The sequence below is a fragment of the Myotis lucifugus genome, unplaced genomic scaffold (assembly GCF_000147115.1).
Source record: "Myotis lucifugus unplaced genomic scaffold, Myoluc2.0 scaffold_94, whole genome shotgun sequence".
NCBI lineage: Eukaryota > Metazoa > Chordata > Mammalia > Chiroptera > Vespertilionidae > Myotis > Myotis lucifugus.
In genome coordinates, this window is record NW_005871142.1 from 2,737,713 (window position 1) to 2,809,801 (window position 72,089).

The following is a 72,089-nucleotide window of genomic DNA, read 5'->3' on the forward strand; positions in this document are numbered from 1 at the left end:
GCCCTAGACCCTGCATTCAGAGCGGCATCTGAGCTCATCCTGGCCCAGGCCTAGCAGCAGACCTCCGGGACATGCAGCGGGGGCCCAGGGACACTGTTGTCCCCTGAGCTTCCTGGTTCAACTAGAACCAAGCTGGACTTAGACCTCGGAGTCCAGAAAAGAAGCCCTGTGGTTAGGAGGTCCTGGCTCCAATCCCATTGCCACCCAACTCCCAGAGGGGACTGGGAAAGCCCTGCCTCAGGGCCCTATGTCAGCTCTCTCTCCTCCCCATGGTGGGTGGCTGCTCACAGCACCAACGACTGCCACGTCACTGCACACACCAGGGCACCAACCCAAGTGCAGACACGGTGCCCTCCATCTTTTGCCACCTCCCAAAATCCCACGCCCTTAGGTTCCATCCAGACCCTGGTAGCAAGCAGTACCAGGTAGGACTCACAAGGATTGAACATGAAAAATGAAAGCAGGTTTGTACCTGAAAAAACACAGGAAAACATATTTTATAATCCAGAATGAGGAAAGGCCCTTTTCAGCATGACACAAGACCTCAATACCCGTAAAATACAAGGTTGATAAATTTGACCCATATAAAGAAGAAAAACATAAAACAACAAATGAAAACCTAGAAAAAAAATGTTTGGAATTCATAGATAACAGATTCATTTCCTTAACTCTTACAAAGCTCATGTGGAGTTGGAGGGATCTAATCAATAACACATCTCTTTCCCTACCAAAATTCCAAACCAACTTGTAATAGACATGAGAATAGGCAAATGAAGACCTCAAACCAGCTTTATTACAGAACTAGTAGCCCTGCGCACGAATCCGTGTACCAGTAGCTCACTGCCACCCTCCTATAGCTCTCCACCTCCTATAGCTCTGCCCCCCCCTTCATAGCTTGCTGCCCTGCCCGCTCCTGTAGCTCTCCACACCCGCTTGTAGTTCGCTACCCCACCCTCCTGCTGATCTGGTCGTGATGACCATTTGCATATTACACTTTATTATATAGGATGAGTGTTTGGAGGACATGCCTTAAGTGTGCAAGCATTGGGCCTTTTGATGCTGGACCCCAGAATGAGACAGGCCTTGTGGGCCAACAGGACGGTGGATTTGGAGCAGCCAGAGGCCAAAATAAACACACAGGAGATATAAGTGCAAAAGAGGGGTTAGAGATGAGGACAAATCTTACCACCTAAGAAGCTGGGCCTGTGAAATTCTTACAGCAGAGACAGGTATGTCTGAGGACAAGGAAATGCCTGCCGCTGCTCAGAGCACCATTCAGAGGTGGGACAGAAGACAAAGGGCCTTTAAGCACACAGCCTCCACTTCCCAGCTACTGTGACAGGTGTTGAAATTACCCTTCCATCCCACCAGGATCTGGAGAAAATCATCCTGTGAGGAAACCACAGCAAAGAGAAATGGCTCACTGTGGGCCATTCATCAGTGGGAAGCTTCAGTCCCAGAGCTCCCCTCCTGGACCAAACAGTGAGAGTCACAATGCACGACCCTGCTCAGGAGCAGGGATAGCCAGTGCTGCCGAGGCGTCAGCATGGCTGCTCACAGTAACAGGCTGGTACAGCTCCAAACTGCGGGTGCATCTGTGAGGGTGTGTGATGGTTGATTTTATGTGTCCCCTTGACTGGGCCATGGGGTCGCTGACATTTGGCCAAGCATGACTCTGGGTGTGTCTGTGAGGGTGTTTCTGGGTGAGATTAACATTTGAATCAGTAGGCTGAGCCAGGCAGGCTGCCCTCCTTAATGTGGGTGGTCTTCATCTAATCAGTTGATGGCCTTTGGAAAAGAACAGAAAGGCTGATGTTTCCTTCCGTAAGAGGGAGCTCCTCCTGTCCCCCTGCTTGAGCTGGGACATTGGTCTTTTCCAGCCTTTCGACTAGGACCGAAATGTTGGCATGTGCATCTTAGTGTCTGTTTGTGGGCAATCACTGTTTGAAACTCTTCTGGCATCTGTGGGCACAGCAGCAGGAGAAGAGGAAGGGTTGTGGCTTTGCCCCTACCATGGTGCACCCCAAACATGGTCTCACTGACTTCCAACATCACCTCCCTTTCCAGAGTTTTTGCAACCATGAATGCCACGTCCCAATCTGTCCAGTTTACCTTCCTAATAAATCATAAGTTACAAATCCAAGAGCCTACAGGGGCCTAGCTAGTAACATAAATGTCTGAAATGTAAGTGGTGGAGATTATGGCAAAATGCGGAGTGTGTGCCCCATCAAGCCATTCAAATTCGAACTGCTATTAAACGCCATGCTGTCAAAATAAAACACACTATTGCATAACCTCTGTAGGCTATAAACTCCTCAAGGCTGGTTACAATAAAAACTAAAGTTCAGATAAAAATAAGGACCATCAATAGCACTGCAATTAATAACCAGGAACTTTCCTAAGATAGGAAGAGAGTGAAATGACAATTTCACGAGGCTGCTACTACTATTATTCATTTTGCAGTAGAGAAAACTGAGGCACAGAGAGGTTGAGTAGCTTACCTAAAGTCACACAGCCTAGCAGTATGACAGTCAGAACTTGAGCTTAAGTAGTCTATCTGCAGAGTCACTGAAAATTGGGCTTCTTGTGAATTTAAGAGCTACAAGAGAACTGGGCTCTGCTATAGGGGGGCATGATTATTTATGTCTCTGTCTTACTCCTCCGAAGTGGCCTGGAATCCTAAGCACATGTTAGGGATTTCCAATCCCTATATAGAACCAACCTCTGCCAAGAAATTCCCTCTTTTCTCAAGGGGTAGAGGGGTTGCTTGGTGGATTCCCTGGGTAAACTGTCTCTGTTCTCTACTTTCCTAAGGGCAGATGGATAAGGACCAGTACATGCCAAGGCCTTGCCGTGACAGACCACCCACATTGTGGAGGGCAGTTCTCCACACAGCTGTGTGACCCTGGGCAAGTCCCCAAGATACAAGGGCCTTCCCCTGTAAACTCAAATCGGGCTTCTTATGAATTCGAGATCGAGCTGGAGGAGATCATCTCTTAGGTTCATCCAGATCCACACAACAAAAGTTAAAAATAGGGCATTAGAGCCTGTCTTAGTCAGCTCAGGCTGCAATAACAAAAAGCCATAAAATGGGTGGCTCAAACGACAAATATTTACTTCTCACAGTTCTGGAAGATTGTAAGTTCAAGATTAAAGGTCTGGCAGATTTGGTGTCTGGGCAGATTTGACACTAGTCAAACCCCCTTTCTGGTTGGCGGATGGCCACCTTCTTGCTCTGCCCTCACATGGCAGAGAGGACTCTGGTCTCTTCTTCTTCTCAGGGCACTCACCCATCATGGGGGCTTCACCCATCGACGAACACCATCACTTTGGGGACTAGAACTTCAAATGATGAATTTCGGAGGGACGCACTCAGTCCATAGCAGGGCTGGTAGATGAGTACAGCTGCTGGAAAAGTATCTTGAAAGAGTGTACGATGCTTACCACACACCCTCGTTATAGCCCTGCCCCTTTCCTTTCTGTCTGGCCACCTGCTCGCTAGCTAACAGCATGCATTGTGATTCTGGGGAACCTCAGTCCTCTCTTCCAAGTCTCCATTCCCAGACCATTGTGTAGCCTGAGCCTTCACACCCATTCTTCAGGGAGTGTGAGGACTTTGAGCACAAGCCAGAGGGTAACTGGAAACCCCCTTACTCTTGCGGTTCCCAGATTCACCCCCTGAGGACCTGCATATTTGAGTTTGTTATTGTACTCATTTGCTAAAAGCCAAATAAAGAACTTGCACCTGAAAAACACTGAATGTTATATGGACCCTTGGATTTCCAGGGTATAAAACTGGAGGCTAAGCTTATACTCCTGCACAGGAGAGAGAGCGGAGGAGCCAGAGAAGTAACTTTCCAAAACGCACAGCTGGCCCTGGATACCTTCCCAGCTCTGCTGGAGAAGTAAGAGTGGGTCACTCCCCAAGGGCCAGGCAGCCAAGGCCTCCCCAGGCCAGGGGCCAGCCAGGGGAATCCCGGAGCCCAAGGTCCCTGGCAGTCCTAAGGCCCGGCATGCAGGTCGGGCAGGATGCTGCTGCAACCAGGAGCCACCACCCACCACCAGCTGGTGGTAGCACTTTAAGCCTCTCCAAGGGACATGGCTGATGGCTCTCATGACCACACAAACGGCCAGGAGAGATGTTTAACTGAGCAGTGATCCAGGTGTCCAGTGCTGCTCAACAAGTCACCCCAACCTAACGGTATTAAACTCTGATCAGTTATTACTAGCACCCTGGTGCACGGATTCATGCACATTGAAAGAAGATTAATTAGAAGGTGGCCAGCAGGGCGGGACTGGGCAAGACGGGCCAGATACGCCCTGGAGCCAACCTCCCCGAGTCCCTCCCAGGCTGACCTCACCTGGGGCAGTGCTGCGGCTGGAAGGGCATCTGTGGAGTGAGAGGGGTCCCTCCGGCAGGTGGGATTCCTCGTCCTGGCCTGCGGGGATCAGGCCGAAACTGGCTCTCCAACATCCCCAGAGGGGTCCCGGATTGCGAGAGGGTGGTTCTCAGATGATGCACCCCGGAATCGGGCTCACTCTTCTCTGGTTCCGGGGTGTGTCACTGCAGCTCAGCAGCTCCTGCGTTGAATGTCTTCCCCCTGGTGGTCAGTGCACATCATAGCTACCGGTCAGAGCATCTGCCCCTGATGGTCATTGTGCATCATAGCTACGAGTCAGATGATTGCTTAGCCTTTTATATATATAGATTACTAAAGGCTCAGTGCACAAAAATTTGAGCACTAGGGGGTATCCCCAGCCCAGCCTGCCTCCTCTCACAGTCTGGGAGCCCTCAGGGGATATCCTACTGATGGCTTAAGTCCGGGGGGAGCGGGCCTAAGCCACAGTCTGGCCTCCCTCTGAGGGAGGTGACCAGCTGATCAGGGGAAGGCACCGCCCCCATCATCCCCTCGCTGCTGCTGCCTGTTTCCTCCCTCTGTGGGAGGCGACTCAGCGATCAGGGGAAGGCAACGCCCCCATCACGCCTCTACTACTGCCACTGCCGGCTGTGAGGCTGCCTAAGCCTTGGCCCTCTCAGCCACTGCAGCCTGCCTGAGCCTCAGCCCAGCCCTCGTTGCCTGAGCCTTGGGCCCTCGCAGAGGCAACCACCATCCGCAGCTTGCCTGAGCCTTGGGCCGGCCCTGGGCAGCAGCAGCCACCATCCGCTCCCCTGATGCACCTCCTGGTCAAGTCCCCACCGGGGACGCAGTGTCAAGTCCCTGCCCACCCGCATGTGCCTCGCAGCTCACACATCCCCGCCCACCCGCATGTGCCCGCTGCACACACAGCCTCCTGGTGATGGGTTGTTACGGTGTGAGGGCGTCGCGACCACACAGGCTTTTATTAGTACAGATTATTTCTCATGATTGTAGGGGTTGACTGGGCTCAACTTGGTGTTTCTCATCCAGGAGTCTCATGTGGTGGTGGCCAGGCAATGGCGTGGGCAGGAGCAGTCCTGAGGCCCCTCCCTCACATGTCTAGCCCTGGAAGAAGCTGGGACCTCAGGAGAACACCTCCTGCATGGTCTCTCCATGTGGCCTGGGCTGCCTTACTTAATTCTCTCTTAAGGTTCTGTCCTGTGAGGGGCAATATGAGGGACCAAGGAGGTTAAGGCCATGGTATCCACCTTCCACACATTCAGTCTCACTGGGAGATAATAACACACACAAAAAAATATTTTTAAAAAACTAAAGAGCCACAGGCAGTAACTTGAGACAGGCCTTGTGGGCTGGCGGATGAGCTGAGCTGACTCCAGCCTAGAGGAGGGGTGACCCACTGAGACCACACCCTGGGAGCAGTACACACTTTCCACCACTGGCACGACCTGCAGTGCTGCCATTCTTCCCACTGCAAGTGTGTTTGTGTCTGTTTTGTTCTGTTCTGTTCTGTTTGCTCTCACCCACCTTTAAACTTTTTTTTTCAATTCCAGCTTACATTCAATATTATTCTGTATTAGTTTCTTATGTACAGCATAGACAATCACGTACTTTACAGAGTGTCCACCCCCATACTACCCACCTTGACCCATCCTACTCATTTATTCTTGAAGCTGACTCACCTGAGGGGGTGGGGCAGCCCAGAACTGGTGTTTGGGATGCAGGGACTAGAGCTCGCACAGGAGGTCCTGTCTAAGGCAGCAGGGGCAGAAACGGCTCAAGGGACATCCAAGCCAAATCCCTAGACAGTGTTGAGCATCCCCCGACTTGGCAAACCAAGCTCATTTAATGAGCCCAAAGCCTATGAGCTGGCCCGAGGGGAAGAAACAGCCAGGAACGGGCTGAAACTGGGATTAAACAAGGGCTCCATCATGAGCAAGTAATGCCTGATTTTGCCTTCCTTGGACTTTTAGCTTCGTGGTGTTTGAGTGCATCAAACTGTCCACCAAGCAGCTTGATCTCTGTTTAAACAACTATCACCTCGGACTTACTGTGGGACAGGGATTCTGCCAAACACTTCTGTGCATATTCCATTTAATCCTCTTGCAACACTGTAAGGGGTTATTGGTCCCATTTTATAGATGAGCAAACTGAGGTTCAGAGAGGGAAGGGTGTCTGTTCACGATCAACAGTTAACTGTGACCCTTGGCCTTCAGGCTCCACCCAAACAGGTAATGGCCACAATGTACCTGTGATGGTGGGGTTTCCCTTTCTTTCCCAATGAGAAAGTGAAAAATAAGTGACTTGCCTGAGGTCCAACAAAGCTTTTAAGTAGCAGAGTGAGACATGAACCCATTCTAATTCCCCAGCCCAAGCTCTTTCCACTGCTCCAAAGGTTCTTATGGAAGAGGGTAGGGGATAGTGGGCAGGGGAAGCGAGGGAGGGTCCTCCCCTGCAGCGAGAGAGGCCTGGCACAAAGTAAGGAGGAAAATATGCAAGATAGAGCTCCACAGAGCCCCATGAGCGGGAAGAAAGCAGATCATGGACGGCAGTGAAGGGCAGGACAGGAAGCAGTGCTAACCATATGCCATTGCCCATTTTCCACTAAAAAAGGAAGGAAGGAAGGAAGGAAGGAAGGAAGGAAGGAAGGGAGGGAGGGAGGGAGGGAGGGAGGGAGGGAGGGAGGGAGGGAGGGAAAAAGAAAAGAAAATTACCTTGTCCTTTTTTAAATTCCCTGTCCTACAGGGGGAGGGGAGCAGGTACCCCCAAGAGTCGAACACCTGCTCTCCTCACCGCTGGCTCCCAGTCTGTCCTCTGGCCTGGCACATGTCTCCTGTTCCCGGGATGTGCGGAGCGGCCCTCCTAGCTGGGTCCAAAGAAAACATCCACTTTGATTACAGAAAAGAGGCGCATCTGCGAGCCTGGATTTGTGGGAGAGCCCATAATCCCTGCCTTTTCCCTCTTATTAGCCTTCTTCTCCAGGAAAGAAATGTCCTGCTCTTTAAAGTCGAGGCCATAAAATTGTGACAGCTCGCCTGCAAACAGAGCTGATTCTGGGACACGAAACAGCCCTTCAGATAAAATATACAGCTCAGGTGTGGGAGTGAGAGGGCCGGGTCTTAAAACCCAATCGGTTGCTAGTTACATGTTGTTTTATGGCTCTATCTGGGCAGTTCCCTACTGTAGAGCATCCCCAGTTCCAACATTTCGGACATATTTCCCATTAGCCCTTTATTTGAAATTTTATGTTTCCCCTCATAAAAACCTTTAGCAGATTAATGTGCTGGGGATGTTTATTTAGAAGTGCAGCTGGTCTTCCTTCAAGTTGCTTTTATTGTTGGGTTGCCTGAGCGTGCCCTTTGTGCAGCAGCAAAAGGGTGGGACTGCACCCCAGCAACCGGCATTATCTCAGAGACGAGGACACACATGGCGGGGGAGAGGCGGGGTGATGGAGGACACCAGGCAGGCCTTTGAGGTTTGCTCTGCAATGAAGGCCTCGGGGGGCGGAGGGACGGGGGGGAAGAACACCTTCTTTTGCCTGGCTGCCCTCATATGCACTGGGAATGAGCTGTGTGTGGGCGGTAGATACAGAGAACCTAAGGCAGCAGCCTCATCTCCCAGAGGGACCTTTCTGTAGACCCTTCCCATCAACACAGCAGGACTGGCTTGACCTTGTCTGATCAGGAACTATTCTCCTTTGAGCTGAAGAAGAGAATTAAGGGCCGACCCAAGTCGCCGGAATCACTCTAATCTTGGATGAACAACCACCTCTTTTACAAGATACATGATAATCAAATGTCTTGTAAATTTCTAAATTTGTACCATTCTTTCCTCCATCCTCCTGCTTTATTATTTTTGCACTAAAAATGAGCAATTTCATTAGTTTTTAAAGGCCATGTCTTTAATCGTGGGTTGTTTTTTTTTGGGGGGGGGAGGTAGGGGAATTTTATGAAGGACCACCAGATTGCATGTTCTCATTCTACAGTTGGCTTCTTAGGTCTCATGCATTATAGGAACACTCTTTAGCAACCTCACTGAGGAGTATCTGCTCACATCTCTGTCTTTCCCTGGATGTGCTGTACAACTGCCCTTGATTGTTAGAAAGTTCTTTCAGCTGATATAGCCCTAGAACTGGGGTCTTTCCTTACAAAAGCAACAAAACTACAATCCTCTCTCTGGGACTCCAGAAACTGCAGCTCTGGTGCTTTGGAGCCCTGACTAAAGTGGCCTCCACCAAAATCAGCTCATTCACCCAGCCCCCAGGAAGGCGGAGAGGCATACAGGGAAGAATTGCTCACGCACTAACCAACCACCAGCCTCACAAAAACAAAGCCTCCTTCCAGAATTGCTCTGCCCGGGAGTATAGGCCTGAGCTGCTTGGGACAGTGTTTGCTTTGCTCTGGTTGTGGATTCCAGAGACAACCTGAGTGTAAAGGACTTTGCTTGTTCTCTTTTAGACCTGGATAGAGCATCCAGTTCCTCCCCTGACACTCAGACAACAAGAGATGGGTTCAGAAAGTGTCCCCACATTTTCACTCTCTCCCAGGCCTTAAACCCCACCTCATTTCGGTTGAAATGTATTATGCAGCTCGTTGCACGTATGTCTCCTCAGTGAAGGCAGCAAAATTCTAATAAGATCACAAACATGCACACATGCACATTCATGCATGCATGCACACACATGCATACACACATGCACACATAATCAGTCATGTGAGTCCTAAGAGCATTGCTACTCCCCCACTTCAGGGGAAGTAATTCACTTGCTGAGTGAGGCTAGTTGATGTGTCTTACCTGTGAGAAAGATGTTGAGTAAAACAGATCCAACCACCTTCCCACGAAATATTCCAGAGCCCATACTGAGTATCCTGATATACTGAAAAATACCATATATACATATGGGGATGTGTGTGCATGTATGGGGGCCGAGGATAACATGGCATGCAGTCCTGAGAAAAGCAGGCTCCAAAAAAAATTCTGGAGTTTCATATGTCATGTATACCACATCCAGGCCAAATTCGAGGGTTCCCACAATCTCCACAAGGTGTGGGCAATGAGGGCATCTAGCAGCCTCAGGCTCTGTGTCCCATGCAACGCAGCCTCCTGTGGCATTACCATCAGACACCTCCTCATCTCTGGTCAAATTCCCCCCAGGTCTAGCCTCATGACCTTTTCTTTATCCGGGCCATTCCTGTTTGGATTTTGTGAAGTCAACTTTTACAAAATAAGTTGTTGCACAGTTAACTAGGCCAGAGGTGGATTTTTAATTTGTTTGCTATTATCAAGAGAAGCAACAAGCATCCATCGTGTTGTTCCTTTAACCTGTGCAGGCTATTAGATGTATCATTCCATCCCATCGATCCAGATGCTTTTGAGATGATGTCTAAACTATACGTAACAACTAATGGATGTGGGAAAATAGTGTCAGCCTCATAGGATAGTGGGGAGGAGCAATGAGATCACGAATGAGAAGAGCTTCAAAAATGATCGTGTTTTGGGCATGCGGAAATTGTTGACACGAATATTCCCACCAGGGCCCAGCACCCCGAGATCTGGACCACCATGGGCACTCTTTCCTGCCATGAGGTGCTCCTGCCTGGACCCCAAATCCTAACCCCTGAAGGTTGATCAGAAAAGGTAGCATCTGGTCCCTTGAGGCCTTGGGTGCACCTCACCACGGCTTATTCCCACGTGCTCAATGAAGGGAGGCCAGGGGTGTCAAAAGACCAAACAACTCTGAGTTCTCTTCCAGCCTTCTGGTCTACCAACCATCGGCCCTCCTTTGTCCACCGAGTCCCTGGGGAGGAAGAGGGACCCTGCAGGTTTTCAGGTGTAGCTGACCAGACCTTTCGTGTGAATGCCACTGGAGCTGCATGGGGCAGATGATAGTCTCACAAGTGAAACAGTTACCTTCTTTGCAAGTTCTGGGCTGCAAAGGGAGAAGGCAACTCCATGAATTCTCTAGTTCATGTTTCACTTTAGTTTAGAAGAAAAACCACACGAAAATAAACCGTGTCAATCAGCCCCGCTGTGTAAACAAGTGCTTGATAACCCATGAGACAGTTTGCATTTCTTTATGGAGCGGCCAGCGACAAAGATCTAAAAACAAACCGTCTCTTTCACGGTTATTTGGAAAAACAACAAGGAAAGCATTTGTTTTACCTCTGGGAGCTGCTACAACCAGCCCCTCCCTTCCCTAACAGCCTTTCCGAGCAACAAGTTTGTGGCTCTTGCCTGGACTGGCTCCGGGGCCTACAGGCAGCCTGCGTTGGGCCAGGGTGAGGCCATGAGCCTGAGCCCAGGGTCCCCTGAGCACCTACCCTTGGAGACATGACCGGGATCTCCTCCTTGGGGCCTTGCTAGCCCATAAGGCACCTTTGTGCAAATTAGAAAAAGACAGCCCCTCTCTCTCAGATGCAACTCTGGCTTGGCAGGCAGACAGAGCCTCTGCAAATTAGAAAAAGGTGCCTCACCTCTAGATCAGAGCTCTGCAAACTTTCTTTGTCAAGGGCCAGATAGTAAATATTTTAGACTGTGAGCCGTAAGGTCCCTGTCACAACTACTCAACTCTGCCATTGTCACACCCAAGCTGCCACAGATGACACATCAACAAACGGGTGTGGCTGTGCTCCAAACTATCCTTATTTGTAAAATTGGGCAGCGGACCTGCCTTGACTCACGGATGGTCCATCCTCCAGATGGATGCAGCCCAGCATCAAAAGCCTGGCAAGCGGAACACAAGCTAGAACTCACCCACTGCTCATCCCTTTGACTGGGTATCCTTGAGCCAAACCTGCACAGTCCTGCCTGGAGACCCTACCCCGTAAATCCCCAAGATGCTGGGGACCTGCGGGCACAAACTTTTTAGACCTTGAATGGACCACCCCAGTGAGTCTCAGCATCCTTCATCCCACCAACACCTCCTGCTCCAAACATCTTCAGATCTTGGGGTCACGCCAATCAGAGTGCTAAGCTCCTTGAGACCCAAAGCCCCTTCCTCATCCTTCCTCACTCCCTCGAGTATGGACCACTCTGATCATGGCTTTGAGAACCAAGTTTCTTCTATTACTTGAAGAGATTACAGACAAGGTCTGCAGAGACAAGAAGTCCAGGAGAGGCAGATGGCAGGGATTCTCAGATGAGCAAAGCTGCCTGTCTCCTGAGACCTCTTTTTGGCAAAACACCAATTAACCAGGGAATTGGTCGGAATGGAAGATTATGATGGTTGGAAGAAACAAGTTATTTCTGGACATTTTCCCCAAACCAGTCTTCCAATTAAAATTAAAATATGGCAAGTGGTTCCATGCAAACCGTGGGCAGCCCACAACCTTGCAATCCAAGCAAAGTCGACAGAAAACCCATTTCCTAAAGCGCCAAAGAGCAGCCGTGGCAATAATTTCCGGGAACACTGGTCTGATTTTAAGTGGAATACTCTGTTATATTACTCACCCTTCATTTGACCTTCATAAATATCAAAATGTTACCATCCTGCATCCTGATATTTAATTCTTTCCTGTCGTCTAATGAGGCCACATTTTGCTAGAAGGTCACTTGTCACTTACAATGTGGGGAGAGACATATCATTTTAATGAAGCTCCTAATTCAGAGCCAGTCATGAAATTGAGGACAAGATGACAACACGTGCTGGCCTGGAGACAGCGGGGGCCCTCGGACTTCACCGGGCCTTTGTGGGACCGCAGTGAATGAATGAAAAACCCAGGGAGGCTGGCACTCCTGCACAAGCGGCAGAGCCTGGCGATGTCACTCTAAATTCAATTATCCAGAAGAAAGTGTGGATTCATGCTCATGTATTTTACAAGGTTCCATAATTTATCATCCTTTGTTTTTCTTTATGAAGAACAGATTTTTCCTCCGTTAAAAAGCACATCAGGGTTTGGCTGGATGGGAGCAGGACCAAGAGCCACTTGTTTTTTCCTCAGTGGAATGGAAGGTCATACGAATTCTTCTCCCGGAGACAGCTTGGCCAAGTTTCGACAGAGAGAAGTGCTAGGCAGAAGCACATGGCAGAGAATCGGATTGCAGACCCACAGTTCACAGTGGGGGAAGGAAAACAGGCAAACGGAAAACTCTAGAGCAGGGGTGGGGAAGCTTTTTTCTGCCAGGGGCCATTTGGATATTTATAGCATCATTCGTGGGCCGTACAAAATTATCAGTTTAAAAATTAGCCTGCTATGTTTGGTCAAACATTGAATTAACTCACCCGTAATGCCTTGGCAGGGCCAGACCAAGTGATGTCCAGGGCCCTATATGGCCCACGGGCTGGACATTTCCCACCCTTGCTCTAGAGCAGTGGTTCTCAACCTGTGGGTCACGACCCCTTTGGGGGTCGAACGACCCTTTCACAGGGGTCGCCTAAATACATCCTGCATATCAGATATTTACATTACGATTCATAACAGTAGCAAAATTACAGTTATGAAGTAGCAACGAAAATAATTTTATGGTTGGGGGTCACCACAACATGAGGAACTGTATTAAAGGGTTGCGGCATTAGGAAGGTTGAGAACCACTGCTCTAGAGGAGAGTGATGGTTGAGAGTGATTCCAAGTATAGCCTTTCTGAGCAGCAGGAGGGATTATCCAGACCCAGCTCAGGTAGACAGGGGCCCGCATGCAGCAGTCAGGGTTTGATGTCAAGGACATAGGCTTGGACTTGGTCGGGAGAGGCCAAGCCCTTTCAGATGGCTCATTCATGACTCACCACCGTGTGTCTGTAGGGGCCAAAGTTTTCCGGAAGACCTCTGACAGCGACGCTTCCTGCCACGGCACAGCCCCTGCTCAGCAGCACACACCCGGGGGGTTGAGATTTCACACTGGTTGTTTTCATACTCCTGAGGTCACTAACACCCTCTGGGGTGGCCAGCAAATGGAGCACCCTATCGTAGTTGATGCTAATCTGGTCAGAAGTACCTGTGGAGGGCTTCAGTGTGAAGAACTGTCAGCTCTTTTCTCTGATGGAGACTTGAGAAGAGAGAGGGAGCTCGGAGGGACTTCTCCCACACAGCTGACAGGGGCCTGCCTGAGGGGGAGAAAGGGCTGTAAAAGGAAGGACAGGAGGACACCAGAAAGACTGAAGGCCAGCCTGGTGAGCTGTTCCCACAGTGATTGGGACAGATTATATTTTCCAAAGGTAAATGGAACAATCTCTCTCTCCTACCTGCATGCTTTTCTGCACGGTGATCTAAGCACTCTCCCGCCCCTAGGATCTAGGACAGTGATGGCGAACCTATGACACACGTGTCAGAGGTGACACGCGAACTCATTTTTTTGGTTGATTTTTCTTTGTTAAATGGCATTTAAATATATAAAATAAATATCAAAAATATAAGTCTCTGTTTTACTATGGTTGCAAATATCAAAAAATTTCTGTATGTGACACGGCACCAGAGTTAAGTTAGGGTTTTTCAAAATGCTGACACGCCGAGCTCAAAAGGTTCTCCATCACTGATCTAGGAGGACCCTGGATGGCTTTGACAAGTTGACTGTGGCAGAGACGGCATGAGATCAGTTCTGCGTCCTGCCTCGGACACACTGGCTCTGGGATGCTCCCTCTGGGAATCAGCCATCCTGCTGTGAGAAGCCCAAGCCACTTGGAGAGGCCAGATGCAGGTGCTCCCCTTGGGTAACAGCCCCACTGAGCTCCCAGCTGGCAGCCAGAACCCACTGCCAGCCACAGAAATGAACCATGTTAGATGCCCTGCCCAGCTGAGTCTTCAGATGTCAGCCCTGACCACCATCTGGCTGCAGTCACCCCGAGAGAGACCCCGAGCGGGACCCATTCATCCAAGCCTGGTCCACCTACAGAACATTGACTAGTAAATTATTGTTTGAAGCCTCTAAGTTTCCGAGTGGTTTGTTGCATATCAATATAACCAAAATACAGGATACGGTACGAGCACTGAGCAATCGGAATGGATGGCGACTGGTACGAGGGCTGGATCAGGGCCCTCAGAGACCTCCTGCTCTGCCAGGTGTCTACCCTTTAACTGGTGGATTGTGAAGAGGACCAGCAATTACTGGGGGGAGAGGCCACAGTGGCAGAGGGCACTCAGGGAGAATGGGGCAGCAAGCGTCTCAGTATTTTTACACCAACTATGACATGCCCATGAGCTCCAGCGGGGCATCATCACGGCCCCCTCGCCCTGGCATTTATACCTCCATCCTTGCGGGGCTCTGTCAGACATGGGAAGGCAAACATACCCAGATCAGGACACACAAGTAGATGCCATCCTGGGATCCAAGAGTCCCAAGAGGGCATAACACTTTCACCTTTTTAGACCTTTTTCTACCCATGATTGCATTTGATCTTCACAGTGGCCGGAGAGGCAGATGTTACCAGCCCGTCTTTGACAGGTGAGAATATCTGAGTACCAGAGAAATCAAGTAGGGATGGAGGCAGTAAGGGAAAATGTATTGCTCGGGTCGCTTTATTTCTAGTTCTGGTTCTGCCACCTCAGTCTGGGACCTTAACCACGACTGTGACTTCTTCGAGCCTCCGCATCTGTACAGTGAGAGGAACAGCAAGGTGATCCCTGAGGGCACATCTGGCATCACCTTTCTCTGACTTTGTGACTTGCCTGAGGGCACCAGGAAGGGAACAGCATAATCAAGGCATGGTCTCAAGGCCCCTGACCCCTTTCCCAGTGCTCACAGGACTGCCCCAGAGCTGCCTTCCTAAGACACCTCAGTGTCATTATGCAAGGGGGCAGCCAATTCTCCAGCTCCAAGCCATGAGAGGAGTTTCTCTACTGGGCCTCTGTTCCTGGACCTCCTGTCCCGAAACCTAAACCCTCACCCTCATGCTTTGTAGGGGAGTATGTATGGGGGTGAGGAGAGAGGAGGATGGGGGGAGAGAGACGAGGAGGGGTTCACTCTGAACCTCAGCCAGATCTGCCCGGGGCCGACTCTGAGTAAATCCTGCAGTCACCACACAGGAAGCTGCTAAGCTGGGCAGACACTGTCTCATTCAGGGGTCCAGGGCCCCTGTCCTGACCTAGTCCTCAGGCAGCGCCAGAAGGTGATGAATCTCTCCTGAGATTGTGTGGTTTCAGGAAAGCATTCCAGAATCTGAAACCGGCTTCAAAGGAATGTGTATCTGCTCACTCCCGCCCTGGCTGGGAACCAGCCCAGGGCACCTTATTCTTATTAGGCTGGAGATGTCTTGGACACTAAGCTTGAAAAATGCACCGAGGATTTCGACACAGATGGGGAATGGTGTGACTAGGCAGAAAACCCCATTGTTGGCAGCCCTAGATTTTCTCTGAAAGATGTTTTGGGGGCAAGTAATTCAATTCCTCTCCATCTCACATTTTCCAACTTTGAAATGGAAATGAGAATGGTTTTTTTGCCTTATAATCTTCCTATACCTGTGAAACGGGATGCGGCAGAGTGGGAGCTAAGGCTTCCGTTACCTGCTGCTGGAAAGTGCAACGTGTCAAACACCAGAATCCAATGTGAAGGAGAATCTCCAGGTAAAGGGCAAAGAAGAGGGGTGTCCAAAGTGAGGTGTCAGAGGAAAGGGGGCCTGACGTGAGAATGAGATTGGAGAAACCAGAAAGATCAGCTTGGGCTGAACAAATGTGGTTAGATGGTGATATGGACAAACCCTCGGGGTCTCTCTCGGGGTGACTGCAGCCAGATGGTAGTCTGGGCTGATGTCATCTGAAGGCCAGGACACCAACAGCCCTGCCCCTCCACACGCTGAGTGCATGCGCGTGGTGATCAGGGTGAGAAGGAGGCGCCCCTGGGCCAGTAGACAGGCTTGAAAGGAATAAGTTATTCTTTATTTGTTATTTATTGAACCTCATCTGGACTTGGGTATTAGGTTCCCATTGGGTATCTCACCTTGTAATGATTAATTTTATGTATCAACTTGAGTAGGGACAGTACCCAGATATTCAGTGACACATTAGACTAGATATTGCTATGAAGGTTGTTTTTTTTTAGGTTGCATTCACATTTGAATCAGTAGGCTTTGAATAAGTCAGATTACCCTCCATAATATGGGTGGGCTTCATTGGATCAATGGAGGGCCTTAAGAGGAAAGAAAGATCAACGACCCCAAGAAAGAAGGAATTCTGCTTCCAGACTGCCTTCAGATGCAAGACTTTCACATCAACTCTTTCCTGGGTCTCCAACCTCTTGGCCAACCCTGCAGATTTGGGGCTTGTCTGCCTCCATAATCATATGAGCCAATTCATTAAAATAAATCTATCTCTAGCCCATACACACACACACACACACACACACATACATATATATATATAGTCATGCATCACTTATTGAGGGGAACACATTTCAAGAAATGCATTAGTTGGTGGTTTCATCATTGTGTGTGAACATCTTAGGGTGCACTTATACAAAACTAGGTGGTTTAGCCTACTACACACCTGGGCTATATGGTATAGCCTACTGCTCCTAAGCTACCAGTCTATCAGCATTCTACTATACTGAATACTGTATGCAATAGTAACAGTGGTATTTATGTATCTAAACATATCTAAACATAGAAAAGACATGGTAAAAATATGGTATAAAAGGTAAAAGATGGTAAGCCTGTATAGGGTACTTACCAAGAATGGATACTGCAGGACTGGAATTTACTCAGTGAGGTGGTGATTGATGTGAAAGACTAGAGCATTACTGCACACTCATGTAGACTTCATAAACACTGTCCCACAAGCTCTCTTTGTTTTTGGTTCCACTGATCCTCTCTAGCACAAAGGGCTCTCTCCCACATTGAATTGATTAAAAATAAATAAATAAAATGTATCACCACTTTACCTCACTACAACCTGAAAATATTTCCAATATACAAGGACAGGCTGACCCCCACACTACCTCAGAAACCTTTTACTACAGGGCAGAGGCACTTAATACTTGTGAAGATAGCCCTCTGGACCTGTGTCCTTGTACAGGATCTTGGGTCCTCCACAAAGAATTTACAGCAATTTCTCTGAAGACCATGCAGCTAGATCTGGGAGGCTGGAGCAGCCCTCTGAGTGTGTAGCGCTGGGGGGACAGGCTCCTCTGTGTGAAACAGGTCAGAGGCTGACTGACTGGGATGTCACCTGTGCACTCAAAACTGAGGTGCTGTGAGTGAGACGGAACCTATGGCCAATCCCTGCAGATACTGCTCCCATCAGAGAAAAAACAATTCCTCCTGAACCACGGATCCTTCCATTTCTTATAGGAAATTCAGCTCCATTATAATCGTATGGGACCATTGTCATGTATGCAATCTATTATTGACCAAAACATCTTTATTAGGCATATGATGGTATACTGTATATGTCAGAGGAGAGCGGGGAGGAGGTGCTGGGAATGATGTCAGGTTGGTGATGAAGTGGTCTGTGGCAGATGATGAGGGACTTGTGGCAGACTCACTTAGCAGCACCTCTGCCTCAGCATACCCAGAAGATGTAGACACTCCACCAAGGTTCTGTTCTCATTCCTCCTTTCCTCCCACTCTACACATTTTCCCTGATCGACTTAATCTCATCTCTTAAACCATGCCCTCTTCTTGGATGATTCCTTATCTCTATTGCTGGCCTTGACCTCTCTGATGAGCTCCAGAAATATGTACCCAACTCTTTCTGGAAAATCTATCTGGAAGTACCACTAGCACCTCACACTCAACATGAATAAACTAATCATCCCCTCCCCCCAAAAAAACTCCTGATACTTCTCCTGGCAAAGGGCATTACCATCTACCCAGTTTTCCCAAGCCATTAATTTGAGAGTCAAGGATCATTCCTCTCCTCCCCCTGCCACATCCAATAATCACCAAGTCCTGCTGATGTTGCCTCTTAGAATTCTCCCAGTGACAAAATTATTTCCATAATTCAGAACTTCTCTGGCCTAACTACTCAAACAGCCCCCAACTGATTTCTGTGGTCACACCAACCGTCTATCAAGGGGATGTCCCAAGTTGTCCCTCATGTTAGACTCTTGCTAAAAGAAGCATTTTTCTACTTCTCAAAGGTTATGAGAACAGACTGGTGTGGTCAAATTTGGCTCAAGGATAGCTACTTTCAAAATATTTCCTAAACCAGGCTCCTCCAAGTATCTTAGAGATGCACTATTACATTCTCAGGTCTGCTCAGAGCTTTTGGTCAGTCTTCCCACCCCAAAGTGGAGAACCTAAGCTCCATCTTCTTCCACTCAAGGATATCAGAAAGTCCTCTGTGTCATAAGAATGGAGGCAAAGAAAGGTCCCCCAGCTGACTTAGGTGGGCTCCATGGCACATTTGCAGTGTAATATGCCCTTTGGGGGAGTTGGCCTGGCCATCAGCACCTTGGAGAGCTCTAACTCTGACCTCTGTTGGGGAATTAACTGGACCAGAGTCCTGGATTCCTCTGATGGTGGCGGCATGGAGAGGAGAGGGTTGATGCTGACCACCTCCATTAGCCAAATACCCAGCCCAGAAATTTCAGGGATCTCAAAAATATGAATGGCCACAATGTCAGCCCAGACTTGGATTTCAGAGGCTCTGCAGCCTCTGCTCTGGTGGCCCACAGAGGTTAGTGGTTATGATCCTGGGTCATGGCCAAGCCAATTGAACACTGGAGACAAGGTCAGAAATCTGAAGCCAGACTGCACAGAATTCAGCAACTTTCATGATTTCATTTCAGGTTAATTGTCAATGAAAAGACAAGCCACCTTCAAAAGTTTTTCTGGACTATTGCCAGTTGTGCTTTGTTTGATGGAGCCCACCCCTGCAGTTCTCACTGGATGTCCTAGCATGCACTGCCCCAGGACCATAGGAAGAACTGGGTAGCAAGGACTTCAGGGATGGGAGGGTTCCTCTGACCTCTGGTTCAATGTGCTGGACCCTACACATTTCAGAAAGGTGTTGCCTCTGGTCACATGCTCAGGGAACCCTGGGGAGATTAGCACGGTGGGTCTATCTCATAGCTGCTCTTTGTTCCTATTGGACCAGAAGACCTCTAAGGCTGGAATGCAAAGGCAGCGTGGACCTCCCACAAAGATAGCATTATGTCTGGAGTCACAGACAATGTCTTTGCTCTCCGGAGTCAATGCAATGGCTCCTTGCTCACCTAGGCTTCCTGAGATCGAGCTCTGTGATATCATAGCCCTCCCCAGACTGCCCTCTCGGTTATGGCCCCACTGAGTTCCCACAGCTGCTCCATCACAGCCTCCGATTTATTTACAAAGTGGTTCACAGCTCCAGTGTCCCACCCAGTTTTCACAACAGTGGTGTAGATGGGGCTTTTTTTAAATGTATTTTTATTGATTTCAGAGAGGAAGGGAGAAGGAGAGAGAGATAGAAATACCAATGATGAGAGAGAGTCACTGATCGGCTTCTGCAGCCTGCAACCCAGGCATATGCCCTGACCGGGAACCGAACCGTGACCTTCTGGTTCATAGGCCGACGCTCAACCACTGAGCCATGCCGGTCGGGCATAGATGGGGCTTTTTGGTTATTTCTATTCACCAAGAAGAAAAGCATGGATGAAGGTTATGTGACTTGCCTAAACACACAGGGCACCTGACTCCCGTTGGCTGCCCTTTATAATTTCTTAAAAATGGCCACCAAACCCCACCATGGTGCCCAGAAACACTGCAGTATGGGCTTGTAATTCCACCAGTGAAAAAACACAAGGTGAGAGACCTGCCTTTGGAAGACTGTGCTCCTCTGCCTGAGCTTTGTCAAAGCCCATCTGTTGCTCTCTGCCTGCAGAACATAAACAAACACCCAGTTCGCTGAAAGCCTGTCAACAGCTTCCTGTGGGTTTTGTGAGATTTCCTGGGGACACTTCCACCCCCTCACACATAAAGGTCAACCAAAGCTCCAAGAGAAAGAGCAATTCTTTTTTTTTAAAGACTCACTGGCAAACATCTTGACCCCGGTTTATTTTGTCAGGCTTGCCTTTAACTCTTCATGTGCAACCTCCTCAGAAAGAGGATTTGATCCGATAAAGGGAGAGGCGTTCAGCTTTCCCTTGTCTCCAAATGCTTGGGAGACTTGGCCATACTGAGATGTTCCTAATTAGCCAAGAAAATTGTGGGGGAGGTGCTGTCATCCACAGCCATGATCAGCAGCCCCCATAATGATGCACATATTGGTCTCAAAGGGTGACATTTTCCTTTACGTTTGGTTACAGTACATCACCCCAAGTTGTATCTTCAGCCATACTGGACCTGCTGAAACTCAAGGTCGATGGGGTGACTATGTTGAAGACCAATAAGTTGGCAGTCCTCTCACCCTCTTCCACTACAGGTCCCTGCATCTATGAGATAAATGCAACATCATTCAGATTAACAAAGATTATTTATATGGAAGAGATGCCTTATTCGCTAACAAGGAATCAAATCTCTGTTCTTCTGCATTTACTCTTGAGGCCGAATTAGGATTTTGCTTTGCATAACAGATGTGTTCTTGGAGGTGTGAGGGTAAATCACTTTCTGTGTTTGTGACTCAAAACCTGTCTGAAATTTGCTAGAAAAGCTCAGCTCAAAGCCTTTTTACGAAGAGAGGATATCTGCTGAAAGGTGGTCAAAGTCCCTCTTGTTACTTAAGGATGGTCTGACCCCCTTGTCCCGAGGGGCAGAAAACAGCCTCACCTCACAAGGCTCCACAGCATCGGGCTCTTTCCCCTCCTGCTTTTTCCTGGAGCAAAATAGGTCAGAAGGCCTAGTCCATCTGACGACCTCAAACTCCCCTCCCCTCCCCTCCCCTCCCCTCTCAGTGATCCTGTTCTACAATTCTGGCCTCTCGGGGCCCTCATGATTTCTAGACTCCATAGAAATATCTGCTCTCAAGGAAGAGGCAATGCCAGCCACTTGCCCCCTCATGGCAATCAGACCTTCAGCTCCCTCATCTGAGGCATCAGCATCTCCCACCTCACTTCCAGCGACGGCTAGAGAGGCTGTCTCCTGGTGAGGGTTTCAAGCCTTCTCGGATGAGCAGAAGAAAGCATGCCTGGGGATGGAGGGGTCTGAGGGGGACCGTTAGCCTGTTCTCCCTGCAAACAGTCCCAGAAAGGGCTGCCTTAACACAGAAGGGTCGCCCTTAAAATGCTGCCTGGAATTGGGTGCTGAGCACCTGCCAATCAGAAACCAAGGTCAGGAGTGAGAGGCAGAAAAAGAGACTATAGCAGCTGTGAGTAAGCATCCAACACATTCCAGAGCAAGGCTTTTTCTTGCCTTCTTGGGTGAAGAGCGGGAAATGTGGGGTCCCTTCGTGACTCTCTTCCTCACTGGGAAGGTGTCGCCCGTGAGCTGGGAATTCACAGAGGCCAGGACCACAGCACCTGGAGGAACACTGGGAGGTGGGCCCCGCCAGGAAAAGCCGGAGTTGGGAAAAGAACCTGCACAGCTCTCGATATGCAACCCGAACACTTGGAAACTGACCCATCATCTTTGCCTTAAACTTTTCCATACGCTCCACATTATTAGAATTTCTCCTTAACGACACCAATCATCCTTGGGATCCGGGACAGCTGGGGAGAAAATGTGCTGTGCCCCACCCTGTCCCTGGAGCTCTGATAATGAAAGAGCTTAGTTAACACAAATTACCAGCTTTGCTTTCTACTTTTCTGACAGATGAACAAACATGAAGTCAACATTACTATGTAGGCCCCTTGGCCAAATCCACTCCAATGAGCCATCATGAGGGCAGAATCCTCTTTGAGAGGGGAGCAGACATAGCCGATTTCCGTGTCTGCTCCCCTCCAGTAACTCCAGGAAGCAGCCTGCTTTGTGCTCACCACTGGGATCTAAGGAGACCTCGAATCTAAATCAAGCTCTCAAGGTGGAGTTTCTAATTTATCAAAAAACAAAGAGCAACATAAACCCTCTTTTACTGATACAAATGAGGAAAGAGGGATGGAGAATGGAGTTGAAAGAGCCCTGCAGTGAGATGCTTGGTTCTCACCCCCGCCCACCAGCCATTCTCTGTATGGCCTTGACGTGACCTTGTCACAGCCCAGGCCTCAGTTTACTTATCTGAGATTTCGTATTACACGCTCTGGGCTCTAGGGACCCAAGAAGTTACTTTGCAGGTCTCAGAAATGTTTTATTTTAAAATTTTATATTTAGAAAACATATGTAGCTATGATAAAAGTGCGAAAGACGGGACAGCCATTTTATCACTGTGCAGACTGACGATCATTTATGTGACCATTTTTGGTGAGCTCCTCCTGCCACCTAACTAGCTGAAGGGCATTGAAATTGCAAGACTATTACCAAACAGTAATTGTTTGGATCTACTCATCACTGTGAATTAAGGTTTTTTTCCGGACTGTGAAAACAAAATGAAATGTGGAAATGAATTGGATTCTGAAAGAAGGATCACCATAAGACCTAATTTCTCATTTTCGTGCAAATCAGAGCAATCTTATTGAGCTTTTATATTTTTATAAATAAAATAAATACATTTGCAAAAGTGATTTAATTTATCATTAATCAATAATAAATATCGCCGAACCGGTTTGGCTCAGTGGATAGAGCGTCGGCCTGCGGACTCAGGGGTCCCAGGTTCGATTCCGGTCGGGGGCATGTGCCTTGGTTGTGGGCACATCCCCGGTGGGGGGCGTTCAGGAGGCAGCTGATCGATCTCTCTCGTCGATGTTTCTGGCTCTCTATCCCTCTCCCTTCTTCTCTGTAGAAAATCAATAAAATATATTTAAAAAATAAAAATAATAATAATAAATATCAATACTGTTTATGCAAAAATAATGCTTCATCTGCTTGTGTAGCTTAAGCTTCCCTATAAAATCTCATTTGGAAAAAAAAATGGTTCCAGTCGTTTACAAATTTTGAAAACCACTGGCCTAATTATCTCTAATTTTCCTCATAGCAAGAGGATACTTGATTCAAATCCTTCTCTGGGGATAGGAGAATTGTATGACTTCAGGAAGTTTCTGGCTTAATCAGAACAGTCATAAAGAAAACAAACAAACAAACTTGATTCCCACATCTACAAATCTCCCTGAGCAGTTTGCTCCTTCTCCAAGGTGAAGGAACGCAGCTGAGGCAGGTTGCCAGTTACTGTGCGAGCCGCCGAGGGTACCAGGAACAGGGGATCTCCCTGTGGGTCTCACAGCCTCGTTGTGGAGACGTACTGTAACTGACAGACGGTGACAGCCACAGAATGCAGGGCCTGGTTTGAGCGGCTACTCCAGGCCAGGCTCTGTAGCAGGCTTTACATGTGTCATTTGATTTCTTCCATTTATTTGCTACTTGAAACTCTTTGCAATTTTTTTTCTTCTTCCAGATGAGGATCGAGAGGTGGTTACCCAGGCAGTGCATGGCAGAAACAGATCTCTTCACCAGCCCCCACCCCAAACTTGCTTTCAGTGAATGAACAGCAACACCAGCTCCTCGGTGTGGGATTCCAGAGGGAGGGGTAATTCATGCAGATCATGGCAATCAGAGAAGGCTGCACGAAGGAGGTGGCATTTTAGCTGGATCTTGAAGGATGAAGAAAAATTCTCCAGGAGACAAAGAGAAGAAAAGTTTCACAAGTGAAGAAGGCAGTGCAAGACAAGCAAGGAGAGAAATGTCTTAGTACAGCTATTCCAGTGGCAGAGAATATCTTGTGTGGCAGGAATGAGAGGTGTGGGTGACACAGGGATGAAGCCAGCAGGGTAGTGATCTAGGAGCAGAACACGGCTCCCCAGGGCTAGAGACTCAGCCTGGCACACCAGGCTTCCCACTCCCCTACACTCCCAGCCTAGTCTCCCACCCTCCATCTGGCACAGGACCCTGGCTGCCAGCGATTCAGACGGTGCCCCTAAGGCATCCACCTGGCAGCTCTTTCTACCCTATTTCTGCCTGGGAGAGTCGTCCCTCTCCTTCCAGGCCCTGCCAAGTCCCACCTGCCATATGCAGCCATCCTGAGCCCCTCACCCAGGTGCAGTCTCTCTCGACTCTGAACACCCAGCATTTTCATTGTTCAGAGCAGGACCTCAATGGATGAACACGTGGTAAATATATTTCTTGGCAAGAAACATTTTCTGGGGGGAACACTGACATGGGGGCTGGGGTATCAGCCTCCGTAACATCAGACTGAAATGAAATGTCAATTTCACATTTCAACAGGGCTGACAACCCCTGTCCCCCAGCCCCTGCCTTTGGTGCCTCGGACACAGGACGCCTACCCAGGGAGCTGAGCAGTGGGGCGGGGCCCTGGGTGAGAGTGCATGTCCAGGGCACTTTGGTCTGTGCATTTCCGGGGCGCTTCCTCTCCCTGTGGCAGAGGTCCTAGCACCTTAGAGGCGCTTGGGAAGACTTGGTTGAACCCAGGTGAGCGCTAGTCCCACTTCCCGCAGTTCCATCCATTCCTTTGTGCTGGGCATCTTTTCAAGTAAGAAAACAGTCCCCTTTAGATGTAAAGTTAGTGTTTCTCACATTTCTTCCAGCCAAAAAGATTTTCACTGTCGCTGCTGTGTTTAGGTCATCATCCAATGGCTTCAGGCTCGTTCAGGGCCAGCTTAGACCACAGAGTAGGACCACACAGCAGCACTGCACACAGAGCTCCCCACCTGTGGCTGCTGCTCCCATGATTCCTACATCTCTCCCCACCCCACTGCCCAGCTCTGAGTATCTATTCTCCTGAGAAACCCTACTGCAGTCCTCCTAACCCAAGTAAACCCAGTCTCGCTTGTGTGATCTCTGGCCCTGCACAGGGGACAGAGGACAGAGTGAGTACCTTCCCCTTCCCGCACATCCCCATGGCCAGGCAGGGAACTGGGCACTCGGCAAGGGCCCAGGACACACTTATCCTCCCAGCTCCATGTCCTGTGCAGCCGCGGAGCTGGGGCCCAGGACTCTCCCACGGGCCCTGAGGGAAGCCTGCAGACCAACGCTCCAAAACAGAGCCAGGGCTTGGTGGCCAGCCCGGCGTGCAGGGAACATCAAATGGCCGCACATGAAAGGGCTGAGGAGGATGCTGGAGAGGCACTTAGCCTGGAAAACCTGAAACCATCCACTTGACGGAGGGCCGCTAACCACAGCCTCAATGAATGATTAATGATTATGGCCGGGGCTTATTGCAAACAGGCATGTGACAGCAGCGCCACTACCCACCCGCAGGACCTGCCGTGTGATTGATGAGCCCCCGAGGGGTGCGGAGGGGCTGCGGGGGGGAAGGGCTGGCTCAGGCTGCAGCTGCCAGGGAGCACCCATCCTTGGGGGGAGCTGGAGGGACACCAGTGCCCGAGTTCTGGGGGACAGGCTCATCTCACATGTGCTGGGCAAACCAACCTGTGCAACCTACCTGGGCAAAGGGGGAAGGTTGGGGGAGGCCTGGGCTAAACTCTGATGAGGGAGGGGGGCCTAAATAAACTGGGTGAGCTGTGGCCCCTGGCCCTGCAGGGGTCCCTGTCCAGTGGGGTGCATTAAACAATCTAAGTATAGTTCCAGAACCACCAAGAGTGTCCAAGGGGGTCTGAGAGGCAGCTAAGTGCTCTGTGTGGACAGAGCAGACTGCAAACATGAGCTGCCGAGACACCTCCCCCAGCCCCCACCGTCAGGGACCACTCCCCTGACCCTGAGGTCACTCTCCAGCAGGATGTGCGAGAAGAGGGTGACTGAAATGAAGTCACCTCTCTCATCCTTTCTCTGTCCCTCGCCAGAGCGGTGACGCCTCTCATCCTTTCTCTGTCCCTCACTAGAGCGGTGACGCGTCCTCGCGCTGCCTCCCTGTCCCAACCTGCACTCTCCACAGTGGCTGAGCCACGTTCCGGGGTCCCCCACCCAAGCTTCGTCAGCGGGGAGGTAGGGCCTGACTCTGACACATGGATCCAGTACAGGCCCTTTGGGTTCACCAAGCACAGTGTGGGAGCTGGAGAAGGCACAGCTCCAGTCGTCAGTTTGGTCTCCTTAGCAAGATAGGCTTCCCTCCCGTGAAACCAGCACACAGAGAACAAAGCACCACCCAAATCTGCTGCTGAGAGACAGCGAGGAAAGAGAGGGTGGGTGACACCCTGGAAGGCCGGCCATTGGGGGTGGCCGGAGACCCTGAGAAGGGTCCTGGGGGCCCCTCTGAGCCGCTGTCCAGTCTGGGCTACCAAAGTCCCCAAGGCCACCCCCTCCCACCTGGATCTTCAGAGGCACCTCTGAGCGGCCGTGGGACAGTGGCGGCAGCCAGCAAACTCAGCAGACCTGGTGCGGGGCAGGCTGTGAGACAACCCCGAGCGCCCGCCGGGAGCCTGGGGATGACCTTTGGGGGGCCTGGCCCTTCTGCAGACTCTGGCTCCGTTTCATCTTAATACACTCCTGCATGTACCTGACATCGGATCCCCGTCCCAGAGCATGCAAATCTAATAAATTCTTGGCTCCTGCAAGTTTCTTTAAAAAATATAAAAGAGGATCATATATAAAGAAGTTGATTAATATACACCCTGCTACAACAGCCTGGAACATCTGTGTATTAAGTTCATTTATTAAATTACACCAATCTGTATTTTAATGAGTGAAAGATACAGTACTTATTCTGTCATCCATCAAAATAAACTCAGGAAATACTTAACATTATAATCATTTTTCTTGTTTGAACACGAGTTATGAAATATGAATCCCACACTAAGAATGCTGGACTTGCCATCGTGATCAAATATGTTTTCACAGGTGCAGCAAATATTCCGTTTTCATTTCTCTCTCCAACTGTTGAAAATATAAACCATGTTTTCTAGTTCGGAGCTGGGTAACACTGCCTTCCCTCCACATGGCAGCCATTACTGCAGACTTATTACCCCACCGCCCTTCTTTCCCCAAACACACTCCTCCTAAAGTTGCTTAGTAATGAAAACACGGGCTTCTGTGGGGCCCCTGGGCACTGGCTCTACCCCTCCAGGCTCTTTGGCCTCAGGCTGGGCACTGTCCCCTTTTCCTCCATCCGGGGCCACCTGTAGGCTCTTGGTTAGGGCCTGAGTCTGGAAAACCATGAATGCCAACAGGACAGTTGTTAGATGCGCAAAAGGCAGCTGGCCTCGGTTTCCCAGCTGAGCTCCTCTTGGCTGTGGTGTTGCCTTGCCCATTCCTTGCCCCCACCCCTCCCAAGAGACCACCCCACTCAGACGAGAGATGACGTTCATATGGACTGAAGCCCCAAGAGTGAGTGCAGTCTTCACCTGTGCTCAGCTGTCCTAAAGCCAGCGGCCCAGCGCACCCGCACCCGAGTTGTAAGAAAGCTGGGTGTTCCCAGGACTGTTGATTGAGGGCTGCTCTGGGGAGGGAGGAAGGGGCGATGGCCAGAGGTGGGTGATCACCCTGCACTCCCAGCCTGCCCCACCACTCTTAGAACAGAGGAAGCCCTCCAAAGGACACAAGAGGCGCAGTATCCGTGAGGGGCAGAGGGATGTGGCGGGCCCTGAGAGCAAGAGCTACAGTAAGAAACTGAGCTCTATAGCATCACACCGCATGCAAAAGGCCAAGTGCACCGCGCACTTTAGATGGCTATGCGTTCATCCAGGTAAAATGACGAAAGCTGGTTTGGAAGTAGGGGCACTAAATGAGCCGAGTGCTGTTCCCACCGCCTGCTGCCAGCCCTCTGGGGAAGGAGGGCTCCCCGACACTGCGCAGAGACCAATGGCAGTGATCAGTCACACGGCCTCAGCCTGGGGGAGGCACCACACGCTACGCAGGGGCACCCAGGGCTGCGCTCAGGAGCACAGTGAGCCAGAGGGGCCGGGGGGGGAGGGGGGCGCCTGGGTCCCCCAGGAGGACGTGATGGGCTTGTCTGAATAATTCCATAGGCTGTCAGGGAGGTGAAACCCACCGGGTAAGGACCAGGTGGGGTGCAGCCGGTCCAGCTGACAGGAGCGGTGCCTTTCCCACTGTGTGGGGGAGCCCACAGCTAGGCCTCTGGGGTCCTGTGAGCCTCAGCAATGTCAGGGCAGCACTTGGCATTTCAGCCTTACAATACCAGTGGGTTCCTGCAGGGGGAGAGGATGGGATAGAGACGGGATAAACAAAAGACAAGGAAGGCTTGGTGGTAGTGCGACATGAACTGAGGCGTATGGATACCTCAGTTCTGTACACGTGAGGTCCTCAGGAATAAGTAACATTGTTAAAGAGAAAAAAACAAGGAGCGGTAAAGAATAAGGTTCAGATGTTGGGGGAAGGGACGGGCTAGGCTCTCAAATGGGACCCGGCTGCAGCCCTGTGTTCTCAGCAGAAAATGTTATTTGTTACAAAATGTCCTGGGAGCGATTGCCCATTGAGATAGCAAGCATAGAGGGAAATAAAACTTCAAACAGGGTTTAATGGCTGAGCTAACCCAATTGGGTGGTGAGGCAGGCTGCTCCGTGTCTGACCAGAGCAGGGCAAGGAGGCACTCAGCTGCGGGCCACAGCACAACTAAAAATGTGTTTTCTATGTCACTCAGACACCTTCCCCAAGAAAGATGTTAGAGTTACCTTCCGGAGTCCACAGGGAGCAAAGGGAAGACCTGGACGCCTAATAAAATGTAATGAGCCCCACCAGCATGGCTCAGTGGTTGAGTGTCTAACTAGGAACCAGGAGTTCACAGTTCAATTCCCAGTCAGGGCACAAGCCCGGGTTATGGGCTTGATCCTCAGTGGGGAGCATGCAGGAAGCAGCCGATGAATGATTCTCTCTCATCATTGATGTTTCTATCTCTTTCTCCCTCTCCCTTCCTCTCCAAAGTCAATAAAAATATTTAAAAAAAAAAAAGAAAATGAATGAAATGAGGCTATCATTTAAAGGAGAACTCACAGTTTTGGTCCCCAATGATAAAATTCAAGCTTCTAAATTAAGTCAGACTTTTGGAAATCTTTCATCTGCCATAATGAACTTGAAAGGTTTCCAATACCTAAATACTTTTCTAAGAAGATGGGTGATGATTTAATGAATGTGATTTTTGATAGCGTGTAACAAAATGTCTCAGTCAACATGTGGAAGATTGGCTTAATTCAGCCAACCAATGATTTCAAAATGACCAATGTAATAGTATGTTACAAAATTGTGCATGTGTAAAATTTCTGTTCAAAGGGCAAGACAGACCAATAGGAGAGTATAACAGAGTACAAGAGGTTCATTCATGTGATTTCAGATTCCATGGTATTGCTAGCCTTTAAGAAACCACCGCTGGTTGAGTTTTGGTATAGAATCACAGAAGAGTATCCACAATTATCTAAAAGATCATTAAAATATTCCTTCCTTTCCCAACTATATGCCTGGATTTCCTTAATTTACTTCAACCAGAATACTATGACTCAACGGTCTGAATGTAGAAGCAGATATGAAAACTGCAGTCTTCCATCAGCCTTATTCTGAAAGGAGTTGCATTTATGTAAAAAAAATTTACATTTTTATTAACATGTAAATGTTTATGATTGGTATTTTTTGTGTATTAATAATTTTTTACTTTTCAGTCTTATTTATAACTAGAGGCCCAGTGCACGAAATTCGTGCATGGGGGAGGGGGTCCCCACAGCCCAGCCTGCATCCTCTCCAACCCGGGACCCCTCAGGGGATGTCCAACTACCAGTTTAGGCCCGACTTAAATCGGCAGTCAGACATCCCTCTCACAATCTGGGACTACTGGCTCCTAACTACTCACCTGCCTGCCTGATTGCCCTAACTGCCCCCTCTGCCAACCTGGTCGCCCCCAACTGCCCCGCCCAGCCGGCCTGGTCACCCTAACTGCCCCCCCAGCAGCCTGGTCACCCCTTACTGCCCCCACTTCCGGACTGGTCGCCCCCAACTGGCTCCCCCTGCTGGCCTGGTCACCCCTAACTGCCCCCCTGCTGGCCTGGTTGCCCCCAACTGACCCCCCTGCAAGCCTGGTCGCCCCACGCAGCCTGCTGTTCAGTCATTTGGTCGCCACTCACTAAGCCCCCTGCCACCCTGGTTGCCCCAAGCAGCCTGCTGCTCAGTCATTTGGTCGCCCCTCACTAACCCCCCTGCCGGCCTGGTCGCCCCACACAGCCTGTTCAGTCGTTCATTTGGTTGCGATGGTCACTTAGGCTTTTATATATATAGATATGGTAGCTGTTAATAGATAACTAAAAGCTTCAGGTCCTCAATGATTTTGAAGTTGCAAGGGACTTGAGACCACCATGTTTGAGAACTGCTCCTCTAGAGGTATTTTGTCACCTCTGTCATTTATTCATCAAACACATATTGAGCCTCTATTACATGGTGGATTCTCAGTTGAATGTTGGAGTAATGGATAGTGGGGATGGTTGCACAACGATGTGAATGTAATTAATGCCCCTGAACCATACATTTAAAAATGCTTAAGATAGTAAATGTTATATGTGTATTTTACCACAATTTTTATAAAAGCAAAATATGATAATAAAAACAAAGGCCTCGCTTTAAAACAAACATCTTGGTTGCAACAGCGAAGATGGGTTTGCTGTGGAAAGGCTGCACACAGGGAGCCAGGAAAGAGGTGACCACAGTAGCCAGAGGAGAGGTGATGAGGCCTGGACTGGCCTGCAGCAATGTTGAAGAGTAAGAGACAAGACTTGGTGGCCAGCTGACCTGATCAGTGAGGGGAAAGGAGGAATGAGGATGACTTCCGGGGTCCAACAAGAAAGGAATAGCATCTTCGCCGAATGTTGAGAGGCTGATTTTGCAGATAAGATCATGAAGGTTTGCATGTGTTTTCAGTAAGATGCCCACAGAGCATCTAAATAGAAATGTCCAGCAGGCAATTGACGTCAAAAGCTCAGAGACGTATGTATGGGCTGAAGGCTTTTTTTTAAAAAGACTTTTTAAAAAAAACTATGGGATGAGGTTGTTTGGAATATGTATTTATTGTCTGAAGAGAAGGCAGCCTGAGACAGAACTCTAGGAAATCAAAGAACTGAGGACATTGGGCTCATGAGGAAGATCTAAAAAAGGTTTCATGAATGAAAAAGAGCCTCAAGAATGAATGAGGGAATGAGGAACATTGTCAAATGCAGCAGAAATGTCTGGTTGGGGAATGAGAAAATTAACGGTGACTTTAGCAATAGTAGTGTTCATGGATCAGTAGAAGCAGGAGTCCTGTATATTAAGAAATGTGAGAAAGTACAAAAATGGAGGGTATTAGCAATCCTTGGAAACAGTGGCATGAGAAGGGAGAAAGGAGACTGAAAGCTAATTAGAAGTCAACATGTGAGAGGAGGGCTTTAGGATTCCTGTTATATGTCTGTGGAGTTTACGGACTGAGACAAAAAGAACCCACAGAGAAGGATAGAATGAAGAGCCAGAAAACATCTCCATGGGCGGATAGCTGAGACAGCAGGGCCGGAGAACTTGCTCCATGCTAAAACCTGAGCCCGCATCTCGCTCTGGCCACAGGCTACAGGACGTGAGAAGACCCAAGCTGAGCTGACACTCCCAGATGCTTTTCCTCAAACTAGTTTTATGTTCAGTAACATCTGGGCTCAGCCCTATGGCCCCTCACGCCCACCCACCACCCCAGCAGCCCACAGCATTCCTTGGTTTCCTTCATAGAGAGTGGGTGCATGATAGAAATACAGAAAGGAGGACAGAGATGGGGGTGCAGGGGTGGTGGGGAGGGAAAGGTGGGAAGAGGATTGGATGTATACAGCTCCTACATTTGAATCCCTGCTCAGTGTTGAGGTGTGCAATTCACCTGTTTCTCTATAACTCTGTTTATTTTGAGTGTCATTCACCTGCAGTGACAGAAGTTTAGTCTCAAGCACCTGTTTTCCTCAGGATTGTGTCTGTATTCTGGGAAGCTTACACCATGCCAAGGGACTGGGTGGGAGGAAGCATCGTGCCCATGCTAATTTGCCATCACTCCACCTGGTGAACCGTTTTCAGGTACCACAGGTCCTCAGAGCATCCTCATTCCAGGCATAAGACCCTTTAGATATGAGTATTCTCTCAGCTTTCCTGTGCCACCCTGAGGGCTTGGGGCTTATTTGGTGCCATGTTGGGGCAGGGGAATCCTCCCAGACAGAATCACCAACAGGCAGACCACAGACCTCCTTCACCAGGGAGATCCTCTCTAAAGACCAGGAGTGGGAATCTCTGCTCTCACTCAGGGTGTCCTCCCATCTTGTCTACACACAGAGTCCTCCCCACTTCCCTCAAAGTATCAGCTTCTGGAAATGCACATCAAGACAATTCTTGATTTTTCTCTGCTGCCTAGATTTCCCATCCCTGTCCTTGGGGACTGAGCACAGAATAGCCTGGTTGTTCAAATTGGCTGAGTGGAGAGGGAAGGAGATCATATTTAACCCTATGGGGAGGTAAAACAGAAGTTAATGTCACAAAATGTTGTCATGTTGTACATCACATTTCTATAGCAGCAGTTCTCAACCTGTGGGTCGCGACCCCTTTGGGGGTCGAACGACCCTTTCATAGGGTTCGCCTAAGACCATCGGAAAACACATATATAATTACATATTGTTTTTGTGATTAATCACTATGCTTTAATTATGTTCAATTTGTAACAATGAAAATACATCCTGCATATCAGATATTTACATTACGATTCATAACAGTAGCAAAATTACAGTTATGAAGTAGCAACGATTACAGTTATGAAGTAGCAACGAAAATAATTTTATGGTTGGGGGTCACCACATGAGGAACTGTATTAAAGAGTCGCGGCATTAGGAAGGTTGAGAACCACTGTTCTATAGGGTGGAATGTGCAAGAGAATCCTTCATGTGTGCTGGATTTTGTGGGCAGCAATATCACTGAAGAAGCTGGAAGTAAATAGAGGATTTTGGAAACTTGAGAGAAATTGTATTTGGGGAGACATTCCTCCACCTCTGGTTTTGTCTCCTTGGGTGTCACTAAAGAAACCCAAATGTCAACTGGAAGCTGAGGGCATGGGAAACAGCAGGCCTGGTGAGGGGTATGGCACATACACTGTACGGTGCTTCTGGGCTAAAGGGTGCCCGTTTCTGAATTACAAAAAGGTGTCCTATCCTCTGGGCTGACACAGCCCAGGACCAGAGAGCAGGGAGGGCTGCATTCCAGCCTGACAAACCCGCTTGGCCAAGCGCTTTCATGCTTCACACAAACTGTATGACCCTTCGTGGGAACCCAACTACCTTTCATTACAGAACCATGTTGTATTGTAAGATAAGATTACAAGGGAACCTGCAGGAGGCTGAAGTTCCATACTCAACAATCATGGATAGTTAAGGGACTCAAAACACACAAAGTCAAGGTCACCAGACATGGGCTGTCTGAATGCTTAGTGAGCTTTGCTTTGTTGTTTTTGTCAAAGGGATCTCCACCTCTTGAGTAATGAGCCAAAGCTTGAGAATGAAACATTTTAAAAGTTCAATGCTCAAAAGCTTACTTGCTGCTATAAATAGTTTTTGCATGGCCATATATCTGATCCCCGATGTCAATGCCATGGGACACTCCATGAGGAACACATAGAACTCACCTCCCAAGAGTAAAAAATGATAAACAAGAGCAGAGAAAAGAATAAAGTTGTTAATCCAGCCCATGCCCAATTTTCTGGTAACTCAGATCCTATCTGAAGCAATAGCTGCTTCTAATCTATGGTGGTTGCATAGCTATCATAATACTTTCCACACTGGACATTTTAACTAGTGAACAGTGAATCAGGAAGCCTGTGCATAAACAGACGGTCAGGTTGAGAGGCATGCTCTCTCAAAGGAAAGCCTGTGCAAACACATACGGAATGACGAACGCCCAAGAAACACCTCCTGCCCCCGCTCACGATGATCTGGTGGAAAACTGCAGTGCAGGTTCCTAAGTTAACCTGATTCTAGGCTGCTGTTCACACTATGGGAGTGAACAGTTCAACCTGAGGAATTTTCCAACATCAGTTCTGAAAGGCACTGGTGACATGGCCCCAGGCTCTAGACATGGCCAAGAAAATGCCCCGGGGCGGGCGGGGGGCACATCTGTGAGGACTAGGGTTTGAAGTTCTCTGGGATTCATATGTCAGAGAAATGGTTCCATTCCAGAAGAGAGGTTATCTGGGCCACAGCCCAGCAATCGCATCTCAGATCAACAAAGGGCTCCTCAGTTTAGCAGTCTCTCTCCAGAACCAGTCCTGTGCAGCCAACAATTCTTTCCTCACCTCCAGCTCACTCTTCTGCACACCGTGAGGAGAGCCACCCATCACCATTCTCAAGGCAATGAGAAACAATTGTTTCCGTGTTTTCCAAATACGATCTCATTTTTCTCCTCCAGAGCATAAAGATGACATTTCCCAGCCTTCTCTATAGTTAGGTAGAGGCATTCGATTTGAGTTTGTCCAATGGATATGAGCAGAAGTGATGTGGGCCACTTCTGGGTTAAGACAGTAAAGGGCTGGTGTGCCTTCACCAGGGTTCTCTCGTTCAATGTATTTAAATAGCAGCATCATGCTATAAAGAAGCCAGGATCCCTGAGTTACTGCATGGAAGAGTGCATGCGAGAGAAGCCATCCAATCCACATCAGACTATGTGAGCAAGAAATGGAGCTGTGTTGGGTTAAGCAGCTGAGTCTGTAGGATCCTTTGTTAGAAAAGTTATTGAAAGTTACATTGACTAATACAATGGCTTTCCAAGATCAATAGATTTTACTGGCTAGGCCAAGGTAATTGAAGTTTTTCCCTCCAGTTATCCTGTGGACACTGCAGGCAATGGCTGTACCAGATGTGGGTGTTCAATTCTAAGAAGTCAAACTGTGGCTGAAACAGAAATAGCTGGTCTTAAACTTATCCTGGGTAGGAAAGGCACCATCCAAACATCTGGGAGTTACTCTGGTAATTATTCATCTTTGATGTTCATGTCCCATCTCTTTCCTAAGAGAGGCAGAACCTGCATCAACATTTCTCACACCCTCACCCCTTATAGCACAGCACAGGCAGCAGGGGAGAAACAGGTCTTGTGAGGACTGAAGTCTTTTCAATTGGAGGGAAGAGAAAGGTCCCTTTAAGATAAATATTTTAAAATTAGAAATATAAGATTAAGTACTGTGCCTTTGAAGGAGCCCCTGTGCAAGTGAGAAACCATGATGCCTACGCTTCACTAGCTTCTTAGTGAACCTTGCTCTGCCTTGTGCAAGGAAGGAGTTCAATTACCGTCCTTGTGGACAGAATGAGGTTCAATGGTTCAGCACTCATTCTGCCACTGGTTACCCCAACTTCTGCCTGCCTTTCTCAACCAGCCTTGCTCATCTGAACCACAGAACTCAGAAAATTAATGACCATTTTCCTAGTCTCCTAAGGATGGGACATAACTAACATCATTCCAAATGCATACAAGAGAAATTAGTTTATCATGTACTACTAGAGGCCCAGTGCACAACATTCGTGCAGTGGGGGGGGGGGTCCCCCTTGTCCTGGCCTGCACCCTCTCGCAGTCCGAGACCCCTTGGGGGATGTCTGCCTGCTGGCAGTTGGACATCCCCCCAAGGGGTCCTTAGCGCTGCTAGAGAGGCGGGAGAAGCTCCCGCCACAGCGCTGTGCTCACCAGCCGTGAGCGGCTTCTGGCTAAGCAGCGCTCCCCCTGTGGGAGCGCACTGACTACCATGGGGCAGCTCCTGCACTGAGCGTCTGCCCCCTGGTGGTCAGTGCACGTCATAGCAACCAGTCGTTCCGCTGTTCAGTCAATTTGCACATTAGCCTTTTATTACATAGGCTTGAGGCTGCTAGACCCTCAATCAATGAGTGAAAAGGCGTAGACTGAGACCCATTGTATAGCCAGCAAAATGTTAGGGAGGATGGGACATACAGAAATAGTGATACCCTAAGTGTTTACATTCTGATGGAGAAGATTCTAGTTTTGTACACATTATCAATAAAGAAGAGCTAAGTCTGCTTCTGGAAAATATGGCTCCTAGATGGTGGGGCTACTGCATGAGCCACCATGGAGGGGGTGGCTTCTATGTTAAGGACCATGATTGTGGAAGTCAGCTCAGTTGTCAGCCTGCCTCGAGGACAGAGAAAAAGGGAGAGGTGAACACTGTGTGCAAAGTCATGTAGAGGGAACAGGAGTCAAATCCCTCTGAAAAACATGACTAAGAGACTTTGGAAAATGTGAGGCTGGGTCAGATGTCAATGAGGGATTAAGGTAATCTTTCACAGAAGACCAGGCCAGCCATGCCTCTGAAGGAAAATGCAATCAGTGCCCGACTGTGGATTGTTTCCATGTGTTTATTTGTCAACAGCCTAATGAAATAATGCAAAAGCAGTGAGAATGTTCCAGCCCTGGATCTTCCAACTTGGGGTGCTAAGTAGCCCACCAGGCTTGCGGGCTGGGTCTATTTTCTTCCCCTGCTCCAGACAAGCCTTTGGGTCTCACAGCCAGGATGATAGGGTTTCACTTCCCGCATCAATCTTTACCTCCTTCTGCCCCAACATGCACAGAACTTGAATGTCTTATCCCCTTTGCTGAGGCCTCCTTCTTTTATGTAGAAAATCTAACTTTCCTGTCATTATAGGCTTGCAAAGGGGGCTTTTTATAAATATAAAAACAACTGATTTGATAGCAACGGAAAGGCCTAATGTTTGTTCCATCCATGGACCTACGTTCTGACCCTTTGGTATGATGGAGGGGATGTTACATTGGCAATCCTGGGCTCTATCTCAGACCAAGCAATGGTCTGACCCAGGATAAGTGAACCAATACTGGCCACAGTTGTTGACAAAGACCTGCAATTGGTTTTAAATGTTTTTAGTGAATTCATTAGGTTATAGAGATGGCTTTATCAGAGATGCTCTCCTTAAGTCGATCGGTCTCTTGGGGAGAAAAAAAAAAGTAATAAAATTGTTCAGAACAACACAGAACAAAACAAACACATGTTTGCCTGTCCAGCTTAATGCTATGTAAGACTGGGTCATACATTGGGAACAGGTCCTCACCTAGTCAGTGCCAGTAATTTATGTTCCCTGCTATTTCACAGAGAGCATTTGGTGAAATAACCCCTGCTCCTTCTGAGGCCCTGGTTACACAACCCAGTGTTTCTCTTGCTTGGTAAGCTCCAGATGCTTTTTAACCATCTGGGGCTTCCCACACACCCAACAATGTGTGTCCATTGTTAGAGAACGATTTCCCAGTCTTGCTCTTGAGAACCAGTCACCTCAAATCTTCATTCGTTCATCACTCATTTATTTATCCAGATTTTTCTGATAGGCATCAGAAACAGGTGCCCTGCCCTCAGGGAGTACACAGTCCAAGGGATGAGACAGAGAGATTAGTGGATGATTATGACACATGTAAAAAAAATTATATGGCAGAAGGGCATACCCAGGAAACACAGAAGAGGGCCTGTGAAACTCACTGTCAGGGATGGGAAGACCTCCCACAGTGGGGGAACACATAAGTCGAGTCTTGAAAGATCAGCAGGAATTGTCCAGAGAGAGAAAGTGGAGAGTGCTCCCTACATAGGATCACCAATCATTCCCAAGGGTTTTGTCTTCCTGGTCCCTGTGGGAACTGACCATACAACAGTTTACAATTATAACTATATTAAACCCTCAAAAATCCTTCCCTTAGATGCCAGCAGTTACCGCCAGGGCTGGCTAAGTATAGCCACAGTATTCTGACATTGGGTGGCTGTTGCTGATTCTGCAGACATCAGGCCCCGAGTCAGCCAGTCCCAGGGAAAACTCTCCCAGGTCCATCTCATTCTACAGAGACCTCCGAGCCCCCGTGTGTGGCAGGGGCTGTGTATTCCTGGTCATTGTATGGCGGGGTTAATGCCATTTACTGTTAAATTTAGACAAGAAGCAAGTGGGCCCCTGTGGGCCTTTCACCAGCTCGTGCTCTTGCCCACGCCTATCCTCCGTCCTCTTTTCTTTCCCCTCAGGGGTGTTGAAAGCCTTCATTTTCACACTGTGCTTCCCTGAACACAGGGACTCCCTCCTCCTGTCTTCTAAAATAGCGGGTTACGAGGCTGGCAGCTGCAGAACCCAGCTCTGCTTAGAGGAATCAGGGAGAGTCCTGAGGATGGTGCAAAGATGGGAGGTCAGTATATGTTCCCACATCTGCAGGCCATCTGTTTTGCCTGCAGTGAGTTGGGGATTTCTTCTTTGCTTCATAAGAACTACAAAATTAACTTGTCTGTGCCGTCAGTCACCAACTCTCCCAACGTGTCCAGTTCTTCTACCAACCAGACACCCCTCAGGTACCTGTTGCTACCGGGTTATGGACACTAGAGAAGTTCATTTGAGGTGAGAGATGGTCCAGAATCTTTTCTGGACCAACTCTCTGCTGAGAAAGACCTTGGGCATTGACATTCAGCCTTAGTACAGGGGGTCCTGCACTGAAGGGACCCAGCCGAAGAACTAAGAGATAACTGACATGTGGAATGAAGCACAGGGAGCTGGGGGCGCATTCCCAAGGAGCTGCAGAATCTAAGGCAGAGGAAGAGGACCTGTGATGGACAGTGGGTGTGGCCAGGTGGGTGGTAAGAACGAGAGGCGTTGAGAGGCCACAATGCCAGGCAGTAGTCATTCCAAAAGGAAGCAATGCCTCAAACAGCAGCACATGCCTCAAAGAGGTCAGTTAGACAAGACGTAAATGGCCTTCCACTGGATCCAGCAACCAGGAGGCTGCTGATGAGCTCAGCAAGAGCAGGTGCGGTTCAGTGGTGCAGGTGACAGCCAACTTACAGCGACTCAGAGAGGGACCAATGGTGGTGATGGCTGTACAATGGGAATTTATTTACCGCCACTAAACTGTACACTTAAAATTGTAAAGTTTATTTTACATATATTTTATAACAACAGTAAGAATAAAACAGCAAAAAATGGGGCAGCTAGGATGTAAGTGGGAGGTAAGGAAAGAAGAGAGGATGTAGATGGGAGAGATATGATATCATGAATTTCTGTTTTAAGACAAGAATGACTGGAGCATGTCCATAGACCAAGTGGGCGGAGCTGCTAAACATACACAACAGAAGACTGGATGGTTCGAAAAGAGGAAAAATGGGGGAAATGGGGAAGCCAAGGGCAAAGTAGAGTGACTGGCCTTGGAAAGGAAGAGGACCCAGCTTGTCCTCTGAAACCAGAGTGGGTGAGAGGAGGGTGTGGAGGGGAGATGACAGCTCTGAGGAGAGAGGGGGGTACAAAGGCAGCCTGTGTGGTATGGTGACCAAGCTCCGGACTGTGCTGGGGGCAGGAGAAGGCGTGCAGAGCTCTGAGGAAGGTCTGTCTTTTTTGTACCGAGCTTACCAAGTAACACAAGGGAATGAGAACATGCTTTTTCTGGTGCGTCATCTGTCTGCTCTGGGTCACTGGCTCTTGCTGTGAATTGGTCATCCTGTCTCCAGGTGCCAAAGTCTCCTCGGGAGGAAACCCAGACAAATGCTCCTGGACTCTCTAGGCCAGTGTCTCCAGGAACCTCAGGCCAACTCTGCTGGGGAGGAGTCAGCGGAATGTTGGCTGGACTCCCAGGCTCAGCTTTGGGCAACCAGACATGGGCCTGAGGGTGACTATGGAGATGCATGGGCAGCGCCTCCAGCAGAGCTGCTGGACCAGGAGGCCCCGCTGTCCCTGGATGCCATTTACTTGGGTTTCCTGTTCAGTCATCAAGGACAACACGCATGCAGCAGGCATCCCCAGACAAGGATCAGGATTCTCCCTTTGGCTTCTGCTCTGTCTCTGTTACCATCATGTGGTGGCTATGATTGCTAGCATCACTGTTATCAGCCTCATTATTATCATCATTGAATGTGACCCAATGGGACTTGGAGTCCAACATGGAACACTGATGCCACCCCAAAGCACTTTTCATCTTGCCCGCCTCATATGTTAAGTTTCGGTCTTATAGGATTAAAACCAGCTGAGGTCTGATGGCCTCCTCAGGCCCACTTGACTACCTTCAGGCGTCCTGCTGTGGTTTGCCACCCACAGCGGCGAGGGCCCCTCTGGGATGCAGACGGCAGGGGCTTGGAGAGGCTGGCAGGCGGGTGGTCTGGAGAAGCCTCTAATTAAAGCTCCTCAGACCTGCAGCCATGGGCTCCTAACCTCTGCTTCCCAGTGTCTGAACACGGTTCAAACCCCAGACCTCGGGCAAGACTCTGAGGGACAGAAAACCCCAAGAAACAAGAGAGAGAGGGAGGTTAAGGGGTCTTCCCTGAGGGAGGGGATAGGGGAGAGTTTTGAAGAGCAGGCTGGGTCTGGCTTACAGTCACGCCAGTTCTTCAGACTGCAGGCATCTGGGCTAACCCAAGAGAGGGGCGAAGGGAAAAGAAATGCTAGGCAGAGAGAGCCATCACCATGGTCTGGGCTCAACCAGCAGCACTAGGCTCCAGTTAGCATCTTTTGGTGTTCAGCCTTGCTCCCTCAGTGGTTTGACCAACCTTACAATGGCCTGAAAATAGATCCCATTGACCCCACCCCCACCACTGTTAAATAAGGTTATTTTTTAGCACATATTTTCTTGATATGGGACCCTGAGCTTGTGGATACCATGCTGCAGCCAAAACATTAATGAATCCTGGCTTGTCTCTCAATCGAATGTGGTGAATGGTTGGGACATAGCATTTACCCTCTGTGCTCCAGCATCAATATCATTAAACTCCACTGTCAGAATTGTCTCAGTAGGAGAGTGTGCAGTGTGGGTTTTGGTTGAAGATGCAAAGAACATGGGATAAGCTCTCCACTCAATAGACTTACAGTGATGAAGGTAAGTGTTCTTAGCCCAGACATTAGAGTCAGTTCTTTAATGTTCTTTGTATTTGTATTGGGGCAAATGGTTTTCCTGATGGGATTACTCCCCTAAAATGGTCATGGAAATCAGAAGGGAAATATACATTTTACTTTACATTTAAATATAAGTAAAATACATGCAATGTGCTTTATGTCTATAAATTGATATATATTACATATAGCACAACTACTTAAAATATGATGTATGTATAAAATATAACAAAGATTTCATAGTAACTATGGCAGAGGCAATAATGCTCACCATGTGGCCCATTTGCTCTCCTTGTAGCCTACTTCTGGTCAATGGATTCTGGTTAGAAATGATACTTGTCCCCTTCAGACCTAATCATAGAACAGCAGTTGTGATTTCTCTGTGTTTCTCTCTTCCTTTGCATTGATGGATAAGGGGTGTTCCAAATGGATGTGGCTACATGATGGTGGAGCACCCATTAGCTGGAACCCAAGAGCAGATCCCCCCTTCCATCCCACTTCTTTGCTGACTCACAAGGAACAGGTAATACTTTGTTGTGGTAAGCCACTGGGATCCTGTAATTAATTTGCTATCACAATAAATTCTATTCTGTCGTGGCTAACATAGTAACTATTCCTTGGAATTCTCTAAACCAAGCCTCAAGTAGAGTTTTAAACTCAGCATCAAGAGGAGCAGGTTTTAGGAGCAATGATTGCTTTCCATTAGTCTTTTCTCAAATTGATGTAAAAGTCAAGTAATAACTCAATTTTATCAAAAATGTTTAAGTACTTTCCTCTTAAATCTGAATAATTTTGTTTAAAACTCCAAACTCTTCCATGTAGATGAGATTTAAATGCTTTCAGCCCAGCCGTTGTAGCTCAACCATTGAGCACTGACCCAGGAATCAAAAGGCCATCGGTTTGATTCCTGGTCAGGGCACATGCCTGGGTTGCAGACTCGATCTCCTGTGGGGGGCATGCAGGAGGCAGCCGATCGATGATACTCTCTCTATCCGGTTATATCTCTCTATCCCTCTCCCTTTCTCTCTCTCTAAAAAAATAATAAAAACATTTTTAAAAAAATAAACAAATGCTTTCAAAATTCCTCTTTTTTTTTTAAAGGGATGAGAGAGAATCACTGATTTACTGCCTCCTGTCTGCCCCCAACTGGGAATCAAGACTGCATCCTGGACATGTATCCTTGGCCAGAATCAAAACCAGGACCCTTCAGTCTGCTGGCAGACACTCTATCCACTGAGCCAAACCAGTTAGGGCTTCAAAGTTTCTCTTATTTCTCAACTGTCTTTCAGGCAGAGGGCCTTACCATAACAACTGAGGACACTCCCAAATACAGTTTCTTAGAATTAGAATTATTAAATTATTAGAATTAGAATTAGAATTAGAATTAGAATTAGAATTAGAATTAGAATTAGAAGGCAGAGGCCTTGCAGTTGTGTTTCAGGTGTGTTACCGAAGGTACCCACCAGATATTTTTGTGACATTAAGATAATTAAACTAATGTTTATCATGTAAAAAAATAAATCTAAGAATATGAACAGAGCAGCGCTCTGCCAACTTCCTGGATTATGTGAGATAAAATGAAACGGTGAAACAAATGTTTTCCACAATTCATCCACCTGGCTGGATCCAAGTGATACAGGAGGAAGCAAACACTTTGGTGGTTTGAGCTCAAGACTATGAGCAGTAAGAATAATGGACTGCTTGCTAACTTCCTTACTTCACTGGGGTTTTAGGAGGGTTAAACTGGTTAAAACACTTTGAAGATGACAAATGTTTAAGTGCTGGGCATTATTATTATCTGAAATTATTACTACATCAATTGCTTGTGTAATCAAGTATTATTATTGGAAGCTCTGCAAGAAAGTCTAATCTTTGGAGATTTTCGGCTCTCTTTGCAGAACAAAGAGGCATAGGTATCATTTATCCTAAGTACTTTAGACATGTAGATCAAGAGTATCTAGACAGTGAGTGAGTATTTCTTGTTTGCCCATATTTCAACTAATAAGAACTTTGTATTTATTGGCATCACCCAAAAAGCAATATGGTACTTTGGGAAGGAAAAAAAAACACAAGATTTAGATTCTAGAATAAGGTGAAACTAACATGGAACCTACCCAAACATTTTCAGCTGAGATTAAACCCTCCTGGCTATTTGAATAAATTGCTCTTTAAGTAATTAAAACTGTAGCCTATGGTCTTTAGTAAATTCTAGTAATTTCTCTGTAGTCTGTTTCAAGTATTTTTCTGTCTGGCTTCTTTCCAAAGAGTACACCTGTGTGTTAGTTGAACAATGTCTTACTGAAAGATGAAATTAACTAATTTTGTTTGATTTGGATCTTGCTTAAAAGTCTGAAGTTAGATATTTATATGCACAGCCACATAAAGAATACTAGCTTAAATTATTCCACCAGGGACTATAATAAGATTTCCATTTAGCCAATAGAACATTAGAATATGCTTAGCTAATGAAAACGATTCATCTCTGTGTTTCTATCAAGCACAAGAGTGGGAGGAGGGGCAAAGAACTTCTAGTATTTTCATTTTCTTCCCTTCCATGCTACATCCTCTTCCTAAATTTATTCACTTTTATTTCTGAACTTTGAAAAGATCGTGATCTATTTTAATTCATGAAAACTCAATAAAACATTGCTTTGTCATAAAATAATGGGTCTTTAATGCCTTTGATCCACCCTTTCCATGTAAAATAAAAGCCTAATGATTCCTATTAAGTGGGGGGAATAACGTTTATTCCAATAACTACTTTCACTTTATGAGGGCAATTTAAGTTTTCACTTGTGCCCATTAATTATATGGGATGTCACAAATGTTAGGAGATGGGATTTGTTTATGTTTCCAATCTTTATCTCAATCACAGTTTTCTCTTTATACAGAATTAACACATAACTGAGTAGGGGTGCCAAAAAGCACCCTTCCACCACCTCCAGAGTGCAGGTGTGCGCAGTGAGAATCTGGTGCCATTCGAAACCATGCTAATTTCTGACAATCATACTTTCCACCAAGGCTGCGCCAGAATGGCCTCAGGATGGCCTCCAAGGAGCCCCCATCTTGCTGTCAGAACATACAAATTCTCCTGGCACTTAACATGTGGGCTTTACTGGGCCTTGACAGGAGGAATACTGCTGATCTCCCTGGCCAGGCTATCTGGTGCCTAACACAAGAGACCAAGTCAAGAAAGAGAGACAAAGTTCAGTTCAAGAAAGAAAGACGGCTTTTAATTGTATAATGGGCCTCTTATATCGCATCCCAAATCTTTTGCAAACTGCCTTGGGGAAGGTAATGAATGGTTGCAATTAAAAAAAATTCAACTCTACAATAAAAAAATAGAGAAACAAATAAATGAGAAAGATAAAACTAGTTTAGAAATAGGTATCATGTGAGAAACGTTAGGCAAAAAAGTAGAACATAATGCTTAAACAGATTGGAATGGATGGAAGAACCAAGTAGGCACTCAATATTCATGAAGAAGATGATACATCAAATTTTCATGAGGCACTAAATATTCATGAAATCTTTAGCCACCTGTTGGTGATGCCAATTTAACCTCTACTTGTTCTCAACACACCACTTAGTTTGGGGTGCTTGTGATGCAGCCTTAATATTTGTGGGACTCCAGTGACCCACAGAACTGATGCCCAAAGAGCATGAGTAGAATCTGCATCTTTGAAGGTCATATGTCCAAAACTTTAACCACACACATACAAGAAAAGCCTAATTGTATTGATATATAAAGAGCTCTTACAAATCAATAAGAAAATATAAACACAATTTTTAAAATTGGCAAAAGTTATGAACATGCAAGTTCACAGTAAAAGAAATGTGTTAAAGCATGTTTTAGAAGTGTATATGATCAAAGAGAGACATGAAAAGAGGGTAGAGTTTGGCCTTCAGGTACTCTCATAGCTGCCCTTTTATAGCTCCTTCAGCATTGGGGTGAGAAGAGGGAGAGAGAGGGAGGAACTGGCAGATAAATGCTGTGCTCTCTTCTCTGGGGGGTGTTGGGCAGGCAAGCCCATGCTGGCTCTCCTGAGCAGCACACATGTGCTTCTTTGGACGGATATGCATTCCTCTAACTCAGTGGTTCTCAACCTTCTGGCCCTTTAAATACAGTTCCTCATGTTGTGACCCAACCATAAAATTATTTTCGTTGCTACTACAACTGTAATGTTGCTACTGTTATGAATCGTCATGTAAATATCTGATATGCAGGATGGTCTTAGGCGACCCCTGTGAAAGGGTCGTTCAACTGCCAAAGGGATCGCGACCCACAGGTTGAGAACCGCTGCTCTAACTCATCAGATTCACCCCCCCAAAATGTACTAGGTATTGCGAGGAATGTCTTAGGATGCAAATTCGGATGAAGATGGTCTGGGGTGGGGCTGAGTTTCTGCTCACTTAGACATTTAGATTTCATGTAGCTTATTCTGTCCCAGCCCTTTCCATGGAACACTGATGTCTCTGGTGTGAGGGGTTTGCTACCCTAAAGTCACAGTGTCTCCCTCCACTAAATGGGGTGAATGGATCACTCCAACACTCTGTGTCACCTTTTGTCACACAGATTCAAGAGAAGTAAATGGCTACAATTCTCACAAGAGAAAATTCTGTCATGGACCCTACTAAGGAGATACTATTGCAAAGAATCCAAAGGACATTCTCTGGGAGTGGTTCCATGGCATGAGCCACAGGAATAGTATTGGGGTTATGGCCCTCCATCCCTCCTTCATTTCCCTCTTCATTCTTTTTCTACCTGATCTTTAACTTATAGCCTTGCTACTCACAGGGGAATTTGTTAGAAACATAGAAACTCGGCCCCACCGCAGGCCACCTTCATCAGAATCTGCACCCTAACAAGATCCTCAGGTTATTCTGAAACACATTCAAGTTGGAGAAGTACCAATTTATAAAATTTCTGGATTCTCCCACTCCCACTATTCACAGTCACGTTTATTTTTAGTGAGGTGGATCTGTGGGGGGAGGAGGGGTGGTAGCCCTATTCCTCTTTTATTCTCCTTCATCTGCACAGCATTTTGGTTCTGGACCCATTCTTTCTCTTTTTCTTCTTACCCTTTCTTGTGGCCTTTGCCCTTCTCCTTCAGTTGATAAATGGCTGTCCAGGCTCCTTGGCCTCACTTATCCCTCTCCCAGTGAGGCTGGAAAAGCACCCCAGAATCAGCTGTGGCTGGCTTGCCAGTCCCCACCCTGCCTCTTCTCGTGCCAGATGTAATCATTCCCAGAGTTCAGAGGTTTATGACTTGTTTCTTGTAGTTCCAAATGTGCGGTCAAGATGCCCTGGTGTTGAGTTGGCAGGACTAATGGCTTATTTAAATATTTTCCAATTCTGCTCTTTTAGAACACTTCTTCCACGTTGATATCGCTTGCATGGGAAGATGAATGTAGTGAAATCGTATGGCTCGTGTCTTTAAACTGCTGTACTGATTAAGTCACTATGCCGGCAGTTTCCACAAACTATGAAAGAAAGGGTATCTGTCATGGAGATTTTGCCCCCCAAATTTTTCCATAGGTTCTTGGATGCACTTTGTGATTTTGCTTCCTAAACGTGGCAAGAAATTATACAAGAAATTATATGTGAAGTCCAGAAAAGGCAAAGATGGCTTTCTGCGTTTCTCGGGTACTTGGGGAATTCACCGGCATCCGCAGAGCCCACTGCCTTTATATGAATGCACACACACACATACACACATGCACACACATGAACATATACATGCACATATTGCCCAAGCTTATTGTCCCCTTCAGAAACAGGAGGGAAAAAAAGGTTATCTCTAGAAAGAAAAATCAACTGTAAAACTGGTGAGGCTATGCCTCTTATAGGCATTAGGATATTGAGGACAATTCAGCTAAAATTGACATTTAAAACAAGCTGCAGATAATTTCCCCCCTAATTGAGTCAGCCACTTAGATAAACTGAGGCCATTTGGGACTTGTTGAAAGAATAATGGTCCCAAAGAGCATCCCTTGATGAGACAACGGTGACATCTGGACTCTCCAGACTTCTGCCATCCAGCGTGAACGTCTGTGCTGTGGGTCCATAAACAGCTCCATAAACAAGTTTATTTCTAGTCTGGTCTAGTCATGATCAAAGTTCTAAATGTTCAGCAAAGCCCATCCTGCTTACCTAACATCAACAAATAATCTCTCCAAAAATCTAAACCAACACTCACACAGGCAACAAAAGAGAAAAAATAAATTGGACAAAACTTCTGTGCATCAAAGAACACTGTCAATAGAGTAAAAAGACAACCCACAGAATGGAAGAAAATATTTGCAAATCATATATCTGATAAGAGCTTAATGTCCAGAATATATAAAAAGCTCCTACAACTCAACAACAAAAAGACAAACCCAAATTAAGAATGGGCATAGGACTTGAATAGGTATGTCTCCAAAGAAAATATACAAATGGCCTATATGCACATGAAAAGATACTCAATGTCACCAGTCATTAGAGAAATGCAAATCAAAATCACAATGAGATTGCTATAATTTTTTAAAAAATAAAAATAAATAGCAGGGGTTGGTGAGGATGTAGAGAAATTGGAACCCTTGTGTGCTGATGGTAAGAATATAAAATAGTGCAGAGCCCCTCCGGAAAACAGTTTGTTAGTACCTCAGAAAACTAAACCTAGAATATTTGATCCAACAATTCCACTCATATGTACATGCCCCCACAGAATTGAAAATAGGGACTCAAACATATTTAATGCCAATGTTCATGGTAGCATTATTCTCAACAGCCAAAAGGTGAAAAGAGCCCAAGTGTCCATCAGTAGATGGACAAAGAGATAAACAAAATGTGGTATACACACAAAACAAAATATTGTTCAGCCATAAAAAGGAATGGAGTTCTGATACATGCTACAATGTGGATGGACCTTGAAAACATTATGCTAAGTGAAATTAGCCAGACTCAAAAGAAAAAATACTGTGTGCCTATGCTTAAATGAAATACCAAAAAGAGGCAAATTCATAGAGGCAGGAAATAGACTGCCTGGGCCTGGGGGAGGGAGCAAGCAACTGAATGGGTAAGTCACCCAGATTCACAAGGGGAAGCCATGGACTCCCCTATTCATGGAAGGACCGGCAAGCTTTCCCTTGTCTGACTCTACATTTTCTCCTCTCGTTCCCTTCTGGCCTGGGAGGACTCCAGCTGAAAGGGCTCCCATTCTTCCTCCTGGTTCTCACTCTGCTCTTTGGCCTCACTAAGGAACAGTAAATATTAAAAGACAAAACAAAACTGAGAATTTCACTGCCAGGCAAAAATGCAAAAACACTTAAGGAATGGCCTGGGAATCTCTAAAGAGCCCTCCGTCTAGAGGGGAAACAAACAAAAAACACTTAACACATAAATACAGTCTGAGAAATGCTGTAACTGATGCATGCGTTTCAGAGGAGGGCGGGACTACCTGGGCAGGGTGGCTGTGGGAGTAGGGACACCTTCACAGAGGTGTCCTCATAAATAAACAACAGTATCTTCAGGGGAGAAACATTTGCCCATTTCAGTGGCACCACTAGTTTAGCGAATACTTTTATCTCTCATCATATAAATGACTTCAAATGTCAGTATTACTTAACATAGAGCATTGCTTTACTAGAAAAATGTTGATGTTGTTTGGGTCCCAGTTTTGCTCTACTTCCTTTGCTTTTTCACCCTGTTGAACTTTACCCTGGATTAAATGTCATCTGAGTTCAGATAAAGTTCTACCACCACCTGTGACCACGAATGCCTCCATGTTTTCACATAGAAATCTTGGCCAAGTTACTTGATTTCATACCAGCTGTGGCAAAGTAGGACGATTACCTAATGCAGCCCAACAAATAATGTGACAATTGTTTCAGGACCTGCCTTGATGTTATCACTGCTGTAGTTGTCTCATTTATTACCCTCTCCAGCTAACCCTCCTCAACCTACTTAGCTGCTCCATAACCTTTCCCTGTGAGCTCCCTCGATGATCTTACTGTACTTAGACCAAGGTTCTGCTTTGTTTGGTTTTCACAAGACATTTATGTGTTCCAAATAACTTTTTCCTTTTTAGCTAAATCAAGCAGCAAAGCTCCTGGAGATGCACTGGTTTGGGATACTCTCCACCCACAGTTTCAGGGCATGATAATCCAAGATCATGGGGATTATGATCAATGATGTATTGCCCTATTTTAGATTAGTAGTGGAACCAGACAGGCTCTACATAGAGCCTGCCCCCTCTGGCACATCACACTGAGTTTTTCTGAGCTGGCTGTGACCATCACAATACAAAGCAAGCACTCTGGAAGTATAGGAGAGGCAGATGATTACAATCTAAGGAGATACTGAAGACTGGAAAGATAGGAGGTGGAACTGGACCTTCGAGGCTGGGTAGAATTCAGAAAGTTTAGAACAAGAGAAAGGCCCACCAAGGAAATGGAACATCTTGGGCAGGACACCATGGTAGAGAAAGGCCCAGTTAGTTTTGGTGAAGACTGAGTTTTTTGGGTGGGGCATAGAAGTAGGGAAAGGGAAGTAATTGGGTCAGAGCTAGATCATGTAGGATTTGGGATGGCAAGTTGGACGTGGACTTTGTTATGGATGGAGAGGTTTTAAAAACTTAATAATTAGGATGCCAGCTGCTGAAAGGATGAGGAGGAGGAGGAAAGACATGTTGTGGCAATCAAGCTGATCAAACTGAAGTCAGGTTGGATATGGGAAAGTAGGAGTAAAGGGCTGGTATGAAGAATAAGAAAAGTCAAAGATTAGACAATGCATATCAAAATATTCTCCCAGTGCGAGATCCAAGGGAGGTAGTCAACAAATACTCATTGAAGTTGATGGTTCCAGGATTTGGAGTGTAAGTTGCTGGTGATGACATTTGCCAGGATCAGGAAAAGAAAACTGGGCATTGGCAGGAAGATCATGGACATGTATCTGAGGTGTTTTGGAGACATGCAGGTAGAGATGACTAATTGGCATTGGACTTACCAATCTGGAGCTTGGGAGAGGAGATGTACTCTTCCAGCCCTACTTCAGAGCGAATAAAAATAATGCTGGTCAAGGAAGTAGCTCAATGATTTGGTGTAATTTGTACTCACAAGTGCTGATTTATCATAAATGAGATTCCTTTCCATCATTATTACATTTACACTTAACTTCCTAAAGCCCCTTCTGTGTTCTAAAAGAGTTTGCTTTATGTGTCAACACAGGCCCTGGCTCATGCTCCAGCCCCAGATACAGGGGAAATGCAAAGCTCTCTTAACTCTGAGGGACCCAAAGGAAGAGTGTCTCAACTTGGCATAGCTCCTCTCCCGGGCTTTGCTCTTAGTAACTTGCATTGTAACAACTCTGTTAACACAGGCCACCATGCTATGAAATTCAAGCGGGATTGGTAAAAGACTCTTACGGTCTCATACAGTCCCTACGTTTTATCTTGGAATATGGTTTAATCACTTCATCAAGATTCAAGAGATTTAACTATCCAAAACCATTTCTTAGAGTGCTGATTTAACTGCTGTTGTATTTCACTGCCTTCCACACATGTTCTTGGAGCATTTTGACCACATGTAGCCAGATGAACTAGAGAATGAATTTCTAGAGTGATTTCTTAAGAGCCAAGAAGTAAGAATGGGGATTTTATTCTACAGTTCAAGAGGCACAAGCCCTAGCATGTCTGGAAACAGACAGAAGCACAGCCACATACATATGTTTCCCATTTGCCACCCTGGGGAACCTCTTCTACCTGTTCATTTTCTCTCCGAGGATAAAAAATGCAGACGCAACCTGGACCTTGGAAAGTGACTTCTGTGCCACAGTGGACAATGGTGTTAGGTTCGGATCTGCATCGGGAGATTTTCCAACAATGATGAGAGCCAGGTGTGTGCCTCCCGAGTCCTCTCAAAGCCTTGCCTTCTGTTCAGCACCTCCTCTCCCTGGTCTGCCTACAACGAAAGCCCCAGAGGAGGTTTCTCAGGCTTCCTGGTAAGCACAAACCCACCTTGGTGAACCAGAGCACGGCCACCAAGCCACTAGGCAAACTCCCAGCCAAGTCGGAAAAGGTGGGAGCTTCTACTGCGTATGGGAATACTATATGCTACGAGTCTCTCTAGTAAGAGATGAAAATAGACTCACCTAACCAGTAGAGTCAATGTTACCATTTCCTCCCCCTAGGGCTTTATTAGTCCACAAAGCTTATTTTCACCTTATATCTGAATATATATATTTAAAGCCAGCTACCATAATGCCGCAACGACCAGAACAACCAGAGAAACACCAGGCCTCTCGCCCAGGCTGGCCCGCCCCCCGGGGAGCGGTTAGGGGCGCCCCTAGGCAACGCGATAGAGGGTGCGAGTTCGACGGGGGAAGGTCTTAAGGGTCTGCGGGGTGGGGTGGTCGCCCGGAGTAGGTGTGGAGGGCGCTGGGGAAGGAAGGGGAAGATCCGACTGGAAAACGGCCCAGCACAGTACCTTTCTCATTGCGAACCAGGACGGCGCCGGCCGTGGACTGAATGGCCGGTTGTTTCATGAGTGCGCTTGGGACCGACATGTTCATGGCAGCGGCAGTGCTCCCGAAACTTCCCTGATTCCAAATAGTCAACAGCTATCAACGCCGTAGAACAGAAAAATCCTCTCCAACTAGAGGCCCTGGACCAACGCGACTGAAGGAAACACCGCTTAAGGAGAAGCTAGAGGAACCGGAAGTGTGCAACCAGAGGATGGTGGGATTGTGGAGGACGCCTGGGCGCCCAGAGGATGGTGGGATTGTGGAGGACGCCTGGGCGCCCAGAGGATGGTGGGATTGTGGAGGACGCCTGGGCGCCCAGAGGATGGTGGGATTGTGGAGGACGCCTGGGCGCCCAGAGGATGGTGGGATTGTGGAGGACGCCTGGGCGCCCAGAGGATGGTGGGATTGTGGAGGACGCCTGGGCGCCCAGAGGATGGTGGGATTGTGGAGGACGCCTGGGCGCCCAGAGGATGGTGGGATTGTGGAGGACGCCTGGGCGCCCAGAGGATGGTGGGATTGTGGAGGACGCCTGGGCGCCCAGAGGATGGTGGGATTGTGGAGGACGCCTGGGCGCCCAGAGGATGGTGGGATTGTGGAGGACGCCTGGGCGCCCAGAGGATGGTGGGATGGTGGAGGACGCCTGGGCGCCCAGAGGATTGTGGGATGGTGGAGGTCGCCAAGGCGCCCAGGGCTAGAAGGTGAGCCTGTTACTACATGTAGTCAGCCCTATAGTCCTCAGTCTCGGAGTATTTGGACGTGACTTAAGGCGGGAAATTGCTACCTTGGTTTGAAGCGGAGGACAAGAGCCGCGAGTAGGACCAGCTCTACGAGGAGCACACACGCACCTCCCAGGAGCTGCAGGTGAAGCACCGCAATCAAAGCCTCCAATGAAACCATCACGATCTTCGCAGAGCAGGGCCAGACTCCAGAGAAGTGCCGCAGGGAGTATCTGGAGCGCTTCCGGCGTGAGGGCAATGAAAACGAGATGCAGAGGATCCTGCTGAGCTCAGAACGGTGCAAGTCTCGCATCGCCGAGATCCACGAGAGCTGCAGGAAGCTGGAACAGGAGCTGCGGACACAGGCCTTGGACAACTGGGAGATCGATCAGCGCATGAACAGCCTGAAGCCAGACCTCATGCAGCTGCGCAAAATCCGAGCCCTGTACCTGGTTTGGCTCAGCCAGAAAGGCGCCGGGCAGAAGAAAATCAACGAGTGGTTGGGAATCAAAAATGAGCCTGACGACCAGTATGCACTGATGGAGGATGAGGATGACCTCCCCACCATGAGGAACGAACCTGGTATGTGGGCAAGATCAACCGCTCGCAGGCTGAGGAAATGCTGAACGGCAGGCGAGAGGGTACCTTCCTCATCCGTGAGAGCAGCCAGCGGGGCTGCGGTGCCTGCTTGGTGGTGGTGGACGGAGGTACCCAGCACTGTGTCATCTACCGCTCGGCCACTGGCTTGGGTTCTGCGGAGCCCTACAACCTGTACGGGTCTCTGAAGGAGCTGGTGCTGCATGACCAGCACCCCTCCTTCCTGCAACACAACGATGCACACTGGCACATCCTCCCACCCCCGCAGCCCGCTGACTCATACAGCGCAGGACTCCATCTTTCTGTCTATCTCTCTTCTTTGTGAATCTTTCTCTGTCTCAATCTCTCTTGCTTTCTCTGAGTCTCTCTCTTTCTGTCACTCCTTCTATCCCCATCTCTGTCCTCTCTCTCTCTTAGTCTATGTACCTCTAAGTCTCTGTTAGAGGACTATACCTCCTCCTGGCAGGTGGGTTTTGTATTGTACGTTGATACTGATGTGGATATAAAACATTGAACTCAAAAAAAAAAAAAGGAAAATGGGATAGTGATGAATAAGAAACTTTGGAGACAGTGAAGGGCAGTTTGTCCAGATTGTTGAGAGCTCAGAATTAGAGTTTAATTGGGATAGAAATCCTGCTAATAGCACCTGATGCCTGAAATCTGAGGACTCTACTTTTAGGTTTTCCAGTTCACGTTTTTGGAGACTGCCTATTAAAACTCCTGGCTGGAAAGTGTTCGTATAGAAGTCCATAAGAATTAAGTGTTTGCTGTGTTTACCATGCTTAGCTCTCTGTAAGGAATATGGAATAATGGTAAACGCCTCATGTTCTCAAGAAGCTTGACTTTTAAAATAAAAAATAAAGAAGAAATATAAATATTAAAAAGAAAAAGTTTGAGTTTTAGGGGTGAAATCAAGCAGCCAGGCAAGCGGTTAGGGGTGATCAGGCAGGTAAGCAAAGCAGTTAGAAGCCAGCAGTCCCAGGTTGAGAGAGGGATGTCTGACTTTCGGTTTAGGCCCAATTTGCGGGATCAGGCCTAAACCGGCAGTCGGACATCCCCCGAAAGGTCTCAGATTGTGATGCAGGCCAGACTGAGGGACCCCCCACCAACACCACCACCATGCACAAATTTCGTGCACTGGGCCTCTAATTTTTTTTTTTTTTTATAAAAATCGACATTTTTCCCTAGGAAGTCTTTTCCAATGTTCACTAAATTTATTACATTTGAAAATATTTTTAATATAAAACTATCATTTGTAATGAAATTAAACTTGTTTCCCTGTTTCTTTCCTCCTGTGCTTTAAGTTTTCTCTTCTCCTGAGGTTGTCACAGGAAAGAGCACCAGGTGAAAAGTCCAGAGGGCTATCTTTCAGTCTGGACCCTGCCAATAATGTTGGAAAACGTAGAGGTCAGTTAATCCTTCCTCTCCCCTCAAAGGGCACACATTCTGAGCCACTTGCCCCATGAGACTGCTGTGAGCTTCAGACAGGAACCATGTCTGTGAAAGCAATTGAAAACCCACCATGAGCCAGAACAAGGAAAGGATGCTTCAAATTTTCCATAGATATTTCACATCAAACATCATATCGTTTCGATGTACTCCATTTCCTTTGATATTATTCATAGCTTTGGCCCTCAAATAGTTCACATTCTTAGAATTAACTTCATAATAATCTCACTGCTACATGTGCTTCCTGCAGTACTTAGAGCCAACTGCGAAGACAGCTTTCTCATCTGGGAACAAAAGATTTTCCTGGCTGTTATTCCATATGAACATTGATTGAAGCTATATAGGATCAGACCATCAGTGTCCTGTCAATTACCATTGGATTACTATTTCAGTCCACCTATGCTCATGTAGCGAACACCACAGAATGCCAGCTGCAGAGACCACGCAGCCTCTGGGAACTAGGAAGTGAGTGAGGAGTAAATTAAGGAGGAGCATACTTCATCGATTGTGAATTTTTGGAGGATGTTGTGGGAAATTTTTTCCTCTTTTTTTTTTTAAAGCAAAGCTTCTTTTCAGAGTTCCACACTTCATCATTAAAAATTACGATGGTTTTCAAAATGAGTCTTTGGCAAAGGAGATTATGTCTGGTCTGGTAGAAATCCTAGCAGCTTTCTTTCTTAACCAACAGCTCATCTAAAACCTTTTAGCTGATCCAGAACATAAGAGAACATACAATGAAGTTTGGAGGGGAGGAGACTCAAAATCAGCTGAAAGGAAATTAAGCTTTTCTTGGATGGAGCCTGTGTAAAATCTTTTGCACTTGTGTGTAGAACTGCTCAGAGCAACATCTGTGGAGTTGATTCAGGAACGATTGCACTAGATGGGGTCCAGGAACATATATCAAGACTAGAAAGAGGGATTTTCTGAAAATCTGAGTTTTTTGTTTTCTTCTATAATATTGCTAATAAATGGAAATGCTACTATGTGAAATATGGCACTGTTTTTGCTATAAAACAGCCATGTATACAATAAATATAAGGTGAATATAGGTTACTATGTCTTGTTAATTATATATCACAGCACAAGCAGTATAGATGCCTTCTAAAAGTTAACGACCTAGTGAATACACTGTACATTGATAAGGACAATTTAATTACCTCTAACTTATTAATAAAATCATTTGGATTTTACTTCTCTATTAAACAAATATTTATATTTTTATTATTTTTGTTTCTTATCAATTTTATTGGGGTGATGTTGGTTACTAAAATAATATAGGTTTTAAGTGTACAATTCTATAACACATCACCTGTATATATTGTGTGTTCACCATCCAAAGTCCTTTCTCTCTGTCACCATTTATCCCCCTTAACCCTCTTCTACCTTCCCCATCCCCTTTTCCTCCTGTAATCGCCATACCTTTGTGTCTAAGGTTAGTTTTTTTTTTTTTCCTGTTTAATCCCTTCACCTTTTCCACCTAGTCCTCCAATCCCCTCCCCTCAGACATCTGTCCATCTGTTTTCTATATCTATGAGACTGCTTCTATTTTGTTTGTTTATTTTGTTCATTAGATTCCACATACAAGTAAAATCATATGGCATTTGTCTTTCTCTGACTGGCCTATTCCACTTAGCACAATACTTTCCAGGTCCATGTATGCTGTGTAAATGTACCACAGGTGTTTTTTTTGTTTTGTTTTGTTTTTATCCATTCATCTACTGATAGGCATTTGGGCTGTTTCCAGTATCATGTCATCTGAAAATAGTGACAGTTTTACTTCTTCCTTTCCGATTTGGATGCCTTTTATTTCTTCTTCTTGTCTGATTGCTGTGGCTAGAATTTCCAGTACTATGTTAAATAAGAGTGGTGAAAGTGGACATCCCTGTCTCAAGGAAAACATTTTATGCCCATTGAGTATGGCTGTGAGTTTGTTATATGTGGCTTTTATTTTGTTGAGTATCTTCCCTTTACTCCCTCTTTGCTGAGAGTTTTTACCATAAAATGGTGCTGGATTTTATCAAAAGTTGTTTTGGGGTTTTTTTTTGCATCTATTGATATAATCATGTGGGGGGTTTTTTATCCTTCATTTTGTTTATGTGGTGTATCATGTTTATTTATTTGCATATATTGTATCAACCTTGCATTCCCAGAATAAATGCCACTTGATCATGGTGTATGATCTTTTTAATGTAGTACTGGATCCAGTTTGCTAATATTTTGTTGAGGATTTTAGCAGCTGTGTTATTCAGGGATATTGGCCTATAATTTTCTTTCTTTGTAGTATCTTTATCTGGTTTTGGAATTAGGATAATCCTGGCCTTGTAGAATGATCTTGGTAGTTTTCTCTCCTCTTGAATTTTTTGGAAAAGTTTGAGAAGAATAGATGTCAGTTCTTCTTTGAATATTTGGTAAATTTCACCTATGAAGCTATCCAGTGTAGGACTTTTGTTTGCTGGGAGTTTTTTTTAATTACTACTTCAATTTCATTAGTTGTAATCTATCTATTCAGATGTTCTGATTCTTCCTGATTCCGTTTTGGAAGATTATATGTTTCTAGGAATTTATCCATTTTGTCTAGATTAGGGGTCCTCAAACTACGGCCCGCAGGCCACATGCAAATACAAATATTGTATTTGTTCCCGTTTTGTTTTTTTACTTCAAAATAAGATATGTGCAGTGTGCATAGGAATTAGTTCATAGTTTTTTTTTAAACTATAGTCCGGCCCTCCAACGGTCTGAGGGACAGTGAACTGGCCCCCTGTTTAAAAAGTTTGAGGACCCCTGGACTAGATCGTCCCATTTGTTGGCATATAATTGTTTGTAATATTTTCTTACAATCCTTTGCATTTCTGTGGAGTTAGCGTTATTTCTCCTCTTTTATTTCTGATTTTATTTATTTGGGTCCTCTTGTTTTTTGATGAATCTGCATAAAGGTTTGTCAACCTTGTTTATCTCTTCAAAGAAACAGTGAATGAGAGAGTTTCCAAGTTCAAATTGTCACTTTGAACTGAGTACACACTAAGAAGAACAAATATATGTCAGAACTGCCTGAAAAGTACTGGTGCCTTCAATGCAATCACTGGTGATAAAAACCCACTTTCATCTCTGGACAGGTGGGATCAGATACAGAAAAAATCATATGCTTCTGAATTGAACACTCACTGTATGTAGTAAAGGTATTTTTCATCAAAGCCTTAAGTACAAGTAAGGTGACATATCAAAAGAAGATGTTTTCAGTGAGAATAAAAGCTACTTTTTTTCAGGAGAAAACCAGTGGGTAGTTAGAGTTGGTGGGTGCGAAAGACTTACTTAATGGATTCTCATTCATAGGAACTTGGAAAAACAGGTGAAGTTGTCATGAAAACTGCCATCCTCCTAACATTTTACTATTTATGCCATTGCTCATGATGCCCTTGAAATTTTGATTTTAAAAACTGAGGATTTCTACTCCACAAAAATATGCACAAACACACGGTTTTTTAGAACATATTTTGTTGAAAATTTATTTGTTCCATAACCTGGTATTGATCTTGCATGGTGGAAAGAACTTTGAATCGGCTCTGCCACTGACATAGGTGAGTTCATGCAACCTCTATGGATCTCAGTTCCCCATCTGTAAACTGAGAGGGTTGGACTAAATGCCCTCTGTGTACCTTTCTAAAACTAACACTACACATGTTCATAATGGTAGAAAATTCAATATTCCTTATTGGAGAATCTTGCCTTGGAAGCAGGCAATCTTGGTGCAAGGGGTGGCTGGCCCCTTCACTCACTCTTTCCTCCTGAGTTCTTCCTTACTCTGTGGTCCATGGTTGATTCTTATAGTTACCAACACGCTGACTTCAGAAGGACTCTGCATACCCACAGGCCCAAGATAGACACAGGTTCTTGCCTCCGCTCTCCTGAATAATGCTTGGGCACAGCTAAACACTTAAAATACACAGAGAGAGCAATAAATTGACTTAGAAGCTATGACTTGCTCATTCTTACTTTGTAATCTACTATGCCCCACTCAGTTTAGCTCCTCCCTATATGCATCCAGGGGTAAAAAGGAAACTTTGAACATGCCTTACCTGAAAGTGTCCTTCTGGAAGCACAGCCTCCTCAGTTCAGGCTCATTGAAGGTGAGAAAGACCCAGTTATTTCTTTTATCAACTGAGTTCCCTCTTACAGTTGTTCTGTCCTATGTTTGCCTCTTATCTATTATGAGAGACACCAAGAATAACCTTTTGGGAAGAGCACACTCTTACCCTCACCCCACCATAAATTCAAGAGTCATGCCCTGGCAGGACTCAGTATGATACTTATATTAGATTAGGACACAAGTAACCCTAGCTCTCCTATTGGGAAATGATACAGTGGGAAAGATAGATAGATATGGATATAGATATGGATATAGATATAGATATAGATATAGATACAGAGGTAGAGGTAGAGATAGAGATAGAGATAGAGATAGAGATAGAGATAGAGATAGAGACTAGTATTGTACATTTTGCTATATTGCAGATGTATTAGTCAAGATTAGAGTTCGTGCATGTAAGAGTATCTCAAATAAGGGCAGGTTAGACACAATAAATAACCCTATATTTCTCAGGTAAAAGTTCAGAGGTACATAGTCCACAGCTGTTAAGGTAGCCTCACAGCGTCCATCTCTGAGGCAGGCAAGCAAGGCTTTGCTGAAAAGGTTTAACATTTGATATAAAGAAACAGAACAAAAGGAATCAACCTCCCAGGCCCCACAAATGGGATGTGTAAAGACAGAGGGATCGGAATATAGCTTGTAGAGGATCTCTAGGTAGTTCAGAGTTCTGGAGAGGGAGTATAAAGGCAAAATGGAAGATTGGGGCACAATTATGAAGACCTTGTATGCTGGACAGAGGAGTGTGGATTTTAAGAGGGAGCCAATGAACAATTTTAGGCATTGGAGTGACACATCTGATTTTCACACCTGAAAACACTTACACTAGAAAATGTTCATCAGTGAGTGGTGCAGGGAAATACTGTCTCATCCTAACTGGCTCATCCCAATAGAGAGTCACCAACAGATGCTAAGAACATCTCTGGTGATGGGAGAAGTAGGAAGGAAGGGAAAGGCAAATAGCTGGGCTAAAAACACTTTCCAAAACTCCCTGCAAAGACAACACACACACACACACACACACACACACACACACACACACACACCTAACCCAGTACAAATACATTCCAAATTTGTGGAAATTTGGGGCTCAGATACACATAAAGGAGGGAAAATATTAAAAGATGGATTTAAAAAAAGTAACAGATTTAATTCTGACCTATTCTTTTGTTCTGTCTTTTATAGATCAGTCTCCTCCAGCACCACTTAAATGCTATCTCACTCTTAACATAATGGAGAGCCAATTTTTTAATCAAAAGCCATTTTTAGGATCAAAGAGAAACATATTTCTAGGCGGATAGTATGTTAGTTATATCTTGTAACATCATATGGTGAGGGGCATTCAACTAAAATTAGAGATGATATTCACTGAAATTCTCCAAAAAAAAAATCAAATGCTTCCAAATCTGGGGAGGAAAATTGAATCTTTTTTTCTTCCAGGATATTTTTCTCAAGTACTAGCGGAAGTGCTAATGAGAGACAGGCCTCCTTGCCATCCAGTGACAAATGTAATAGGTTACATGAAACCACAGAAAATGAGTCTATTTAAAAATGTCAGATACAACACTAAAGGAAAACTCGGTCTTGTATTTTTTCCTCTTGATCATGGTCTAATAGAGTCAATTCAGAAATGATTTCTTCTGAACTTGGTGATATTCGTGATTGAAATAGTGTTGCTAATGATAACAATGTGTAGAATTATTACATGGAAAATACTAATAATGCAAATCAGATGGTCCGTAGATGGAGTTTCCCTGCAGATTATTTTTTCCTAGGCATATTTGATTACTCAGAGATTAGCATACTAAAACTCAGATTTGTTCTAACATGCAGAGAATTGGGGTTTATAAGAACAAAATTAGACAATTAACCAAACTTTCACTTATGCCAGCTTTGCCATGTAAAATAATGACAATGGGAGGCAGAGGGTGTTAAATAAAAAATTACTATTTTTGGCTACTGTTGGCATCTTATGTTTTTGCTTATATCTATCAATAAATAGTGTTCCATAGACAATATTAAATTAATTGCAAAACTATATGAGCACTTGCTAAATCCAAGGCAAAACTCTTAATATATGGTGTAAAATAAGATGCATGTTCTGGAGTCTGAATACCTCCTGACTTCTTGATAATGCTTTAAAGAAAAAAATTAGAATATTTTCTTTTCCCTATTTAAAAAATTTTTTAAACTATCTTCATATCTCTTACAGTTTGTATGACTGATGGTTACAGGAAACTATATTTTTTCTTCTGTAAGAGACAACATTTATAAAGACATATTATGTCACTAATTACAAGTCATTTCCACTGGTTTAAGAAGTAACAAAATCCCAGAATTAAAAAACTACAAACATCCAAGTAAATTTCTAGAACCATGTTCCAAAGTGGATGAGTATAGAGCACTGGGATTTTCTCAAAGAAATAAAGTTGTAATGGAGAAATGTTTTGGACCAAAGAGTTGGCATCAAACAAATCTTGGCTGTCACCACAAATGGGTCATAAAGCAAACCAAGCACACGATTGCACATTTTATAATAATTTAATTAGCATACATCATATCTCGAGTTCCAAAATATGTACTTATACATTATTTGTTCAAAAGATATAATTTTATCATATTTAGGTATACATGACATATCATATATTTTATATATAACATGCATATGTAATGTACTTTATATAAGATGTGTGTATATAACATATTTTCTATAATATGTGTATGTAATATAGCATATAAATATATATAGGAAAATAGGATATATACATATATATTTATTCAATACATGCAGTTTTGATTATCTCATGTTGCAATAATAAACAACCCCAAAATCTCAACAGTTAACAGCAACAAAGATTTATTTCATGCTCCCATTGCATGTCTTTAATTTATAGAGATAGTTGAATGAGATCTACCATATTTTTCTTATCTGTACCCTGCCCTGCCACTAAAAGCTTCTTTTATGGTGTGGTTTTATTGGGGGGGGGGGGGCTAGTGGATCATATTGATAGATTAAAACAAAACATTTGGAATTGCAATTACATAATATATGGTGAATGACCTTGAAAGTCTTTTTTTAAAAATTATTCTTTTTTCTTAGGTCTTTGTTCTTTTTTGTTCTTTTTTCCCTCTTGTTCCTTTTTAAATAATCTTCAATCTATATATCCTAGTTCAAAGGGTGTCTAAAACAATAATTTGAACTTCCTGTATAATGGAATAGTAAGGAAGATAGGAACACATTTTATTAATAAGTGCAGGTCCTTTTAACACTCATAATATCCACCAGAAATATTCTTTCCTATCATAAAGAGCTAAGCATTACCCATTTCTCTGTCTCACTCTCATTGCTATTGTGGTCCTTCCATCTCTCCTGCAAAGTGACCCCAACTACTCTCTTACCTCCATTAGACGGTCCCCAACAATTGTGGCTGTTTCTAGGAATTGTTTTCAAGAGTCCCTGCAGAGTTATCCAGGCCATATCAGAAATGCAACCTTCTCCCCCTCTTCCTCTACAGTGGTGCTGCCCATGCAATGGTAGGGGCTCTGACACGACCTCCACTGCAACTTCCTCCCTATGTGTGCTGCATGGGGTGGACAGTCCCCTGAAATCATTTCACATCCATGGCATTCTGCATGAGGTTTCTCTGATCAACAAGAAGCAGATTTCCTTGGTCCTATAGTCTCATAGTGGTTCCTAAGGAGTACTGCATTGGCATCCCAAAATCACTCAGATTGAATGGGAAAAATGATTTCTCTCCGTTTCCTACTATAATCCTTTCTTCCCTAGGACTCAGACATGAGTCTCTGTGGATTGGGCAAAAGGGGGACCATGTCCCTGAGACTATCATTCTGAACTCTGTTCTCAAACTTCTCTTCCCCTTCTGGGCCTATGTAAAACAGTTAGTACAACACTTGGCACACAGTGCTTGATAAAGATTACCTGTTACTACTATTTGACAAAAATTTCTCCTCTGGTCATTTACAGTCCTTAGCATTCCATAATTAGCCTATTCTACATAAGCTTCAACATATCCTATATAATAAAAGGCTAATATGCAAATTGCCCAAACAGTGGAACAACCGGTCACTATGATGCACACCGACCACCAGGGGGCAGACGCTCAATGCAGGAGCTGTCCCCTGGTGGTCAGTGTGCTCCCACAGGGGGAGCACCACTCAGCCAGAAGCCCTGAGCCAGGCTCACACCTGGTGAACGCAGAGCTAATGATGTCTGACTGCAGGCTTAGGGCCACTCCCTGAGGGCTCCCGGACTGCGAGAGGGTGCAGGCCAGGCTGAGGGACCCCCCAAGTGCACAAACATGCAAGAGTAAGCCTTCCTCCCTAACCAGTTTGGCTCAGTGGATAGAGTGTCTGCCTGTGGACTGAAGGGTCCCAGGTTTGATTCCGGTCAAGGGCATGTACCTTGGTTGCGGGCACATCCCCAGTAGGAGGTGTGCAGGAGGCAGCTGATCGATGTTTCTCTCTCATTGATGTTTCTAACTCTCTGTTCCTCTCCCTTCCTCTCTGTAAAAAATCAATAAAATATATTTTTTTATAAAAAGAGTAAGTCTTCCTTCCCCCAGCTGTGGCACCGGCTCCCCCCCCCCCCAGACTTCCCTTGAATAGCCCTGGTCTAATTAGCATATTATGATTTTATTATTATAGATATGTATATATATATGTATTTATAAAATATATTTTTATTGATTTCAGAGAGGAAAGGAGAGGTAGAAAGAGACAGAAACATCAATGATGAGAGAGAATCATTGATCGGCTGCCTCTTGCATGCCCCATACTGAGGATCAAGCCTACAACCCGGGCATGTGCCCTGACTGGGAAACGAACCATGACCTCCTGGTTCATTGGCTGATGCTCAACCACTGAGCCATGCTGGCCAGGCTCAACTTATATTTTGAAGCTTTCTTTCCATACATTATTCTTTGTTACCCAGCCATGAAGTTAAATAATCAGACAACCCACATTGCATCTTTCTGTGGACAATGCTAGATCAATGAAATGCAGAGTCAGCCACGGAGTGCTTTTATCATGAGTCCCCAGATGCCCCTGAAATAGGTCAGCCTCTAGCCAACTCCCAGTGTGAAACAATGTCTGGGCAACAATTACATGATTGAGCTTAGCAGTAGATTCTTCAGTCTCAGTGGAACTCTGTTGATGTCTACAGCCCTGACCAACCATCTTGGCTGCAATCAAGAAAGACTATGGGCTAGATCCTCCCAGCTAGGCTGGACTCCCTAACATTGAATCCCCTTGGTTAATTTTTCTAGCAGAGGCTTATGTAATGGAATCAGAGGCATAAATCACTTGAGACGACGCACCACAGATGCATATGCAAGGATTGAAAGAGATGCTGCATTTGTGAACCACATTCACTGGAATTTTTGCACACACACACTGAACTGTGCATTAGTAAGGAGGGACAACACCTCAAACATCTCATGTAATGTAATCATTTATTTTGTGTATTTGTCTATGTTTCCAGACTCTGTGATCACATATTAATTCTGACCTCAAGGGGTTGCTGTGAGGACTAAAACCGAGTTGATTCATGAAAAGCTCTTAGCACGGTGAGTGGCTTTTTCTAAATCCATGGTGTTATGTATTATACTTAGAAAGTCAAACTGAAAAGGGAGAGAGGTGATGAAGAAAAGGACCAGTCTACTTCCAACAACCAGTTGGATGGTGGTTCCTATCACTGGGATGCTGAATGCAAAGGGAACAAGGCTTCCTTTCTACCTGCAGGTGAGTCTTTGATGATTGGCTGGTCTACCTGTCACTCCCCCCCCCCCCCCCATAACACTACATCATACCCACTACTGCACTTTCTGACCGATATATACTGATCACTTTGCAATGTGCCAGACGCTGAGGATGCAACAGTTCACAAGACGAGTAAGACCTTTGTCTTCGTGGAGTCTGGGTACCATGGGCTGGCTACAGTCACGCTAATAAAGTCAACTGAGAATCAACTTCCCTGTGCACGTGGGGAAGGAAAGAGAGGCCACCAGCAAAGGAGGAAAAGGACAATGGGCAGAGGAAACGCCAAGGGAGACATGGGGGAAACGGGAAGGGAAGCCAGAAGTATATTATGGGTGACTGAGAGAAGAGGGGGGTGCAATTCAAATGAAAGGGAAGAGTAATCGAAAAAAAAAAAAAAGAAAAACCATTTAAAAAAAAAAAAGATGAAAAGTAAGTTCCAACACAGCGGCACCCTCCCGGCGGTCTCCCTGCAGCGGGACCACACAGCCCCCACCTCCCACCCCCGACCCAGCCCAGCGCGCGCGAGCGCCACCTGAAGGCTCCGCCCCCGGGAGCTGCGCGCGCCGCGGCGCTGTGACGTCAGAGGGCGCAGGACTTCCGCCTGTGACGCCTTCCCGGACCGTCACGGCGGAGCCCGCGGCCTTGCAGGGCACAGGTGAGGTTGGGCCTGCCGCGCTGGGGTAACTTTGCCCGGGGAAGGCCGGCCGGGCGTGCCCTTCCTTCTCTGGCTCCTCGCAGAGCCCCTGCCGCCAGCGCTGCGACCGCCCGAGGTCCGCGGCCACGTTGGCCGGGACCCTCTTTGGCTGCTGGCCCAGCAGTCGCTCCTCTGTGTTCCGTCCTGACCCAGCACCGACATGCATGTGGGGGTCTTCTTGCGGGCCCTCGGGGGAGCAGGGGCAGGACGCAGGGCGCCTGCCGGGGAAGACGTGGCCCAGAGCTGAGTCCTTTTCCCAGTGCAGCCTCTTGACTAGCCCTGTGGCGGCCACTCTTGCTCAGGGGCTCCCTTTCCGCACGTGCCCATCAGCCGAGTCCTTGAGCGTCTGGTCTGAACTCGGGGTTCGTTCTCCGGAGGATCCGTCCCCTCCCCCTCGTCGCTCCTGCACTTGTCACACTGGGTCCCTTTGGAGATGGACCGCCGGGCCAGTCTCTGAACTTGACGCGCCCTCTCCACAGGTGTGCGGTGCAGCAGCAGTTGCTTCAATAACGCTCTAGGGCGCCAAAGTCCAAACGGAGCTTGCTCCCTGGGATTCAGAGCGCAGCGTTTTTGGGGAAACATTGGGGCTTTCTGTTGCCTGTACCCCTTATGGTGCATCTTGGTGTTTTACTGGAGTAGTCTGTGCCTCCGTTTTTCTCATCTGTGAATTGGGGGGGTACATTCGTACCCACTGGATAAGGTTTTATCAACGGATAATTCATCTAGCATTTGGAACAGTGGTTTAATAAGCATTCAAAGAATGAGCCCCCGCCCCCCCCCCCCACACACACACACACTTCACAGCTCTGTTTTCTGCAGCAGGCGTTTATGCTCACACTGCTTTTCATTTATCCTTAACACCTTAACTGTAAACTCTCACCCTTGGGATTTTATTTTTCTACAAAAGACAGGATGCAGCCAATGTGGCTCAGTTGGTTGAGCAGGACTCCCTCCTGTGCACTGAAAGGTTGATGGTTTGATTCCCAGACAGGGCACATGCTGAGTTGTGGGTTGATCCCCGCTAGGGGATAGGGGTATGAAGGGGGCTGCCAATCCATGTTTTGTTCTCTCATCAATGTTTCTCTCTCTCTCTCAAAAAAAAAAAATCAATTTAAAAAATATATATATTTTTAAAAGACAGGATGCAGATTGGGACACTTTATTCCTTGATTCACAGGCTTAGAAGAAGCAAAGGAGTTATGGGGGAAAAAATGTTTTCCCCTTTTTCAGGTAAAGCTAATTCAGTAAGTTCATTGTGAGTGTAGTATGTGCTTTAGTTTTGATATTTCCTCAGCAGTGGTAATGAATTTTATATTCATCATATAAGCTTGTGCTTCTGACCCGGATGCACAAGTTTGAGAAGAATTTTACTGGAGGTTAGTATGTTGTCATTAAACTGGCAAAGTTAGACAAAATGTAAAAGTTGTGGAATTACTAGTCTCACGACCACTTATTAAGCAGGAGCAAGAGACTGTTTCATAGAAGCTTGATGTGAAGCACATCCTACCCATCCCCACTCTACAATATTATGCTGTTTCTTTCTCAGGTTCTGCAGTATTGCATAAAATGTCAGAGGAGTATGTGACTGGGAATTCCTAGAGTAGGAGTCAGAAGGTGGTTGAATTGATTGGGCCATTTTAAAGCCCTATAACCACAGACAAATAATTTTTAACTTTCAATGTCTTACTCCATTGATTGTACTGCCTACTTGGAAAAGCTCCTGCTGTATGAGGATGATGAAGATGAGAAGGATGAGAATATACTTCACAAATGAAAAAACGACAGAAAAAGAAGGTGGTTTTGTTGCAGGCAGTGAGATTATCATCATGTCAGGATATAGCAAGTGATTACTTCCTCTGACATATTATTCTGGAGAAAGATGGGAGAGATGTTCTGTTTATGCATCTGTTTTATGTGTTGACTCCAGCTGTATTGAGGCATGAAGGGCTATGTGGTCAAATTCCCACTTTTTCTCTTTCATTCTACTTATGCAAATTGCAATAAATAAATGTGTTATTGGGGTTTTAAAAGTGTTTGAAATTATTATGATGCACAGGACAATGCAAAAAAAAAAATCTACAAGGAGGTCCCCTTGTATAATTCAACTAACCTCCCTCAAAGAACATGAGCTCATTCGGACGCCTGGGTTCAAATTCTGGTTCTGCCACATTCCAATTTACCAGTGTGTGCCTTAGGCAGTGTCTTTCAATCAAGTTTTTCCTCACATGTTTTGTTGGGATAGAGATAATAGTACCCATCTCATAGGACTGTTGTCAGGGTTAAATGACACAATATTTATAATGTGTTTAGCACAGTGCCTGTATGATAGAAAGTACTCTTAAAATGTGAGCTCTTACTCGTGCCTCAGTTCTCTTGCTCTTTTTGACATTTGTATTTTTTTAATTTTTCATTACCAGCCCCTCCCTTTCTTGAAACATTCCCTTCTGGCTTACATGGCTTTATATATCTTAGTTCATGCCCATTTCTAATTGTTCCTTTTCATCCTTTTGCTGGCTTCTGTTTTTCTTGTGTATGGGTATTCCTCCAGAATACAGCAGGAGCTGTTCAAGAAGCTTTTAAGTTAGGTGACTGGAGGAATCATGTTGCTCTGTATGGAAACAGGGAAGTCAGGCTGTAGGGTTGGTAGGGTCGATTTTTGAAACAAGATGATTTTGATTTCATTATTCAAATCTTTATTTTTGCTGATATTTTTTCTTTGCTTATCTTGTCAGGAACTAAGAGTCTTGTTAGATCTTCCACTATACATTATGGTTTTATTTATTTCTCCTTTTACTTCTGTCAGTTTTTAATTTGTGCCTTTGGAGGCTAAGGTATTAGGTGCATGTTCATCTATAATTGTTATGGTCTCCTGATGGATTGGCTTTCTGTCATTGCAAAGTGTCTCTGTTTATCTCTCGTATACTTCTTACTTTAAAGATTATGTTTTAAGTCTGATTTCCGTATAGCTACATCATCTTTCCTTTGACTAGTATTTGTATGGTATATTATTCTATATCCTTTCCCTTTATTTCCTGGTGTGTCCTTATTCTTTTTTTTTTTTTTATTATCCTCACCTGAGGATATTTTTACATTGATTTTTAGAGAGAGAAGAAAAGAGAGGGAAAGACAGAGAGAAATATCAATGTGAGAGAAATACATTGATTGGTTGCCTCCTGCATGAGCCCCAACCAGGGCCCCAGGCTGGGGAAGAGCCTGCAACCAAGGTACATGCCCTTGACCGGAATTGAACCCTGGACCCTTTGTTCCACAGACCAATACTCCATCCACTCAGCCAAACTGGCTAGGGCTGTCCTTATTCTTAATGTGTATCTGTTATAAGTAGCATATAGTTACTACTTTCATTTTTATCTAACCTAACCATCTTTACCTTTTTATATAATTAGCATAGTCTATTTACATTTAACTTATTGCTAATATTTATTCTTTATTTGTTATGCCTGTCAGTATTTTCTGATTTCTTCTCATTTTTATATTATGTTTTCTATTTCCCCTTTTATCACCTTGTTATTACACATTCTGGTACAATTCTTTTAGTGGTTACTGTTTTGTTTTGTTTTTAACAGATTCCCCCCCCCCCCCAATATATTCTCTGGCTTTTCAGATTGTTCTCAATGGAAGGTTGTTTTAAAACAAGCTAGACTTTCCTTGTTAAAGCAAAATTAAACTTAATTTTAATGTATGCACATTTTAAACAACACAAACCCATCTAATTAAAACAACTCCTAGATTCACCTCTGTTATGTAACAAACATTCAATATGTAGAGATCACCAGCATCTTCATGTTTGCTACAGGTTACATTTTTAAAAAATGGAACTTGAAATAAAGCTTCCACTGCCATTTTTTGTATATATTTGTACTTCTTTTATTGTGTTTTGATAGCAATTACACATTTTGTGTCTCTTCCCTGGGCCTTTAAAATTTTAATCTTCACTTTTTCAGTCACTAAATATTTTACAAGTAGGTTTAATACTAGTGCCCAGGAATAGCACAAATTAATTTCCAGTCAAGGCTCAGACACATGCCAGGTGTATGCTCTGCTCTGTGTAAGAATGGATCAATAACACAGCCACACTTACACTTCATAATATTACAAGTAAAGTTTTTATCATTAGAAGAAGTTTCAGGAACTTTTTATTTGCCTTACATATATGATAAATAGCTCACTGCCTCTCAAGTGTAATGTAGTTTAATTGAAAACTACTGGACATTGAAACACAAGTTTTAAAAAGCTTTTTTCATTTGTAGCTCTTACGTGAATGGGTAAAGCCGAGTGCCAAAATAAAATGCAGACAATACTGCATGCTGAAGTGAAATAACTTCACTTCCAAATGTTTTTGTTCCTTTGTACAGCCTCATTGTTCTCATTGGCTGGCTTTATAATAAATCCTATATAATAAAAGCCTAATATGCTAAGTGTCTGGTCGGCCATTCAACCAATCGAAGCGTCATATGCTAATGATATGCTAAGGCCACTCAACCACTCACTATGGCATGCACTGACCACCAGGGGGAAGATGCTCCGACCAGTAGGTTAGCTTGCTGCTGGAGTCCAGCTGATCAGGACTGAGCAAGATGGGCTGGACACTCCCTGGAGCCCTCCTGTGGTCCCTCCCCAGCTGGCCAACCTCCTGTGTTCCTCCCCAGCCCTGATTGTGCACCGGTGGGGTTCCTCGGCCTGGGCTGTACCCTCTCGCAATCCAGGACCGCTCGGGGGATGCCGGAGTGCCAGTTTCGGCCTGATCCCGCAGGCCAGGCCGAGGGACCCCACTGGTGCATGACTTCGTGCACTGGGCCTCTAGTAGATTCTATAAATTTGAATCTCTAAAATGTATACTGATCAAAGTCTGTTTTTGTTTTATATGTTGCCTAGGTTTGTATAAGATATAACTGGAAAAAAATTATTTTACTAAATAACATTAGAAACCCATTAATATAAGCATACGAACCCGGATATCTAGGTATATCAGGCTTGCGTAAGTTGTACAAATTGTGTCCACACTTGGTTTTTATCCAGCCTGAGTCTTGCTGCTTATCAAAACTGGCTGAAGGTGGGGCCATCAGCCTTTATTAGTATGTAATTAGAGCACTGTCCTTGGTTCATCTGACACTTGTTTGCAGAACTGAGTTACCTTGGATTCTTCGGTAAGGAATAATCTGAATTCTCATACCCTGTTTTCCTTCGCTTTTTTATTTGGCTGTGTGGCATACAGAAGCATAAGAGTGAAGTAGATAGAATAAGATACTTAACAAATAAATACATTAACTCCATGTTTCTCAGTTACATATATAATCAAGGTGTTTTAGAGTCTAGTTGCTTTTAGTTTGTTTTCTAATTTTTATAGACTATGTTTAAATTTCATATCTACTTGATTTCTCATTGATCTTGTGGCTAATCAAACTCCTGAGATGCCTTGGGCTTGAAGTTAAGTGTTTGTGAGTTGAATATGGTTAATAACTTTGATTCTCTCCAGGTGCAAGTATTAAGTTTGGTCAGTGCATTTCTATCAATTTCCTAATTTAATACTGTGTATAACAGCTAAATCTATACTGGTTCTAACTTTATAAATGTCATAGGACCTTCATAATTATACTGTGTTTTGTGATAGTTTTGGAATTTGGGCTACAATGACATTTATTAGTGAAGTAAAAAATCAACCCATAAGAAAGGGTGAGTTGATGCTTTTATTTAGTCAGTCACTATATTTTGAATGGAGAGGAGTCTGCACTTTCTAAGTGAGAATTTTTTATTTTCTAAGTAGTTTTATTTAAGAAAACCAATTTTGAACTTTTGATTACACTTGGAGGTTGAAACATCAGTGGATTCCTAAGTCCACTAAAATGACAGTAAAAGTAATAAAGGCATAAATGAAGAAAATGGAAGAGGCAACATAACATGAGACTAGAAAAGTGAGCTGTTAGAAACGTTAGAAAGCAGATGGATCAATTAGAACCAATAATTTGTCTGTGATGGAAGGGCCACAGTCGTAAACCTTGGGCGCAGGTGAGGGAGGCAGGAGGTGGGTACAGAGAACTTCGGGGCACTGCTGTGGAGACTGCCACAATGGCCATTCCTCTGCAGCCACCTAGAGCGCTGCTGGGCAAGGTCCAGGCTGCTGTGGGGGACAAAGGTCAGGTGGCTCTTAGAAAGCCAGCTGGGCAGTGTCTCCAGCATGTGACTCTGGGCTGAGGAGAGGGTATGGGGAGCAGCCACCTGGTCTGGGGCACAAGCCTACACCTTGGACTTGTGCTACTTTGCTGCTGACTTTGTAGAGAGCTGGAGAGAGAAAGAATGTAGCAGGCGGCCAAATGCTGGAGAAAGCTGTATTCTATAGGCTCCACTAAAGCAGGTTTTCTTAACCTTGGTACTCTTGAACTTTGGGGCTAGATAATTCTTTGTTGTGGGGGGACGCGGGCTGTCCTGTACATTGTAGGATGTTTAGCAGCATCCCTGGCCTCTACCCACTAGACACCAGTAGTACCCCCTCCCCTAGTTATGACAGTGAAAACTATTTCCAGATATTGCCATATGTCTTCTGGAGGCACAGTAGTCTCCAACTGGAAACCACTGCACTAGTGAGACTTCACAGCCTGAGAAGCAGAAGGAGAAAGGGGGAAGCAAGTGCTCCATAAACCTGCCGGGAGACACATTGAAACCAGAAAAGCCCTTCCTCTGTCGTGTCTCTTCTGACAAAGCTTAACATGATGTCAGCTGGCAGAGGAGAAATATCTAAAAGGCCCAGATCCATTTTTCCAGAGAAGGCAACAAAGAGTGAATTTGGAGCTGCAGCAATATATTCATAACTGGTGCAAGCAGGGAAAGCATTTCAGAAGTAGCAGAGCAACAGAAGATTAGCAAAGTTACAGAAGCAGAAAAGCATGAGGACAAACTAGAGTGCAAGATCAGTGAAAAGTGGTCAGAGGAGAAAAAGCCCTAAGGGGCTGGGACTCTGGACTCTGGAGAACTTGGAATGAATGGAGGATAGCTGAGGAGGAGGATAGAAAGACCACTGAACGCCTGAGCCATGGTCCTCTTGATGGACACGGGGAAGGCAGAGCAGAGGTGGAGTGATGTAAATCACTGGGGCTGCACCTTTCCGCATACCTGGAGGATTCAGGAAATCGTTCATGGTGTTGTCTCATCCTGTTGCTTTCCACCTACCCATTTTATAATTTAACTAGAGGCCCATTGCACAAAGAGATTCATGCAAT

At 45.8% G+C, this 72,089-nt stretch overlaps 1 protein-coding gene and 1 pseudogene across 4 annotated transcripts in view; both read left to right on the plus strand.

The window, feature by feature from the left end:
• Positions 1 to 27,612: 27,612 nt before the first annotated feature.
• LOC102430525 lies at positions 27,613 to 53,120 on the plus strand (annotated as a pseudogene).
• An 11,638-nt stretch (positions 53,121 to 64,758) lies between these two features.
• The window catches only part of LDAH (lipid droplet associated hydrolase), a 90,025-nt gene continuing 82,694 nt past the window's right edge, over positions 64,759 to 72,089 (plus strand). For all 4 annotated transcript variants that reach the window (XM_006091711.3, XM_023756462.1, XM_023756463.1 and 1 more), the window contains exon 1: positions 64,759 to 64,818. The gene's annotated coding sequence lies outside the window, so the exon portion shown is untranslated. The remainder of the gene's footprint in view (positions 64,819 to 72,089) is intronic.